This window comes from Oncorhynchus tshawytscha, linkage group LG12, assembly GCF_018296145.1.
Source record: "Oncorhynchus tshawytscha isolate Ot180627B linkage group LG12, Otsh_v2.0, whole genome shotgun sequence".
Classification (NCBI taxonomy): domain Eukaryota; kingdom Metazoa; phylum Chordata; class Actinopteri; order Salmoniformes; family Salmonidae; genus Oncorhynchus; species Oncorhynchus tshawytscha.
Genome location: NC_056440.1, coordinates 8,709,963 through 8,780,948, shown reverse-complemented (window position 1 = coordinate 8,780,948; position 70,986 = coordinate 8,709,963). Strand labels below are relative to the sequence as shown.

General features: G+C 43.4%; 4 protein-coding genes and 1 long non-coding RNA gene across 8 annotated transcripts in view; all 5 read right to left on the bottom strand.

Annotated features, from left to right (window-relative positions):
- The window catches only part of LOC121847876 (calcium-dependent lipid-binding protein-like), a 1,895-nt gene extending 1,229 nt beyond the window's left edge, over positions 1 to 666 (bottom strand). Inside the window, exons 1-2 of the mRNA XM_042331127.1 lie at positions 578 to 666; positions 47 to 205 (exon numbers count right to left, since the gene is read on the bottom strand). Of these exons, the coding sequence (XP_042187061.1) occupies positions 47 to 199 (153 nt within the window). The 5' untranslated portion in view covers positions 200 to 205; positions 578 to 666. The remainder of the gene's footprint in view (positions 1 to 46; positions 206 to 577) is intronic.
- A 17,384-nt stretch (positions 667 to 18,050) lies between these two features.
- Positions 18,051 to 19,609, bottom strand: LOC112247456 (perforin-1-like). 2 transcript variants are annotated; one of them, XM_042331125.1, is made up of 4 exons: positions 19,499 to 19,609; positions 19,072 to 19,234; positions 18,556 to 18,675; positions 18,051 to 18,313 (listed from the first exon to the last, which is right to left on the bottom strand). In XM_042331125.1, the coding sequence occupies exons 2-4, from the start codon at positions 19,222 to 19,224 to the stop codon at positions 18,170 to 18,172; spliced, it is 417 nt and encodes a 138-aa protein (XP_042187059.1). In that variant the 5' UTR covers positions 19,225 to 19,234; positions 19,499 to 19,609; the 3' UTR covers positions 18,051 to 18,169. The 2 variants fall into 2 exon arrangements, with proteins under 2 accessions (XP_042187059.1, XP_042187060.1); XM_042331126.1 differs by having other exon boundaries at positions 19,072 to 19,230; positions 19,499 to 19,598.
- A 3,122-nt stretch (positions 19,610 to 22,731) lies between these two features.
- LOC112235161 lies at positions 22,732 to 27,374 on the bottom strand. Of its 2 annotated transcripts, XR_002951005.2 has the most exons (3): positions 26,610 to 26,754; positions 24,017 to 24,200; positions 22,732 to 23,121 (listed from the first exon to the last, which is right to left on the bottom strand). It is a non-coding gene; the product is annotated as an uncharacterized LOC112235161 (long non-coding RNA). The 2 variants fall into 2 exon arrangements; XR_006084748.1 differs by lacking the exon at positions 22,732 to 23,121 and having other exon boundaries at positions 23,646 to 24,200; positions 26,610 to 27,374.
- Positions 27,375 to 28,008: 634 nt separating this feature from the next.
- Positions 28,009 to 38,760, bottom strand: LOC112247451 (perforin-1-like). Of its 2 annotated transcripts, XM_024403562.2 has the most exons (4): positions 38,658 to 38,756; positions 36,144 to 36,344; positions 29,255 to 29,519; positions 28,009 to 29,059 (listed from the first exon to the last, which is right to left on the bottom strand). In XM_024403562.2, exons 2-3 carry the CDS (start codon positions 36,300 to 36,302, stop codon positions 29,259 to 29,261), a joined length of 420 nt encoding a protein of 139 aa, XP_024259330.2. In that variant the 5' UTR covers positions 36,303 to 36,344; positions 38,658 to 38,756; the 3' UTR covers positions 28,009 to 29,059; positions 29,255 to 29,258. The 2 variants fall into 2 exon arrangements, with proteins under 2 accessions (XP_024259330.2, XP_024271983.2); XM_024416215.2 differs by lacking the exon at positions 28,009 to 29,059 and having other exon boundaries at positions 29,215 to 29,519; positions 38,665 to 38,760.
- A 6,584-nt stretch (positions 38,761 to 45,344) lies between these two features.
- LOC112247450 lies at positions 45,345 to 69,722 on the bottom strand. The gene is made up of 4 exons (XM_024416214.2): positions 69,617 to 69,722; positions 51,673 to 58,356; positions 48,616 to 48,900; positions 45,345 to 46,557 (listed from the first exon to the last, which is right to left on the bottom strand). The coding sequence occupies exons 2-4, from the start codon at positions 58,319 to 58,321 to the stop codon at positions 45,602 to 45,604; spliced, it is 7,890 nt and encodes a 2,629-aa protein (XP_024271982.1). The 5' UTR covers positions 58,322 to 58,356; positions 69,617 to 69,722; the 3' UTR covers positions 45,345 to 45,601.
- Positions 69,723 to 70,986: the final 1,264 nt, after the last annotated feature.

The window sequence follows — 70,986 nt, the reverse complement described above, 5'->3', positions numbered from 1 at the left end:
GAGCTACAGGCAGTTAGATTTGGGTATGTCATTACATTCAATTCACCTTGACGTAGGGGTCTGGCTGGGAGAGGAGGTCTCCTTTCAGGTTGGAAGCACTAAGGCCCCACACCCTGACGTGGCCGTCATACAGGTCACAGTGTACAAGAGCCAGGGTGCATAGCACCAGCAGTCCCAGGGACAGAGAGAGAGAGGCCATGGTACACTGTCAGAGAGAGAGGAGAGAGACGAGGAGAGGAGGAGAGAGAAGAGGAGAGGAGGGGAAGATATAAACATGTCCATAAGAGTTTGAAACTAACATTACATTACAAACTCTCTAAACAGAGAGGTGGAGTAAAAATACAGTTCAGGACGTATTCTCAGTATCAAGAGACCAGTGAAGGAAGAGATAGAGAGAGACAGACAGACAGACAGACAGACAGACAGACAGACAGACAGACAGACAGACAGACAGACAGACAGACAGACAGCGACACAGAAGAGAGAAAGAGGGAGAGAGAGACAACGACAGAAAGAGAGAGAGGGACAGCGACTGAGAGAGAGGGGTAGAAGAACAGAACAACAGATCATGTCTTACCTGGATATTCTTGAGCTGGACGTCTGTCTTCTCTAGTCACCCAACTGCTGATGGTCTTTACTGTGCCATCTAGCTGTTTATAAAGATCTCAGCCCCCCCAGGTGGTATGTAGGACTGCTTATCCAATGAGAACACACCCTATATTACCAAGAGACATATGGAAGCCTATAAGGTGTAACGACAAATTCTGATACTATTTGAAGTGCTGATTGAACTAATTCTATTCCAGATAATGTCAAAAGGCCAGCCCAGTGAATAAACAATTAGGTAAGGGAGAGGACATTGCTAAGGGTGGACATGGTAAATAGTACTGCATAGAATCTGTAATTCATCAGTAATACCATTGATCACTATCTGCAGGAGACAACAGGCGCCACACAGCCCACTGCTTCAGTCAGAGTGGTATTAAAAGGACCACTCCTACAGTGACAATGTTTGAGTCCCAAATGGCACCCTATTCCCTATATAGAGCACTACTGGTCAAAAGTAGTTCACTATAAAGTGAATAGGGTGTAATGTGGGACAAGGCCTTTACACACTACAGTTATATCACTCACTCTGTGGCGCCACATACAAACACTGTCTCTGGCTTCAACAGAAGCTTTATCCCAGGGCCCTATCAACCGGATGAGTTGTAAAACCTCTTGGTTTTATCCTCAATCACTTTGAATGCAGTGAGTCCACTTGTGGTTAATATTCCAAGATCTAATTAATACACTTTTTGTATTAAAGAAGTACAGAAGACTACAGAGCTAATTAAGGTGTTATAATATCCATCACTCCTACAGCGACAATATACACTGACTACAGAACATACCCCTGTCTCTTCTCTCTGTGGCGCCACACGCAAATAGTATTTTTCTTGTCTTGTGGTTGACTTTCCTATATATAAATCTTGTTTGATTTTTGTATTTTGAATTTGATGTAATATCTTATGCTGTTCTTGTCCATTACTGTTCTTTGTCATGTATTTGTTTTAGGTGGACCCCAGTAAGAGTAGCAGCTGCATGCACAGTAGCTAATGAGGATCCTAATAAACTAAACTAAACTGCTACTATGGCAGTCACTGTAGAAGTATCAGCAAATCAGTGGCCCTGAGTTAGAGTGTCCACTCTGAGATAGGAAGGGTGGGGTGGATCTATCCCTGGTCGAGTCACACGAAACAAAGATTCTAAAAACATGGTGCCTGAAGCCTCTCTGCTTGGCCCTCAGCATTAAGAAGATGTATTGGGGGTCAGGCCTTACGACAGACTAGAGTCCTGTCCAGGAGGAGGTCAGGCCTTACGACAGACTAGCGTCCTGTCCAGGAGTGGGTCAGGCCTTACGACAGACTAGCGTCCTGTCCAGGAGGGGGTCAGGCCTTACGACAGACTAGCGTCCTGTCCAGGAGTGGGTCAGGCCTTACGACAGACTAGCGTCCTGTCCAGGAGGGGGTCAGGCCTTACGACAGACTAGCGTCCTGTCCAGGAGGGGGTCAGGCTTACGACAGACTAGCGTCCTGTCCAGGAGGGGGTCAGGACTTACGACAGACTAGCGTCCTGTCCAGGAGGGGGTCAGGCCTTACGACAGACTAGAGTCCTGTCCAGGAGCTGTACGCCACAGAATCAGGAGATGGGCTCCTGCCCCTTCATTTCCTCACATTGTACACATTTGTCATATGGCAGAGAGGAAAATGTGCATTTTTATAGTTTACGTCATGCTGTTCTAATCTACAAATCCTGCCATGAGGCTGATTCTTTATTTATTTTTTTGCAGTTTTCTAGCCAATTTATTTATATTCTACACATTTTGCCACGTGACTAGCAGATGTTATTGTGGTTGTAGCTAAATGTTTGTGTTCCTAACTCAAATCCTGCCACGAGGCTGATTTTTTATCTAACAATACACAAATCTAAAAGTAAAAGAACGGAATGAAGAAGTATTGAAATATTAGGACGAGCAATGTTGGTGTACGTGGTATATATACAGTATATATATATATACACATCTCTGGATAAAATTAAGAGACCACTGCAAAATTATCAGTTTCTCTGGTCTTACCATTTATAGGTATTTGTTTGGGTAAAATGAAAAATATATATACTACTTCTCCCAAATTCCAAATAAAAATATTATCATTTAGAGCGTTTATTTGCAGAAAATGACAACTGGTCAAAATAACAAAACAGATGCCGTGTTGTCAGACCTCGAATAATGCAAAGAAAATAAGTTCATATCAATTTTTAAACAACAGAATACTAATGTTTTAAAACTTCTTAGGGCTAGGCCCCCTTTTTTTCTCCACTTCCTGTCTGAATGATGTGCCCAACGTAAACTGCCTGTTGCTCAGGCCCTGAAGCCAGGATATGCATATAATTGGTACCATTGGAAAGAAAACACTTTGAAGTTTGTAGAAATGTTAAAATAATGTAGGAGAATATAACACAAAATATATGGTAGGAGAAAATCCAAAGAAAAACCAACCTGAATTTTTGTTGTTGTTGAGAGAGACCATCTTCTTAGAATGGTAAGTATAAGGTCATGCTGAAAATTAGCTCCCTGGATGCAGTTCCTATGGCTTCCACAGGGTGTCAGCAGTCTATGTTCAAGGTTTCAGGATTGTAACTTCAAAAACAAATAAGAAATATCAGTTTTAGTACAGGGACACATTCTTGGAAATGTGTGTTTGCGCGCACAATGAAGACAGGACGCACCTGATAAAATTGGTTTCCTATTGAACATACTTCTTTCCGTAAGAAATGTTATAGTTTGATTACATTTAAGGGTATCTGAGGAGTAAATAGAAATGTATTTTGACTTGTTGAAACAAAGTTTAGGGGTAGATTTTCAGATTCCTTTCCCTGCATGTTGAACGAGTGGATTACTCAAATCGGTGGTGCCAACTAAACAGACTTTTTGGGATATAAAGATGGATTTTATCTAATAAATAGACACTACATGTTATAGCTGGGACCCATTTGATGACAAATCAGAGGAAGATTTTCAAAAAGTCAGTGAATATTTAATCACTATTTGTGAATTTCTGAAACCTGTGCCAGTGGACAAATATTTTAATGTGGGGCGCCGTCCTCAAACAATCACATGGCATGTTTTCGCTGTAATAGCTACTGTAAATCGAACAGTGCAGTTAGATTAACAAGAATTTAACCTTTCAGCCGATATAAAAGACACTTATATGAACCTCAATGTTTAATATCCATAATGTTAATGATTATTTATTTGAATTGCGCGCCCTCCAGTTTCACCGGAAGTTGTCCCGCTAGCGGGACGCAGAGACCCTTAGGCAGAATTCAGAAATCAATATTTGATGGAATAACCCTGATTGTCAATCACAGCTTTCATGCATCTTGGCATGCCATCCACCAGTCTTTCACAGTGATGTTGGGTGACTTTATGGCACTCCTGGCGCAAAAATTCAAGCAGCTCGGCTTTGTTTGATGGCTTGTGACCATCCATCTTCCTCTTGATCGCATTCCAGAGGTTTGAATGGGGTTCAGGTATGGAGATTGGGCTAGCCATGACAGGGTCTTGATCTGGAGGTTCTCCATCCACACCTTGATTGACCTGGCTGTGTGGCATGGAGCATTGTCCTGCTGGGAAATCCAATCCTCAGAGTTGGGGAACATTGTCAGACCAGAAGGAAGCACGTTTTCTTCCAGGACAACCTTGTACGTGGCTCGATTCATGCATCCTTCACAGCCTTCCAGCCTTGCTGAAGCTCCCCAGATTATCACCGAACGTCCACCAAATTTCACAGTGGGTGTGAGGCCTGGAGAGGCCTACAAGCCACAGTGTCTCAAACCCCAAAATGTGTTAAACAAATCAAAATATATTTCAGATTTTCGATTCTTCCAAGTAGCCTCCGTTTTCCTTGATTACAGCTTTGCACACTCTTGGCATTGTCTCAACCAGCTTCATGAGGAATGCTTTTCCTACAGTCTTGAAGGTGTTCCCACATATGCTGAGCACTTGTTGGCTGCTCTTCCTTCACTATGTGGTCCAACTCATCCGAAACCATCTCAATTGGGTTGAGGTCGGGTTATTGTGGAGGCCAGGTCATCTGATGCTGCACTCCATCACTCTCTTTCTTTGTCAAATAGCCCATACACCGCCTGGGTGTGTGTTTTGGGTCATTGTCCAGTTGAAAAACAAATGATAGTCCCACTAAGTGCAAACCAGAGGGATGGTCTATTGTTGCAGGATGCTGTGGTAGCAATGCTGGTAAAGTGTGCCTCTAAATAAATCCCAGATAGTGTCACCAGCAAACCACCATTCACACCTCCTCCTCCATGCTTCACTGTGGGAAACACACATGCGGAGATCATTCGTTCAACTACTCTGCATCTCACAACGACATGGCAGTTGGAACCAAAAATCTAAAATTTGGACTCATCAGACCAAAAGGACAGATTTCTACTGGTCTAATGTCAATTGCTTGTGTTTCTTGGCACAAGCATGTCTCTTCTCTTATCGGAGTCCTTTAGTCATGGTTTCTTTGCAGCAATTCAACCATGAAGCCATGATACACTCAGTCTCCTCTGAACAGTTTAGATGTTTCTGTTACTTGAACTCTGTGAAAAATAAGGAGAGCCACACACCCTAGGAGCTCAGATGATTTTTTTTTCATGTCCAACGTTTTGACAGACAGGCTGTCTTCATCAGGCTATAATGACAAACACTGCGGGATGACTTGTTTATATAGTGTCAAAAGACACACACAGGTGTCTTTAATCATGGCCAGTTGTGGCCTGATATCATTGGTTAATTGTCATATATTAAAATAGCATACAAAAAAACATAAATGGATAGCGCACGATCATAGATACAATTTGGCTACATGAGTCTACAAACATTTACACTAGCAAAATCACAATAATCACAAGAATTGCTTCAGACCAAAGTCTATTTGAACTCTGTGAAGCATTTATTTGGGCTGCAAACAGAGGCTGGTAACTCTAATGAACTTATCCTCTGCAGCAGAGGTAACTCTGGGTCTTCCTTTCCTGTGGCGGTCCTCATGAGAACCAGTTAACTTAATGAACGTATCCTCTGCAGCAGAGGTAACTCTGGGTCTTCCTTTCCTGTGGCGGTCCTCATGAGAACCAGTTAACTTAATGAACTTATCCTCTGCAGCAGAGGTAACTCTGGGTCTTCCTTTCCTGTGGCGGTCGTCATGAGAACCAGTTAACTTAATGAACGTATCCTCTGCAGCAGAGGTAACTCTGGGTCTTCCTTTCCTGTGGCGGTCCTCATGAGAACCAGTTAACTTAATGAACTTATCCTCTGCAGCAGAGGTAACTCTGGGTCTTCCTTTCCTGTGGCGGTCCTCATGAGAACCAGTTAACTTAATGAACGTATCCTCTGCAGCAGAGGTAACTCTGGGTCTTCCTTTCCTGTGGCGGTCCTCATGAGAACCAGTTAACTTAATGAACTTATCCTCTGCAGCAGAGGTAACTCTGGGTCTTCCTTTCCTGTGGCGGTCCTCATGAGAACCAGTTAACTTAATGAACTTATCCTCTGCAGCAGAGGTAACTCTGGGTCTTCCTTTCCTGTGGCGGTCCTCATGAGAACCAGTTAACTTAATGAACTTGTCCTCTGCAGCAGAGGTAACTCTGGGTCTTCCTTTCCTGTGGCGGTCCTCGTGAGAACCAGTTAACTTAATGAACTTATCCTCTGCAGCAGAGGTAACTCTGGGTCTTCCTTTCCTGTGGCGGTCCTCATGAGAACCAGTTAACTTAATGAACGTATCCTCTGCAGCAGAGGTAACTCTGGGTCTTCCTTTCCTGTGGCGGTCCTCATGAGAACCAGTTAACTTAATGAACGTATCCTCTGCAGCAGAGGTAACTCTGGGTCTTCCTTTCCTGTGGCGGTCCTCATGAGAACCAGTTAACTTAATGAACGTATCCTCTGCAGCAGAGGTAACTCTGGGTCTTCCTTTCCTGTGGCGGTCCTCATGAGAACCAGTTAACTTAATGAACGTATCCTCTGCAGCAGAGGTAACTCTGGGTCTTCCTTTCCTGTGGCGGTCCTCATGAGAACCAGTTAACTTAATGAACTTATCCTCTGCAGCAGAGGTAACTCTGGGTCTTCCTTTCCTGTGGCGGTCCTCATGAGAACCAGTTAACTTAATGAACGTATCCTCTGCAGCAGAGGTAACTCTGGGTCTTCCTTTCCTGTGGCGGTCCTCATGAGAACCAGTTAACTTAATGAACTTATCCTCTGCAGCAGAGGTAACTCTGGGTCTTCCTTTCCTGTGGCGGTCCTCATGAGAACCAGTTAACTTAATGAACGTATCCTCTGCAGCAGAGGTAACTCTGGGTCTTCCTTTCCTGTGGCGGTCCTCATGAGAACCAGTTAACTTAATGAACTTATCCTCTGCAGCAGAGGTAACTCTGGGTCTTCCTTTCCTGTGGCGGTCCTCATGAGAACCAGTTAACTTAATGAACTTATCCTCTGCAGCAGAGGTAACTCTGGGTCTTCCTTTCCTGTGGCGGTCCTCATGAGAACCAGTTAACTTAATGAACTTGTCCTCTGCAGCAGAGGTAACTCTGGGTCTTCCTTTCCTGTGGCGGTCCTCGTGAGAACCAGTTAACTTAATGAACTTATCCTCTGCAGCAGAGGTAACTCTGGGTCTTCCTTTCCTGTGGCGGTCCTCATGAGAACCAGTTAACTTAATGAACGTATCCTCTGCAGCAGAGGTAACTCTGGGTCTTCCTTTCCTGTGGCGGTCCTCATGAGAACCAGTTAACTTAATGAACGTATCCTCTGCAGCAGAGGTAACTCTGGGTCTTCCTTTCCTGTGGCGGTCCTCATGAGAACCAGTTAACTTAATGAACGTATCCTCTGCAGCAGAGGTAACTCTGGGTCTTCCTTTCCTGTGGCGGTCCTCATGAGAACCAGTTAACTTAATGAACGTATCCTCTGCAGCAGAGGTAACTCTGGGTCTTCCTTTCCTGTGGCGGTCCTCATGAGAACCAGTTAACTTAATGAACTTATCCTCTGCAGCAGAGGTAACTCTGGGTCTTCCTTTCCTGTGGCGGTCCTCATGAGAACCAGTTAACTTAATGAACGTATCCTCTGCAGCAGAGGTAACTCTGGGTCTTCCTTTCCTGTGGCGGTCCTCGTGAGAACCAGTTAACTTAATGAACTTATCCTCTGCAGCAGAGGTAACTCTGGGTCTTCCTTTCCTGTGGCGGTCCTCGTGAGAACCAGTTAACTTAATGAACTTATCCTCTGCAGCAGAGGTAACTCTGGGTCTTCCTTTCCTGTGGCGGTCCTCGTGAGAACCAGTTAACTTAATGAACTTGTCCTCTGCAGCAGAGGTAACTCTGGGTCTTCCTTTCCTGTGGCGGTCCTCGTGAGAACCAGTTAACTTAATGAACTTATCCTCTGCAGCAGAGGTAACTCTGGGTCTTCCTTTCCTGTGGCGGTCCTCGTGAGAACCAGTTAACTTAATGAACTTATCCTCTGCAGCAGAGGTAACTCTGGGTCTTCCTTTCCTGTGGCGGTCCTCGTGAGAACCAGTTAACTTAATGAACGTATCCTCTGCAGCAGAGGTAACTCTGGGTCTTCCTTTCCTGTGGCGGTCCTCATGAGAACCAGTTAACTTAATGAACTTATCCTCTGCAGCAGAGGTAACTCTGGGTCTTCCTTTCCTGTGGCGGTCCTCATGAGAACCAGTTAACTTAATGAACTTATCCTCTGCAGCAGAGGTAACTCTGGGTCTTCCTTTCCTGTGCAGCAGCGGTCCTCGTGAGAACCAGTTAACTTAATGAACTTGTCCTCTGCAGCAGAGGTAACTCTGGGTCTTCCTTTCCTGTGGCGGTCCTCATGAGAACCAGTTAACTTAATGAACTTGTCCTCTGCAGCAGAGGTAACTCTGGGTCTTCCTTTCCTGTGGCGGTCCTCATGAGAACCAGTTAACTTAATGAACTTGTCCTCTGCAGCAGAGGTAACTCTGGGTCTTCCTTTCCTGTGGCGGTCCTCATGAGAACCAGTTAACTTAATGAACTTGTCCTCTGCAGCAGAGGTAACTCTGGGTCTTCCTTTCCTGTGGCGGTCCTCATGAGAACCAGTTAACTTAATGAACGTATCCTCTGCAGCAGAGGTAACTCTGGGTCTTCCTTTCCTGTGGCGGTCCTCATGAGAACCAGTTAACTTAATGAACTTGTCCTCTGCAGCAGAGGTAACTCTGGGTCTTCCTTTCCTGTGGCGGTCCTCATGAGAACCAGTTAACTTAATGAACGTATCCTCTGCAGCAGAGGTAACTCTGGGTCTTCCTTTCCTGTGGCGGTCCTCATGAGAACCAGTTAACTTAATGAACTTATCCTCTGCAGCAGAGGTAACTCTGGGTCTTCCTTTCCTGTGGCGGTCCTCGTGAGAACCAGTTAACTTAATGAACTTATCCTCTGCAGCAGAGGTAACTCTGGGTCTTCCTTTCCTGTGGCGGTCCTCATGAGAACCAGTTAACTTAATGAACTTGTCCTCTGCAGCAGAGGTAACTCTGGGTCTTCCTTTCCTGTGGCGGTCCTCATGAGAACCAGTTAACTTAATGAACGTATCCTCTGCAGCAGAGGTAACTCTGGGTCTTCCTTTCCTGTGGCGGTCCTCATGAGAACCAGTTAACTTAATGAACTTATCCTCTGCAGCAGAGGTAACTCTGGGTCTTCCTTTCCTGTGGCGGTCCTCGTGAGAACCAGTTAACTTAATGAACTTATCCTCTGCAGCAGAGGTAACTCTGGGTCTTCCTTTCCTGTGGCGGTCCTCATGAGAACCAGTTAACTTAATGAACTTATCCTCTGCAGCAGAGGTAACTCTGGGTCTTCCTTTCCTGTGGCGGTCCTCATGAGAACCAGTTAACTTAATGAACTTGTCCTCTGCAGCAGAGGTAACTCTGGGTCTTCCTTTCCTGTGGCGGTCCTCGTGAGAACCAGTTTCATCATAGCAGTTGATGGATTTTGCGACTACACTTGAAGACATGTTCCTCGTTTGTCACAACACAACAGATTGGCTCAAACGCATTAAGAAGGAAAGAAATTCCACAAATGAATTTTTAACAAGGCACATCTGTTAATTGAAATGCACTTCACTTGACTATCTCTTGAAGCTGGTTGAGAGAATTCCAAGAGTGTGAAAAGCTGTCATCAAGGCAAAGCATGGCTAAAATATATTTTGATTTGTTTAACACTTTTTTGGTCACTATGCGATTCCATTTGTGTTATTTCATAGTTTGATGTCTCCACTATTATTCTGCATTGTAGAAAATTGTTTTAAAAAATAAAGAAAACCCTTGAATGAGTAGGTGTTCTAAATTTTTTGACTGGTACTGTATATGATGTATATTATGTATGTGGCTGGCTGGAATATGTTGAATATCTGTAGTCAATGGCAGAATATCTGTAGTCAATATCTAGTATACCTGTAGTCTTTATGTAGTATATCTGTAGTCAATGACAGTATATCTGTAGTCAATATGTAGTATATCTGTAGTCAATATGTAGTATATCTGTAGTCTTTATGTAGTATAACTGTAGGCAATGGCAGTATATCTGTAGTCAAGATGTAGTATATCTGTAGTCAATGGCAATATATTTGTAGTCAATATGTAGTATATCTGTAGTCAATTTGTAGTATATCTGAGGTCAGTGGTAGTATATCTGTAGTCAATATGTAGTATATCTGTAGTCAATGGCAGTATACCTGTAGTCAATATGTAGTATCTGTACTCAATATGTAGTATATCTGTAGTCAATGGCAATATATTTGTAGTCAATATGTAGTGTATCTGTAGTCAATAGGTAGTATATCTGTAGTCAATATGTAGAATATCTGTAGTCAATATGTAGAATATATGTAGTCAATATGTAGTATATCTGTAGTCAATGGCAGTATACCTGTAGTCAATATGTAGTATCTGTACTCAATATGTAGTATATCTGTGTCTACCAATTTTCTCTGTGGTGGAGCAAAATATCAAATAATGGTTTTGGGGATCAACAACAATCACAGAAAGAGTAAAAATACATCTACATGTAAAAATTGTTGAACTTCCCCTTTAATGCTCAGTGCCAAGCAGCAGGGCATCAGGTCACATTTTTTTGAGTCTCTGTTTGGTTTGACTCGACCAGGGATTGAACTCTTCCAATCTCAGGGAGGACATTCTACCACAGGGCCACTGACTTGCTGCTACTGTTATATTGACTGTAATAGTAGCAGTACTGATAGTGTAGAAGGCACAATGACGCTACTGTAGTCGGAGGAAAGGAAGCCGGGAAAGGGAGCTAAGAAAAGAGAGGAAAGGAAGCTAGGGAAGGAGGAACGGAAAGGTAGTTAGGAAAGATTAGGAGGAAAGGGAGCTAGGAAAGCGAACGAGGAAAGGAGGACAAACATCAAGGGAAGGAAGCTAGGAAAAAAGGAAAGGAACCTAGGAAAGAGGAAGAGGAAAGAAAATTAAGAAAGGAAGCAAGGAAATTAGAAACGGGATTTGGATAAGGTGAAGCGGAAATTAAGCTAGTATGGGAAAGGGGGGAGAAGATGCTAGGAAAGGAGGGAAGGGAATTAGAAGAAGATAGGAGGAAGAGAGCTAGGAAAGCAAAGGAGTGGAAGAAAGGAAGGAAAGGGATCAAGGAAAGACCATGGACTGTGATTATCCAATGGGCTGTCACGTTATTAATGACCACACTGTGATTATCCAATCAGCTGTCACGTTATTAATGACCACACTGAGATTATCCAATGGGCTGTCACGTTATTAATGACCACACTGTGATAATCCAATGGGCTGTCACGTTATTAATGACCACACTGAGATTATCCAATGGGCTATCACGTTATTAATGACCACACTGTGATTATCCAATGGACTGTCACATTATTAATGACCACACTGTGATTATCCAATGGGCTGTCACGTTATTAATAACCACACTGTGATTATCCAATGGGCTGTCATGTTATTAATGACCACACTGTGATAACAAATGGGCTATCAGGTTATTAATAACCACACTGTGATTATCCAATGGGCTGGTACGTTATTAATGACCACACTGTGATTATCCAATGGGCTATCACGTTATTAATGACAATACTGTGATTATCCAATGGGCTGTCACATTATCAATTGTCCTGTTGTTACTGATACCAATGCCAGTCAAACATAATCTTCTCACCATTGGCCAGACTCCATCACCTAATCAGTTTGAGATACTGTCGTAATTTGCCACCAATTTTGACCAATTCTCTATTGTCCGTCAATAAGTACCTTTATTGAATAAAGTCAAACATTTCATAGATGAAATACATTTTATAGATAAGTATATGAATAAGTAGTATGCTTTTCTCCTTCCAGAAAACATGCTAGAAGCTGAAAGGATACTCTTGTGAATCCTCTGCTGAAGTAGGTAATCAATGAGGAGAGCAGACTCCTCCTTTACCTACTAATAAATGAACACTCTACTCAACCTCTCAACCACTCATTAGTTTCCCCGTCACTGAGATACATTTTATTCACTGGGAGATTCTCATTTGGCCAAAAGTCTGTCCTCTCCTCGACTCCTCTGTCCTCCTCTGTAAGTCGTTCTGAATAAGAACGTCTGCTGAATGACTAAAATGTAAATGTAATGCTCTGCTCTCAGCTGTTTTCCTGTTTAAGAACATCCGTTAGATAGTCAACAGAAACCACCTGTTGTTGGAAAGCAGTCTCTCACCTCATATTCAAAACTCATCTCAAAGACAGATTAAGAGTGTTGGGCCAATATCCACAAATCATCTCTGAGTATGAGTGCTGATGTACGACCTGTCCATACAATATTATTCATTATGATCATAAGAGTATAACTGATCCTAGATCAGCAACACTATTCTGGGGTGCTTTGTGGATACAGACTCTGATCTAGGCCATATTCATAAAGCATCTATGTCACGACTTCCGCTGAAGTTGGCTCCCCTGCCTGTTCGGGCGGTGCTCGGCGGTCATCGTCACCGTCCTACGAACCCTTTTTCGTTTGTCTGTTGATTTTGTCTTATTAGTTTCACCTGTGTGTATTTTGGTTTAATTAGCTTCCCTATATGTAGTAGTTTGACCCGCCCTTGTTTTGCGCGGGATTGTCTTTTGTTACGTGTGTGCATGTGAGGTAGTGGTGGATTGTCTTTTTGTTACTTGTGTACATATTAGGTTGTGGTGTATTTTATTTTCTATACTGGACACCCTGTGGTTTTGGGTTGTCTGGTATAGGGTCCTGCGCGCTGTATTGTTTTGGGCTTATCAGTTTGGTGTGCAATAGTAAAGCACTTTACTCCGTTACTCTCTCTCTGCGTCTGATTCCTGCACACACACCTAGTCCCGCGTGACAATCTACATGAAAGCTGATCTAGGATCAGTTTAGCTTTTTAGATCATAATGAATCTGGGGGGTATATGTAAGAATATCGGTGGGTTCCCTGACGATGTTGTGGGTTCCCTTGCTGATGGTGTTGCTGCAGCTTCCCAGCATGTCATCCCAGGTTGGATCCTAAAGATAACATATTGTAAAATAACATTAGGACCTAATTATCATCATGAGGAAATGTTCCCCTTCATAAGGACCTTACCCAGGCACCCTGTCATTAACATACCAACCCCCTGTATAAATACTGTACCAACCCCTGTATAAATACTGTACCAACCCCCCGGTATAAATACTGTACCAACCCCCCTGTATAAATCCTGTACCAACCCCTGTATAAATACTGTACCAACCCCCGTATAAATACTATACCAACCCCCGGTATAAATACTGTACCAACCCCGGTATAAATACTGTACCAACCCCTGTATAAATACTGTACCAACCCCCGTATAAATACTCTACCAAACCCTGTATAAATACTGTACCAACCCCGTATAAATACTGTACCAACCCCTGTATAAATACTGTACCAACCCCCGGTATAAATACTGTACCAACCCCTGTATAAATACTGTACCAACCCCCGTATAAATACTCTACCAAACCCTGTATAAATACTGTACCAACCCCCCGTATAAATACTGTACCAACCCCTGTATAAATACTGTACCAACCCCCGCTATAAATAGTGTACCAACCCCTGTACAGATACTGCACCAACCGATGTACCAACCCCCGTACAAATACTGTACCAACCCCTGTACCAACCCCCTGTACAAATACTGTACCAACCCCCAGTACAAATACTGTACCAACCCCTGTACAGATACTGTACCAACCCCCAGTACAAATACTGTACCAACCCCCGTATAAATACTGTACCAACCCCTGTACAGATACTGTACCAACCGATGTACCAACACCCCGTACAAATACTGTACCAACCCCTGTACCAACCCCGTATAAATACTGTACCAACCCCTGTACAAATACTGTATCAACCCCATGTACAAATACTGTACCAACCCCCCGTACAAATACTGTACCAACCCCTGTACAAATACTGTACCAACCCCAGTACAAATACTGTACCAACCCCCAGTACAAATACTGTACCAACCCCTGTACAAATACTGTACCAACCCCCAGTACAAATACTGTACCAACCCCCAGTACAAATACTGTACCAACCCCCCGTACAAATACTGTACCAACCCCCTGTACAAATACTGTACCAACCCCCCAGTACAAATACTGTACCAACCCCCTGTACAAATACTGTACCAACCCCCAGTATAAATACTGTACCAACCCCACATTCGCCAAGAGGCAATGGAGACCCACAGCTGGTCCGTTCTCAGTAATGTCTCTTAACCAAACTGTATAGGGTTCTCAGTAATGTCTCTAAACCAAACTGTATAGGGTTCTCAGTAATGTCTCTAAACCAAACTGTATAGGGTTCTCAGTAATGTCTCTAAACCAAACTGTATAGGGTTCTCAGTAATGTCTCTAAACCAAACTGTATAGGGTTCTCAGTAATGTCTCTAAACCAAACTGTATAGGGTTCTCAGTAATGTCTCTAAACCAAACTGTATAGGGTTCTCAGTAATGTCTCTAAACCAAACTGTATAGGGTTCTCAGTAATGTCTCTTAACCAAACTGTAAAGGGTTCTCAGTAATGTCTCTAAACCAAACTGTATAGGGTTCTCAGTAATGTCTCTAAACTGTAAAGGGTTCTCAGTAATGTCTCTAAACTGTATAGGGTTCTCAGTAATGTCTCTAAACTGTAAAGGGTTCTCAGTAATGTCTCTAAACCAAACTGTATAGGGTTCTCAGTAATGTCTCTAAACTGTATAGGGTTCTCAGTAATGTCTCTAAACTGTATAGGGTTCTCAGTAATGTCTCTAAACTGTAAAGGGTTCTCAGTAATGTCTCTAAACTGTAAAGGGTTCTCAGTAATGTCTCTAAACTGTATAGGGTTCTCAGTAATGTCTCTAAACTGTAAAGGGTTCTCAGTAATGTCTCTAAACTGTATAGGGTTCTCAGTAATGTCTCCAAACTGTAAAGGGTTCTCAGTAATGTCTCCAAACTGTAAAGGGTTCTCAGTAATGTCTCCAAACTGTAAAGGGTTCTCAGTAATGTCTCCAAACTGTAAAGGGTTCTCAGTAATGTCTCTAACTGTATAGGGTTCTCAGTAATGTCTCTAAACTGTAAAGGGTTCTCAGTAATGTCTCTAAACTGTAAAGGGTTCTCAGTAATGTCTCTAAACTGTAAAGGGTTCTCAGTAATGTCTCTAAACTGTAAAGGGTTCTCAGTAATGTCTCTAAACTGTAAAGGGTTCTCAGTAATGTCTCTAAACTGTATAGGGTTCTCAGTAATGTCTCTAAACTGTAAAGGGTTCTCAGTAATGTCTCCAAACTGTAAAGGGTTCTCAGTAATGTCTCTAAACCAAACTGTATAGGGTTCTCAGTAATGTCTCTAAACTGTAAAGGGTTCTCAGTAATGTCTCTAAACTGTAAATGGTTCTCAGTAATGTCTCTAAACTGTAAAGGGTTCTCAGTAATGTCTCTAAACTGTATAGGGTTCTCAGTAATGTCTCTAAACTGTAAAGGGTTCTCAGTAATGTCTCTAAACTGTAAAGGGTTCTCAGTAATGTCTCCAAACTGTATAGGGTTCTCAGTAATGTCTCCAAACTGTAAAGGGTTCTCAGTAATGTCTCCAAACTGTAAAGGGTTCTCAGTAATGTCTCTAAACTGTATAGGGTTCTCAGTAATGTCTCTAAACCAAACTGTAAAGGGTTCTCAGTAATGTCTCTAAACTGTAAAGGGTTCTCTAAACTGTATAGGGTTCTCAGTAATGTCTCTAAACCAAACTGTAAAGGGTTCTCAGTAATGTCTCCAAACTGTAAAGGGTTCTCAGTAATGTCTCTAAACCAAACTGTATAGGGTTCTCAGTAATGTCTCTAAACCAAACTGTATAGGGTTCTCAGTAATGTCTCTTAACCAAACTGTAAAGGGTTCTCAGTAATGTCTCTAAACCAAACTGTATAGGGTTCTCAGTAATGTCTCTAAACTGTAAAGGGTTCTCAGTAATGTCTCTAAACTGTATAGGGTTCTCAGTAATGTCTCTAAACTGTAAAGGGTTCTCAGTAATGTCTCTAAACCAAACTGTATAGGGTTCTCAGTAATGTCTCTAAACTGTATAGGGTTCTCAGTAATGTCTCTAAACTGTATAGGGTTCTCAGTAATGTCTCTAAACTGTAAAGGGTTCTCAGTAATGTCTCTAAACTGTAAAGGGTTCTCAGTAATGTCTTTAAACTGTATAGGGTTCTCAGTAATGTCTCTAAACTGTAAAGGGTTCTCAGTAATGTCTCTAAACTGTATAGGGTTCTCAGTAATGTCTCCAAACTGTAAAGGGTTCTCAGTAATGTCTCCAAACTGTAAAGGGTTCTCAGTAATGTCTCCAAACTGTAAAGGGTTCTCAGTAATGTCTCCAAACTGTAAAGGGTTCTCAGTAATGTCTCTAACTGTATAGGGTTCTCAGTAATGTCTCCAAACTGTAAAGGGTTCTCAGTAATGTCTCTAAACCAAACTGTATAGGGTTCTCAGTAATGTCTCTAAACTGTAAAGGGTTCTCAGTAATGTCTCTAAACTGTAAATGGTTCTCAGTAATGTCTCTAAACTGTAAAGGGTTCTCAGTAATGTCTCTAAACTGTATAGGGTTCTCAGTAATGTCTCTAAACTGTAAAGGGTTCTCAGTAATGTCTCTAAACTGTAAAGGGTTCTCAGTAATGTCTCCAAACTGTATAGGGTTCTCAGTAATGTCTCCAAACTGTATAGGGTTCTCAGTAATGTCTCCAAACTGTAAAGGGTTCTCAGTAATGTCTCTAAACTGTATAGGGTTCTCAGTAATGTCTCTAAACCAAACTGTAAAGGGTTCTCAGTAATGTCTCTAAACTGTAAAGGGTTCTCTAAACTGTATAGGGTTCTCAGTAATGTCTCTAAACCAAACTGTAAAGGGTTCTCAGTAATGTCTCCAAACTGTAAAGGGTTCTCAGTAATGTCTCTAAACCAAACTGTATAGGGTTCTCAGTAATGTCTCTAAACTGTAAAGGGTTCTCAGTAATGTCTCTAAACTGTATAGGGTTCTCAGTAATGTTTCTAAACTGTAAAGGGTTCTCAGTAATGTCTCTAAACCAAACTGTATAGGGTTCTCAGTAATGTCTCTAAACTGTAAAGGGTTCTCAGTAATGTCTCTAAACTGTAAAGGGTTCTCAGTAATGTCTCTAAACTGTATAGGGTTCTCAGTAATGTCTCTAAACTGTAAAGGGTTCTCAGTAATGTCTCTAAACTGTATAGGGTTCTCAGTAATGTCGCTAAACTGTATAGGGTTCTCAGTAATGTCTCTAAACTGTAAAGGGTTCTCAGTAATGTCTCTAAACTGTAAAGGGTTCTCAGTAATGTCTCCAAACTGTATAGGGTTCTCAGTAATGTCTCTAAACTGTAAAGGGTTCTCAGTAATGTCTCCAAACTGTATAGGGTTCTCAGTAATGTCTCTAAACTGTAAAGGGTTCTCAGTAATATCTCTAAACTGTAAAGGGTTCTCAGTAATGTCTCTAAACTGTAAAGGGTTCTCAGTAATGTCTCTAAACTGTAAAGGGTTCTCAGTAATGTCTCTAAACTGTAAAGGGTTCTCAGTAATGTCTCTAAACTGTAAAGGGTTCTCAGTAATGTCTCTAAACTGTAAAGGGTTCTCAGTAATGTCTCTAAACTGTAAAGGGTTCTCAGTAATGTCTCTAAACTGTAAAGGGTTCTCAGTAATGTCTCTAAACTGTAAAGGGTTCTCAGTAATGTCTCTAAACTGTAAATGGTTTTGTGTCACATACGGTCAAAAGTTTTGTATTTATCTGATAAGCTGATTATGAACGAAGTCCAAAATGTCAAATAGTAAAAATCTTTGAGATAATATCTAAAATTAGAAGAAATATTGATTTATCACTTTTAATATTCTATGGACCAATCTAAGACATCTTCTGAGAAATCATAAAAGAATACAGAAACATGATAAAGTCAGACTGAGAACATCTTGCCGTGAAGCATGTTTTTTTATTGATGCTATAAGGAAGATAATATATGGTTGACAGAGTGAGAGAACCTATCAGACACGAGGTCACAAAGGTCATAGGTTACAATCTAATCATCATTCTATTGCTCCTGTTCCTTCTTGTAGCTGTAGGTGTAGTAGACGGTGCCTTTCTTCAGGTGGCAGGTCTCAGTGTGTGTTCCTGGGTAGACAGTGGTGGTGCAGGTTCCCAGGCGGTTATCTGGCCCGGCGTCCTGATCCCACACCTAATAATAATTACATTATTATAATAATAACAAAAACAATAGTAATAATTAATAATAATCATAACTATCAAATTCGTAATAATCATAATCATCATCATCCACCTCTTCCTCTTCCTCCTCCTCCATCTCTTTCTCTTCCTGTCCCTCTTCATCATTATCATCACAATAATAATAATTGATGGGATTTACATAGTGCTTTTCCAGTGCTCAAAACGCTTTGCATAGTAAGGTGGGAAACTCACCTCCAGCTTCAGGACAGACTTGTGGATGATGTCTAGGAAGTTGAACTCACCGGGCCAGGTGGGGTTGGCCTGGTTCGTTAAAATGCTGGTCATGCCACCGAAGGCTGGGCCGCACCACACCTAAGGAAGAGAATGTTGTCGTTTTTTTAATTGTTATTGTGCTTCTAATACTAAATGATCTTTAATGGTAAGGGTAGGTAACAACACATCCGCCACAGTGATCCTAAACACAGGGGCACCTCAGGAGTGTTCATTCCCTTCCTGTACTCCCTGTTGCCTGGCCGTGCAATCACTGTAGGCTACTTGATATCCAAACAAATGACAGCTGACTGTCTACTGTTTACTGTTTGATTATTGCTGTGTCTCTGTCCTTCTGTGTTATGATGTCTGTCCTGTCTGTAACATCACTGTACTTCTGTTTTATCTCCCCACCTGACAGTTTGTTGTTGTAAATAAGAATGTTTTGTTAACTGGCTGTTCAGGTTAAATAAAGAAGAAATAAATTAATCAATTCACCTTGACGTAGGGGTCTGGCTGGGAGAGGAGGTCTCCTTTCAGATTGGAGGCACTAAGGCCCCACACCCTGACATGGCTGTCATCCAGGTCACAGTGTACAAGAGCCAGGGTGCAAAGCACCAGCAGTCCCAGGGACAGAGAGAGAGAGGCCATGGTACACTGTCTGGGAGAGAGGGGAGAGACGAGGAGAGGAGGAGAGAGAAGAGGAGAGGAGGGGAAGATATATTCTTATGTCCATAAGAACTTAAAAATAACACTGCAGACATTCAAATGTAGTTGAAAGATCAGGACATATTTTCAGAATTAAGAGATCAATGAAGGAAGAGGGAGAGAGAGAGAGAGAGAGAAGGAAGAGAGAGAGAGAGAGAGAGAGAGAGAGAGAGAGAGAGGTAGTAGAACAGCACCAGAACAACAGATCATGTCTTACCTGGATATTCTTGAGCTGGACGTCTGTCTTCTCTAGTCACCCAACTGCTGATGGTCCTTACTGTGCCATCTAGCTGTTTATAAAGATCTCAGCCCCCCCTTCCCCCCACCCAGGTTGTATGATGACCCACAGATGGTATGCAGGACTACTTAGTGATGACATAACCAATGAGAACACACCTTATATTACCAAGAGACATATGGAAGCCTATAAGGTGTAACGACAAATTCTGATACTATCTGAAATGCTGATTGAACAAATTGTATTCCAGATAATGTCAAAAGGCCATCCCAGTGAATAAACAGTTAGGTGAGGGAGAGGACATTGCTAAGGGTGGACATGGTAAATAGTACTGCATAGAATCTGTAATTCATCAGTAATACCATTGATCACTATCTATAGGAAGACAACAGGAGCCACACAGCCCACTGCTTCAGTCAGAGTGGTATTATAAGGACCACTCCTACAGTGACCATGTTTGAGTCCCAAATGGCACCCTATCCCCTATATAGAGCACTACTGGTCAAAAGTAGTTCCCTATAAAGTGAATGGGGTGTAATGTGGGACAAAGCCTTTACACACTACAGTTATATCACTCACTCTGTGGCGCCACATACAAACACTGTCTCTGGCCTCAATAGAAGCTTTATCCCAGGGCTCTATCAACCGGATGAGTTGGAAAACCTCTTGGTTTTATCCTCAATCACTTTGAATGCAGTGAGTCCACTTGTGGTTAATATTCCAAGATCTAATTAATAAACTTTTTGTATTAAAGAAGTACAGAAGAATACAGAGCTAATTGAGGTGTTATAATATCAGCCACTCCCACAGTGACAATATACACTGACTACAGAACATACCCCGGACTCCTCTCTCTCTGGCGCTGTCTGTCTGTCTGTCTGTCTGTCTGTCTGTCTGTCTGTCTGTCTGTCTGTCTGTCTGTCTGTCTGTCTGTCTGTCTGTCTGTCTGTCTGTCTGTCTGTCTGTCTGTCTGTCTGTCTGTCTGTTCTACAGGATCTTAGATCTTGGGGGTTGAGGCTGTGGTGGGGGTTGAGACTGTGGTGGGAGTTGAGGCTGTGGTGGGAGTTGAGACTGTGTTGAGGGTTGAGGCTGTGGTGGGGGTTAGGGTATGGTGGGCGTTGAGGCTGTGGTGGGAGTTGAGGCTGTGGTGGGAGTTGAGGCTGTGGTGGGGGTTGAGGCTGTGGTGGGGGTTTAGGTTATGGTGGGGGTTGAGGCTGTGGTTGGGGTTGAGGGTATGGTTGGGGTTGAGGCTGTGGTGGGGGTCGAGGGTATGTTGGGGGTTGAGGCTGTGGTGGGGGTTGAGGCTGTGGTGGGAGTTGAGGGTATTGTGGGGGTTGAGGCTGTGGTTTTGGGTTGAGGCTGTGGTGGGGGTTGAGGCTGTGTAGGGGGAGCTGAGGAAGGGGTCAGTTTATCTGCTCCTTGTGGTTTTTTCCTAGCTTGATTTAATAATTGACGAAGTTGATGATTAACGTGGCGATGATATTTGTCTGAGACGTTGTTTCCCAGACCCTTTAAACAGACATAAAGTGCTTTAACCTTACCTTTATCAAATGATCCTCAAAGGGACCACTAAACAGTTGATTGGAATACTTTTTACACCTCTTACGTATGTTTACGTGTGGGTGAGTAAGTTGTATTTTTCCCTGCTGGATCAGCATCTTCTAAATGAACCCATAATACACACATACAATTCAGTCTATTTACCCAACTTACTTTTCCCAACCGACACAAGTCTACTCAACCACTGGTCTGTCACTTCACCTCTATACTCAACCCGTCCTATTACCAACCACAGTCAGGAACCGTCTGGAATTACCTCCAACTGTCTCCTCTCATGTAGGCAAACCAATTCCTACTCCCTTTTAGTCAAAACTATGTATAATAATTTGTAGGCAAACCAATTCCTACCAATATATATATAACAACTATATTTCCATTATTTTAGGCTATCCAATTCCTGCTAATGTAACAGTATAACTTTAAACCGTCCCCTTGCCCATACCTGGGCGCGAACCAGGGACCCTCTGCACACATCAACAACAGTCACCCACGAAGCATCGTTACCCATCGCTCCACAAAAGCCACGGCCCTTGCAGAGCAAGGGGAACTACTACTTCAAGGTCTCAGAGCAAGTGACGTCACCAATTGAAATGCTATTTAGCGCGCACCACCGCTAACTAAGCTAGCCGTTTCACATCCGTTACACTCACCCCCCTTTTGACCTCCTCCTTTTCCGCAGCAACCAGTGATCCGGGTCACGGCACCAATGTAACAGTATAACTTTAGACCGTCCCCTCGCCCATACCCGGGCACGAACCAGGGACCCTCTGCACACATCAACAACAGTCACCCACGAAGCATCGTTACCCATCACTCCACAAGGTGCGCACCGCTAACTAAGCTAGCCGTTTCACATCCGTTACACTAATATACAAATATAAGGTAAAAACTGTATATTTTACCAACTTGTAACATACATTACAGTAATAAAGGAACAAATGCACTTTTATCACAGACAAATATTAGGAGGAAACCTTAACACTTCATGGTAATAAAGGAAAGAACCAAATTGAGAGCATTATACTGAAATACAGTTGTTTTATTGATGTCTAAACTGTGACCATTATGCTGAAATACGATTGTTTTATTGATGTCTAAAGGGAGGACCATGAGAGCAGAGTGAGGACTATGCATATTCATGAGGCTAGCATCTCACTCTCCATTGAGAGACTATGGTCTATGGTCTATGGTACTATGGTTGACGCCAACACCCCTCATCAAATATTCAAAAAAGTATTCAAATAATGAAAGAAAGGAATAGGCGGGAGCTTGACAGCCCACCATTCCGCTCTGTGGACAACGGAGTGTGTAGGAGTAGTACAGGGTCTACTGTAGAGTCTCTAGGGTGTAGGAGTAGTACAGGGTCTACTGTAGAGGCTATAGGGTGTAGGAGTAGTACAGGGTCTACTGTAGAGGCTATAGGGTGTAGGATTACTACAGGGTCTACTGAGGGTCTCTAGGGTGTAGGAGTAGTACAGGGTCTACTGTAGAGGCTCTAGGGTGTAGGAGTAGTACAGGGTCTACTGTAGAGGCTATAGGGTGTAGGAGTAGTACAGGGTCTACTGTAGAGTCTCTAGGGTGTAGGAGTAGTATAGGGTCTACTGTAGAGGATCTATGGTGTAGGAGTAGTACAGGGTCTACTGTAGAGGATCTATGGTGTAGGAGTAGTACAGGGTCAACTGTAGGGGCTCTAGGGTGTAGGAGTAGTACAGGGTCTACTGTAGGGACTCTAGGGTGTAGGAGTAGTATAGGGTCTACTGTAGAGGATCTATGGTGTAGGAGTAGTACAGGGTCTACTGTAGAGGATCTAGGGTGTAGGAGTAGTACAGTGTCCCGCCCTTCTTCAGGAAGCAGCTATGCTGCCAAGTTCCGTTCTTGATGGAGCGATCATAGGTCCCCAGCAGGTCGTAGAGTTGCTGTCGTACACCTCCAACTTCACAGGGTTGTTCTCATAGGCATTGAAGAAGCTGAAGTCCTCCTTCCACCAGGGGTCAGATCGGTCATTCTTCACCACTGTCCTCCCCGCAAAGCTGCACCTACACCTTAAAGGGATAGTTCACCAAAATCACAAAATTACTTAGAGAACCATAGATTCTTTTATAATTTGGACTGGCCTTTAGCTGAGCTACAACCACCGGTCGAAGGTTCAGGAGAATCAGGGAGCTAAGTCCTGCTTTTAAAAAAATCGCTGAAGTTGGAGTCTTACCGAGTGCTGCATCTGTACACAGCCCATCGGTAAATAGCCCATCCAAACTACCTCATCCCCACATTGTTTTTATATCCTTTTTTTTGCTCTTTTGCACACCAGTATTTCTACTTGCATCATCTTCTGCACATCTATCACTCCAATGTTAATATGCTAAATTGTAATTACTTCGCTACTACGGCCTATTTATTGCCTTACCTCCTTATGCCATTTGCACACACAGTATATAGACTTTTCTATTGTGTTATTGACTGTACGTTTGTTTATTCCATGTGTAACTATGTGTGTTGTTTGTGTCCCACTGCTTTGCTTTATCTTGGCCAGGCTGTTGTAAATGAGAACTTGTTCTCAACTGGCCTACCTGGTTAAAAAAAGGTGAAACTTTTTTTTTTTTATTCATGGTGACCCCTAACCTCAGAGGGTCACCCAGAGACCACATAATATATTTCATGGTCAACAACCATTTTTATCTTGACTGTTTCCTTGCCCTGTAAGCAGTCTATTGACAAGGTAAGCCAGCAATCAATGCATTTGGGGGAACTATCCCTTTAATAACAATAATAAAATAATGATAGAGTTATATAAAGTTTTTTTCCCAGATGCTCAAAGGGCTATACATGGTAAGTGGTTGGGATATTACCTTATCCACCACCCAGACATATGGCGCCAGACAGATCAACCACACATCAGCTATCATGGTGGACAGGTGACTCAGGTGAGGAGAGATTTACCTCGACGTAGGCATCAGGGATCCCTAGCAGGCTGCTGTGCAGGTCAGTGGCACGGAGGTTTAACACCTTGGTGACCTTACGTTCCTCTGCTGTATAGATCTGGACCACAGCCAGTACACATACCACCAGCAGGCACCACAGAAGAGAGGAGGAGGACATGTCTCTCAGTCAGATAGGGCTTGATCTGTGGAGGGAAGATAACTAGGAGAGAGAAGGGGGGGGCAGAGAGAGAGAGAAACCGGGAGGGGTAGAAAGAGAGAAACCGAGGAGGGGAAGAAAGAGAGAAGAGAGGCAGAGAGAGAGAGGGGAAGAAAGAGAGAAGAGAGGCAGAGAGAGAGAGGGGAGAAAGAGAGAGAGCAGAGAGGGAAGAAAGAGAGAAGAGAGGCAGAGAGAGAGAGGGGAGAAAGAGAGAAGAGTGGCAGAGAGAGAGAGGGGAGAAAGAGAGAAGAGAGGCAGAGAGAGAGAGAGAAAGAGAAAATATAAACCTGAGAGAGAGGGAGAAAGAGAGAAGAGAGGCAGAGAGAGAGAGAGAGAGAGAGGGGGAGAAAGAGAGAAGAGAGGCAGAGAGAGAGAGAGAGGACATGACGTTGATTCAGCCAGGACACGTGGGAAACAATGATTCAACCAGGAGAAACAACGTTGATTCAAAGAAAGGAGAAAATATAAACCTGAAAACACTAACCATCTTCACAGAGGAGAGAAACAAATGAAAAGATAGAAAAAGTCAGAAGAAAGGAAAGACTTGATATATCAGGACATGACGTGGAAACAACGTTGATTCAACCAGGACATGACGTGGAAACAACGTTGATTCAACCAGGACATGACGTGGAAACAACGTTGATTCAACCAGGACATGACGTGGAAACAACGTGGAAACATGACGTGGAAACAACGTTGATTCAACCAGGACATGGAAACAACGTTGATTCAACCAGGACATGACGTGGAAACAACGTTGATTCAACCAGGACATGACGTGGAAACAACGTTGATTCAACCAGGACATGACGTGGAAACAACGTTGATTCAACCAGGACATGACGTGGAAACAACGTTGATTCAACCAGGACATGAACGTTGAAACAGGACATGACGTGGAAACAACGTTGATTCAACCAGGACATGACGTGGAAACAACGGATTCAAATGACGTGGAAACGTTGATTCAACCAGGACATGACGTGGAAACAACGTTGATTCAACCAGGACATGACGTGGAAACAACGTTGATTCAACCACATGACGGGAAACAACGTTGATTCAACCAGGACATGACGTGGAAACAACGTTGATTCAACCAGGACATGACGTGGAAACAACATGACGTGGAAACAACGTTGATTCAACCAGGACATGACGTGGAAACAACGTTGATTCAACCAGGACATGACGTGGAAACAACGTTGATTCAACCAGGACATGACATGTGGAAACAACGTTGATTCAACCAGGACATGACGTGGAAACAACGTTGATTCAACCAGGACATGACGTGGAAACAACGTTGATTCAACCAGGACATGAAACGATTCAACCAGGGAAACAACGTTGATTCAACCAGGACATGACGTGGAAACAACGTTGATTCAACCAGGACATGAAACAACGTGGATTCAAACGGAAACAACCAGGACATGACGTGGAAACAACGTTGATTCAACCAGGACACATGAAACAACGTTGATTCAACCAGGACATGACGTGGAAACAACGTTGATTCAACCAGGACATGACGTGGAAACAACGTTGATTCAACCAGGACATGACGTGGAAACAACGTTGATTCAACCAGGACATGAAACGTGATTCAACCAACGCGGAAACAACGTTGATTCAACCAGGACATGACGTGGAAACAACGTTGATTCAACCAGGACATGACAACGTTGGAAACAACAACGTTGATTCAACCAGGACATGACGTGGAAACAACGTTGATTCAACCAGGACATGGAAACAACGTTGATTCAACCACATGACGTTGAAACATCGCGTTGATTCAACCAGGACATGAAACGTTGATTCAACCAGGAAACGGAAACAACGTTGATTCAACCAGGACACATGGACGTGATTCAACCAGGACACGTGGAAACAACGTTGATTCAACCAGGACATGGAAACGTTGATTCAACCAGGACAACGTGGAAACAACGTTGATTCAACCCGGACATGATGTGGATTCAAAACAACGTTGATTCAACCAGGACATGAAAACAACGATTCAACCAGGACATGACGTGGAAACGTTGATTCAACCAACCAGGAAACATTCAACCAGGACATGACGTGGAAACAACGTTGATTCAACCAGGACATGAGGACATGACATGACGTGGAAACAACGTTGATTCAACCAGGACATGGAAACAACGTTGATTCAACCAACACATCGTTGATTCAACCAGGACATGACGTGGAAACATCGTTGATTCAACCAGGACATGACGTGGAAACAACGTTGATTCAACCAGGACATGACGTGGAAACAACGTTGATTCAACCAGTTTTTGCCCAATGAGTTCTTTAAATTATGTTCATTTTCAAATATAATACATTATAAAGTAAACTCTCGGTAGGGTCATAATACCTGTGTTCTGTAGAGTCTGGGGACGAGCGTCTGTCTGTCAGGAAAACCAACCGCTGATGGTTGTTCCTATGTACTCTCACTGTTTGTAAACACCTACCTCACCCGTGTATCCACAATACACCCTCAACATACATCCCCTCTCCCCCCGCACAGAAATGCAATGACACTCCACAGGTGGCTTGTTCTCAGTAATGCCTCAACCAATGAGATAACAGTCTGCGTTGCCAAATAACAGCAACACCTACAAATAGTATAAACCTCTAATGGTGATGAAATGAAGGCCAGGCTTTTGAATAAACTCTTTGAAGGCTAGATTCACAGCCTTCAAAGAGTGAGGAAAACTTTGCCAGCTGTCAAATCATTGCTTCCCTGTTTTTTATCAATTCCTCTCAAAGCTCATTGGAGGATGACAACCAAGGGAGGGACCTTGGATCCACTCATCTCCTCCGAAGCGATTTGAGATGGATTGAGGAAACAAGGAGGGAGGAAGCAAGGATTTGACAGCCAGTAATGTTTTCATACACCGCCAGTCCAATGTGTCCATAAAGGGGAGGTTACTAGTTCTTTACAATACCTTCATCCCAAATGGCACCCTTTTCCCTATATAGTGCACTACTTTAGACCAGGGCCCATAGAGTGGGTAGTGCCCTACATAGGGAATAGGGTGCCATTTGGAACACAAACAGGGACTAATAGCTGAGTGACGTATCATGTGTCATCATGACGTATTCCCACGGCAACAGGGTAGCCTAGTGGTTAGAGCGTTGGACTAGTAACCGGATGGTTGTGAGTTCAAACCCCCGAGCTGACAAGGTACAAATCTGTCGTTCTGCCCCTGAACAGGCAGTTAACTCACTGTTCCCAGGCCATCATTGAAAATAAGAATGTGTTCTTAACTGACTTGCCTGGTTAAATAAAGGTAAAAATAAAAAAAACACGTTGTTCCACACCTGTGATTGTTCAAGCTGGCCTGAAATGTGTTTGGTATGCCTTGTTCCAACATTGTTTCATTTCTTTAAAACATGTTTCCTCACAGCACAAGAAGAGTCTGGTATCTGTACATTTGGTCTGGTTCCTTAATTAAATACCTAAATTAGCTCTACACTGTTACTGCTTTCTTACTTTGTCCTAACCCCTAATAAATATTCTTTGCAGGGGACATGCTATATCTTTTCTTTGTTTTCAAACTTTTCAACTGCCCTAAAATAGAACCAATAGTGAATCAGGAAGACCCGGGTATTTGTGTCCTAACTGTAAAAACACACATATATAGCTTTAAATCACTTCCTTTTATTTGTGTTACTCTCTAAGAATTGTGTTCCTTTTCTAACAGACCTTCATGTAAGTGAGCCTCATTTCAACACAACTAAAAAAAATATGAGAGAGACTGAAAGCCATGTGCAGTGAATCTACTTTTTTATTAATTGATGCCATGGTAGAGTGAGCACGGAAGGGACAGTTGGACAGAGCCAATCAGACACAGAGTTAGAAGGAGCATAACAGTACAATCATAGTGACAAGAGGTCAACTTCTTTACTGCAGTTCACGAGATAAACAGACACAGAACCCATGTTTTATGATCACGTTTACTGGAAATAAGCAGTTGTATGTTGCTAAATTTGGTGCATGGACAGTCTTAAATCTGGTGCATGGACAGTCTTAAATCTGGTGCATGGACAGTCTTAAATCTGGTGCACTGTTTGTCATGCATGGTCCCGGATCCCCTGAGATCCGATTTATACCCAAATCAGTTAAATACACAAAGTGGGAGACTGAGAGAGAGACATCAGTGTAGACACTAATTACAATACACTAACTGTAAGGTGGAGGTGGAGTTTTGTACTGCTCAATGTTCTAGAATCTAGTCTGTTATGATGAGCCTGATGATGAGGTCAGGGGAGGACGGTTTTTCAGCTCAGTTTGAGGAGAATTAGAAATCCATGTAACAGATGAGGGGTCCGAAATGGGATGTTGTTGTAAATATAGATAAGAGGAGAGAGACCATGGGACCAGACGTTGCTGTAGATAACAAGAGGCCTCTACTGGATATAGGACTATCAGTAGTAAATGTTGTTTTAACTATGTGGAAGGGGTCTAATGAGCTCTAGGGTGTACTGTAGGCTTTTAGGGTGTAGGGGTAGTACAGGGTTTACTGTAGAGGCTCCAGAATGTAGGAGTAGTATGGAGTCAACTGTAGAGGCTCTAGGGTGTAGGAGTAGTACTGGGTCTACTGTAGAGGCTCTAGGGTGTAGGAGTAGTACAGTGTCTACTGTAGAGGCTCTAGGGTGTAGGAGTAGTACTGGGTCTACTGTAGAGGCTCTAGGGTGTAGGAGTAGTACAGGGTTTACTAAAGAGGGTGTAAGAGTAGTACAGGGTCTACTGAAGAGGCTCTAAGGCGTAGGAGTAGTACAGTGTCTACTGTAGGGGCTCTAGGGTGTAGGAGTAGTACAAGGTCTACTGTAGGGGCTCTTGGGTATAGGAGTAGTACAGGGTTTACTGTAGGGGCTCAAGGGTGTAGGAGTAGTACAGTGTCTACTGTAGAGGCTCTAGGGTGTAGGACTAGTACAGGGTCTACTGTAGAGGCTCTAGGGTGTAGGAGTAGTACAGTGTCTACTGTAGGGGCTCTAGGGTGTAGGAGTAGTACAGGGTCTACTGTAGGGGCTCTAGGGTGTAGGAGTAGTACAGGCTCCCTCCCTTCTTCAGGAAACATTGATGTTGCCAAGTTCCATTCTTGATGGAGCGCTCGCAGGTCCCCAGCAGGTCGTCGAAGAGCAGGTCGGAGTCATACACCTCCAGCCTCATGGGGTCGTTCTCAATGGCGTTGAAGAAGTTGAAGTCCTCCTTCCACCAGGGGTCATGGTTGTTGTTCTTTACCTCTGTCTTCCCGCCGTAGCCCGAGCCCATAAACACCTAAATCACAATGATACTTGTGATGATAATGACAATAATGATGATGATGATGATGATGATGATGAGAATAATGATACTGATAATAATGATAATAATAATATTTAACACCATAGTACCCTACAAACTCGTCATTAAGCTGGAGACCCTGGGTCTCGACCCCGCCCTGTGCAACTGGGTCCTGGACTTTCTGACAGGCCGCCCCAAGGTGGTGAGGGTAGGAAACAACATCTCCACCCTGCTGATCCTCAACACTGGGGCCCCACAAGGGTGCGTTCTGAGCCCTCTCCTGTACTCCCTGTTCACCCACGACTGCGTGGCCATGCACGCCTCCAACTCAATCATTAAGTTTGCAGACGACACTACAGTGGTAGGCTTTTTAATTATTTTTTTTATTTATTTCACCTTTATTTAACCAGGTAGGCTAGTTGGGAACAAGTTCTCATTTGCAACTGCGACCTGGCCAAGATAAAGCATAGCAGTGTGAACACACAACACAGAGTTACATATGCGGTAAACAATTAACAAGTCAGTAGAAAAATAAAAAAAAGAGTCTATATACATTGTGTGCAAAAGGCATGAGGAGGTCGGCGAATAATTACAATTTTGCAGATTAACACTGGAGTGATAAATGATCAGATGGTCATCTACAGGTAGAGATATTGGTGTGCAAAAGAGCAGAAAAGTAAATAAATAAAAACAGTATGGGGTTGAGGTAGGTAAAAATGGGTGGGCTATTTTACCGATAGACTATGTACAGCTGCAGCGATCGGTTAGCTGCTCAGATAGCATATGTTTGAAGTTGGTGAGGGAGATAAGAGTCTCCAACTTCAGCGATTTTTGCAATTCGTTCCAGTCACAGGCAGTAGAGAACTGGAACGAAAGGCGGCCAAATGAGGTGTTGGCTTTAGGGATGATCAGTGAGATACACCTGCTGGAGCGCGTGCTACGGATGGGTGTTGCCATCGTGACCAGTGCACTGAGATAAGGCGGAGCTTTACCTAGCATGGACTTGTAGATGACCTGGAGCCAGTGGGTCTGGCGACGAATATGTAGCGAGAGCCAGCCGACTAATATGTAGAGAGGGCCAGCCGACTAGAGCATACAAGTCGCAGTGGTGGGTGGTATAAGGTGCTTTAGTGACAAAACGGATGGCACTGTGATAAACTGCATCCAGTTTGCTGAGTAGAGTGTTGGAAGCAATTTTGTAGATGACATCGCCGAAGTCGAGGATCGGTAGGATAGTCAGTTTTACTCGGGTAAGTTTGGCGGCGTGAGTGAAGGAGGCTTTGTTGCGGAATAGAAAGCCGACTCTTGATTTGATTTTGGATTGGAGATGTTTGATATGAGTCTGGAAGGAGAGTTTACAGTCTAGCCAGACACCTAGGTACTAATAGATGTCCACATATTCAAGGTCGGAACCATCCAGGGTGGTGATGCTGGTCAGGCGTGCGGGTGCAGGCAGCGAACGGTTGAAAAGCATGCATTTGGTTTTACTAGCGTTTAAGAGCAGTTGGAGGCCACGGAAGGAGTGTTGTATGGCATTGAAGCTCGTTTGGAGGTTAGATAGCACAGTGTCCAAGGACGGGCCGGAAGTATATGGAATGGTGTCATCTGTGTAGAGGTGGATCAGGGAATCAGCATGAGCAACATCATTGATATATACAGAGAAAAGAGTCGGCCTGAGGATTGAACCCTGTGGCACCCCCATAGAGACTGCCAGAGGACCGGACAGCATGCCCTCCGATTTGACACACTGAACTCTGTCTGCAAAGTAATTGGTGAACCAGGCAAGGCAGTCATCCGAAAAACCGAGGCTACTGAGTCTGCCGATAAGAATATGGTGATTGACAGAGTCGAAAGCCTTGGCAAGGTCGATGAAGACGGCTGCACAGTACTGTCTTTTATCGGTTATGATATCGTTTAGTACCTTGAGCGTGGCTGAGGTGCACCCATGACCGGCTCGGAAACCAGATTGCACAGCGGAGAAGGTACGGTGGGATTCGAGATGGTCAGTGACCTGTTTGTTGACTTGGCTTTCGAAGACCTTAGATAGGCAGGGCAGGATGGATATAGGTCTGTAACAGTTTGGGTCCAGGGTGTCTCCCCCTTTGAAGAGGGGGATGACTGCGGCAGCTTTCCAATCCTTGGGGATCTCAGACGATATGAAAGAGAGGTTGAACAGGCTGGTAATAGGGGTTGCGACAATGGCGGCGGATAGTTTCAGAAATAGAGGGTCCAGATTGTCAAGCCCAGCTGATTTGTACGGGTCCAGGTTTTGCAGCTCTTTCAGAACATCTGCTATCTGGATTTGGGTAAAGGAGAACCTGGAGAGGATTGGGCGAGTAGCTGCGGGGGGGGGGTGGAGCTGTTGGCCGAGGTTGGAGTAGCCAGGCAGAAGGCATGGCCAGCTGTTGAGAAATGCTTGTTGAAGTTTTCGATAATCATGGTTTTATCGGTGGTGACCGTGTTACCTAGCCTCAGTGCAGTGGGCAGCTGGGAGGAGGTGCTCTTGTTCTCCATGGACTTCACAGTGTCCCAGAACTTTTTGGAGTTGGAGCTACAGGATGCAAACTTCTGCCTGAAGAAGCTGGCCTTAGCTTTCCTGACTGACTGCGTGTATTGGTTCCTGACTTCCCTGAACAGTTACATATCGCGGGGACTATTCGATGCTATTGCAGTCCGCCACAGGATATTTTTGAGGGCAGTCAGGTCTGGAGTGACCCAAGGGCTATATCTGTTCTTAGTTCTGCATTTTTTGAACGGAGCATGCTTATCTAAAATGGTGAGGAAGTTACTTTTAAAGAATGACCAGGCATCCTCAACTGACGGGATGAGGTCAATGTCCTTCCAGGATACCCGGGCCAGGTTGATTAGAAAGGCCTGCTCACAGAAGTGTTTTAGGGAGCGTTTGACAGTGATGAGGGGTGGTCGTTTGACTGCGGCTCCGTAGCGGATACAGGCAATGAGGCAGTGACCGCTGAGATCCTGGTTGAAGACAGCGGAGGTGTATTTGGAGGGCCAGTTGGTCAGGATGACGTCTATGAGGGTGCCCTTGTTTACAGATTTAGGGTTGCACCTGGTGGGTTCCTTGATGATTTGTGTGAGATTGAGGGCATCTAGCTTAGATTGTAGGACTGCCGGGGTGTTAAGCATATCCCACTTTAGGTCACCTAACAGAACAAACTCTGAAGCTAGATGGGGGGCGATCAATTCACAAATGGTGTCCAGGGCACAGCTGGGAGCTGAGAGGTGTCGGTAGCAGGCGGCAACAGTGAGAGACTTATTTCTGGAGAGAGTAATTTTCAAAATTAGTAGTTCGAACTGTTTGGGTATGGACCTGGAAAGTATGACATTACTTTGCAGGCTATCTCTGCAGTAAACTGCAACTCCTCCCCCTTTGGCAGTTCTATCTTGACGGAAAATGTTATAGTTGGGTATGGAAATCTCCGAATTTTTGGTGGCCTTCCTGAGCCAGGATTCAGACACGGCAAGGACATCAGGGTTAGCAGAGTGTGCTAAAGCAGTGAGTAAAACAAACTTAGGGAGGAGGCTTCTGATGTTGACATGCATGAAACCAAGGCTTTTTCGATCACAGAAGTCAACAAATGAGGGTGCCTGGGGACATGCAGGGCCTGGGTTTAACTCCACATCACCCGCGGAACAGAGGAGGAGTAGAATGAGGGTGCGGCTAAAGGCTATCAAAACTGGTCGCCTAGAGCGTTGAGGACAGAGAATAAAAGGAGCAGATTTCTGGGCATGGTAGAATATATTCAGGGCATAATGCGCAGACAGGGGTATGGTGGGGTGCGGGTGCAGCGGAGGTAAGCCCAGGCACTGGGTGATGATGAGAGAGGTTGTATCTCTGGACATGCTGGTTGTAATGGGTGAGGTCACCGCATGTGTGGGAGGTGGGACAAAGGAGGTATCAGGGGTATGAAGAGTGGAACTAGGGGCTCCATTGTAAACTAAAACAATTATAACTAACCTGAACAACAGTATACAAGGCATATTGACATTTGAGAGAGACATACAGCGAGGCATACAGTAATCACAGGTGTTGAATTGGGAGAGCTAGCTAAAACAGTAGCTAAAACAGTAGGTGAGACAACAACAGCTAATCCGCTAGCACAACAACAGCAGGTAAAAGGGCGTTGACTAGGCAGGGAGGGTCGGATTAACTACACACAGAGCCTGAGTGCGGCTGGGGCCGACAGATAAAACATAAACAAGCAGAATGGAGTACCGTGATTAATGGACATTCCAGCATGCATCAGCTATGTAGCCAAGTGATCAGTGTCCAGGGGGCAGCGGTGGATGGGGCAGGGAAGCTGGACTGGCGAGTACAATGACTAAATAGCTTGTAGCTAGTTAGCTGGTTAGCTTCTGGAGGTTCTTGAGTGTGTTCTAAAAATAAAAAATAATAGCGATTCCGTATCACATTGGGTGAGGCAGGTTACCGGAAGGTATAAACAAATTAAAAATCGAAAAGAGATTGAAAGTAAATATGGGTCCAGTGAGTGTTTGGGACGCGGCGATTCAGACGGTTAGCAGGCCTGTGCTAACAAGCTAACAGTTAGTAGGCTGGGGCTAAACAAGGTAGCAGTTAGCGGACCGGGGCTAAACAAACTAGCAGTTAGCGGACCGGGGATAAACAAGCTAGCAGTTAGCAGGCCGAATTAGCAAGCAAGGAGATAGCAAGGGCTAGAAAGTTAGCCTTTGGCGGGGCGTCGCGATGGGGTGAGTCTGTTTCCTCGATAGACCGGTCATGGGTCCGGATATTGTAGCCCAGGAGTATGCTTTGGTGGTAGCACAGGAGCTCTGGCCGGGCTAGCTTCAAGCTAAGTGGGTGGAAACGCTAGCCAGGAGTAATCATCCGGGGTTGCGGTTAGCTAGTTAGCTAGTTGTGAAGATCCAGTTGAAAATGTTCCGTTTGCGGTGGGAATCCGGTGGGAATCCGGGGATAAGAAATAATAATAGGTCCGTTATGCTCTGGATAGAGTCGCGTTGTTCGAACTGGCGAGAGCTTTCTGAGCTAAAGGTTAGCTGATGACCGGTTAGCTGAAGACCGCTAGCAATGGTTTGCTGACTGATAGCTGGTAGTTAGCTGGCTAGCTTCAGTTGAGGGGATCCGGATCCGAAGTAAATATAAATACTTCAGAAAAAATAGCAACATTGGGTGAGGCGGGTTGCAGGAGAGTATTTGGAAGTTGAGGTTTAGCAAAATGTTTTAAAAGATATGTGAAGAAAAATATGTTTAAAAAAAAAAACGATATATACGATATATACAAGGGACACGACACGACAAGACGTCCGACTGCTACGCCATCTTGGAGAACAAATTACCAACAATGATGAGACGGCCTACAGGGAGGAGGTGAGGGCCCTCGGAGTGTGGTGTCAGGAAAATAACCTCACACTCAACATCCACAAAACCAAGGAGATGATTGTGGACTTCAGGAAACAGCAGAGGGAGCACCCCCCTATCCACATCGACGGGACAGTAGTGGAGAAGGTGGAAAGTTTTAAGTTCCTCGGCGTACACATCACGGACAAACTGAAATGTTTCACCCACACAGACAGCGTGGTGAAGAAGCCGCAACAGTGCCTCTTCAACCTCAGGAGGCTGAAGAAATTTGGCTTGTCACCGAAAACACTCACACATTTTTACAGATGCACAATCAAGAGCATCCTGTCGGGTTGTATCACCGCCTGGTACGGCAACTGCTCCGCCCACAACCGTAAGACTCTCCAGAGGGTAGTGAGGTCTGCACAACGCATCACCGGGAGCAAACTACCTGCCCTCCAGGACACCTACACCACCCGATGTCACAGGAAGGCCAAAAATATCATCAAGGACAACCACACGAGCCACTGCCTGTTCACCCCGCTTTCATCCAGAAGGCGAGGTCAGTACAGGTGCATCAAAGCTGGGACCGAGAGACTGAAAAACAGCTTCTATCTCAAGGCTATCAGACTGTTAAACAGCCACCACTAACATTGAGTGGCTGCTTCATACTCCTACATACTGACTCATCTCCAGCCACTTTAATAATTAATAATTGGATGTAATAAATATATCACTAGCCACTTTAAACAATGCCACTTTATATAATGTTTACATACCCTACATTACTCATATGTATAAACTGTACTCTATACCATCTACTGCATCTTGCCTATACTGCACGACCATCGCTCATCCATATATTTATATGTACATATTCTTATTCATTCCCTTACACTTGTGTTTGTATAAGGCAGTTGTGAAATTGTTTGATTACTTGTTAGTTATTACTGCACGGTCGGAACTAGAAGCACAAGCATTTCGCTACACTCGCATTAAAATCTGCTAACCATGTGTATGTGACCAATAAAATTTGAATTGATTTGATTTATCATCATTCTTATCATTATCATCATCATTATTACAATTATTTTCATTATCGTCATTATCATCATTAGATTGGATTTATAAGCCCCCGCCCCCACACAGATGTTCATAGTATAAAGGGGGAAGGGTGACTCACCTCATCTAATCTACTAATGTATAGCACTAGCACCTGGCTATTTTGCACCACATCAGCTATCATGGTGGACAGGTGACTCAGGTGAGGAGAGATTTACCTTGACGTAGGCATCAGGGGTCTGGAACAAGCCGCTGTTCAGGTCGCTGGCTCTGAGGTTGAACACCTTGAGGACCTTACGTTCCTCTGCTGCATAGATCTGGACCACAGCCAGAACACACACCACCAGCAGGCACCACAGAAGAGAGGAGGAGGACATGGCTATCAGTCAGATAGGGCTTGATCTGTGGAGGGAAGACAACTAGGAGAGGGGGCAGAGAGGGAGGGAGGGAGAAAGAGAGAAGAGAAGCAGAGTGAGAGAGATAGAGAGGGAGGGAGGAAGAAAGAGAGAGAGAGAGAGAGAGAGAGGGAGAAATAGAGAGAGAGAGAGAGAGAGCGAGAGAGAGAGAGAGAGAGAGAGAGAAAGAGAAATAGAGAGAGAGAGAGAGAGAGAGAGAAAGAGAGAGAGAGAGAGAGATACAACAGGATTGGACCCTTTTTTCCCATTTTGCCTAAAATGACATACCCAAATCTAACTGCCTGTAGCTCTGGACCTGAAGCAAGGATATGCATATTCTTGATACCATTTGAAAGGAAACACTTTGAAGTTTGTGGAAGTGTGAAATTAATTTAGGAGAAAATAACACATTAGATCTGGTAAAAGATAATACAAAGAAAAAAACTTGAATTTTCAAACTGTAGAACCCAGTTCCTACATTTGAATATAAAAATTGATTTTATCAAACAAAACCATGCTACATTTTATCTCTGGGACCCTCAGGATGACAAATCAGAGCCAGATTACTGAATGTAAGTACATTATTTACCTTCAGAGATTAATGTATCAAACCAGTTGCCGTGCTAGAAGTGTTCTGTTCTTGTGCACTCAAACAATAGCATGGTATTCTTTCACTGTAATAGCTACTGTAAATTGGAGAGTGCAGTTAGATTAACAATAATTTAAGCTTTCTGAAATTATGTCTATGACATGTCTATGTCCTGGAAAGGTCCTCATGCTAATCACATTAGAGCACGTTAGCTCAACTGTCCCGCGCGCGGGGGGGGTCCGTAGAGGTTAAAGAGAGTGTATGAGCTTGTCACAGAGCAGAAACTGTCTTCAAACCATAAACATACACACATAACAATGTAATAACAATGTACATCCATTTGAAGGTCTCGTTCAGTTTAGGGATATCAACTAGGAGAGAGAAGAAGAAGATACACATGCCACATACAGAGAGAAGAAGAAGATACACATGCCACAATACAGAGAGAAGAAGAAGATACACATGCCACATACAGAGAGAAGAAGAAGATACACATGCCACATACAGAGAGAAGAAGAAGATACACATGCCACAATACAGAGAGAAGAAGAAGATACACATGCCACAATACAGAGAGAAGAAGAAGATACACATGCCACAATACAGAGAGAAGAAGAAGATACACATGCCACATACAGAGAGAAGAAGAAGATACACATGCCACAATACAGAGAGAAGAAGAAGATACACATGCCACAATACAGAGAGAAGAAGAAGATACACATGCCACATACAGAGAGAAGAAGAAGATACACATGCCACAATACAGAGAGAAGAAGAAGATACACATGCCACAATACAGAGAGAAGAAGAAGATACACATGCCACAATACAGAGAAGAAGAAGATACACATGCCACAATACAGAGAAGAAGAAGATACACATGCCACAATACAGAGAGAAGAAGAAGATACACATGCCACAATACAGAGAGAAGAAGAAGATACACATGCCACATACAGAGAGAAGAAGAAGATACACATGCCACATACAGAGAGAAGAAGAAGATACACATGCCACAATACAGAGAGAAGAAGAAGATACACATGCCACAATACAGAGAGAAGAAGAAGATACACATGCCACAATACAGAGAGAAGAAGAAGATACACATGCCACAATACAGAGAGAAGAAGAAGATACACATGCCCATACAAGAACAGAGAGAGGAGAAGCCAAGATACAGCAGAGAAACAAACCCAGTAGAGACGAAACTACAGAGAGAAAGAAGCCAAGATACAGCTGAGAGAAACAAACCCAGTAGAGACGAAGAAAACTACAGAGAGAGAAAGAGAAGCCAAGATACAGCTGAGAGAAACAAACCCAGTAGAGACGAAGAAAACTACAGAGAGAAAGAGAAGCCAAGATACAGCTGAGAGAAACAAACCCAGTAGAGACGAAGAAAACTACAGAGAGAGGGAGAAGCCAAGATACAGCTGAGAGAAACAAACCCAGTAGAGACGAAGAAAACTACAGAGAGAGGGAGAAGCCAAGATACAGCTGAGAGAAACAAACCCAGTAGAGACGAAGAAAACTACAGAGAGAGGGAGAAGCCAAGATACAGCTGAGAGAAACAAACCCAGTAGAAACAAACCCAGATACAGCTGAGAGAAACAAACCCAGTAGAGACGAAGAAAACTACAGAGAGAGGGAGAAGCCAAGATACAGCTGAGAGAAACAAACCCAGTAGAGACGAAGAAAACTACAGAGAGAGTGAGAGATAGAAATATGGATTGGCTGTCCTTTACCTCATACCTTGTAGCGTCTGAATGCTGTGCATTCTAACCAGTAAATATAACATACTGTACAGTCCCTTCAGCCCCCTCCACTCTAAAGGTGATAGCAACATACATATGGTCAGTTCTCAAGCATCGTCTCAGCCAATGAGTCTCCACGGTGCTGGCTATGAGACGGCAACGCCCTATACTACGTGGCAAACAGGGATTTGAACTGAAATCCTATGTTGCGTCCCAGAAAGGACCCTATTCTCTATACAGCACTATGGGCCCTGGTCAAAAATAGAGCACTATATAGGGAATATGGTGAAATTTGGGATGAAGCATGGGTTAACAGAGATGGTCTCATTACATAATGACTGTGAGAAAAGGCTTTCCTCCAACAGGTGGGTGACAACAGGGGCCAACGTTGTTGTCATGGTTAACAGAGGTAGAAATGGTTTCATTACATAATGAAAGGTAGGTTACGGCATGCCTGAGAGAAAAGGCTTTCCTCCAACAGCTGGGTTAATTTGACCAAAAACTATAAACCTGTAGCTAATATCGACCAAGTCTTCACAACCTAATTACACTATCTAACTAAGATATCTTTAGCTATCAAGCTAGCTTGTCTGCTGGAGGAAATGCTTTTCCTTAGGGTGCTTTATAGTCATTCAGTTTTTGTTATTCTTTTGTTTTTTTTATCCTCTTATGTTTGTGGTGTAGTAAATATTTCAGATTTTATTTTCATTGTTGCTGTTTTTTCCTGTGAATCACAATGCGTTGCATTCCATGTCTGTAAAGTGGTGTATAAATAAAGCTTGATTTGATTTGAATGCACAGAGACACCGTGATGAGATAGATCCTGTGGCCCATTGTCGTGCCATTCATCCGCCGCCATCACCTCATGTTTCAGAATGATAATGCACGGCCCCATGTCCTGCATAAGACCAGCCCTTAGCCGTTGTATATTGGCCGTATACTTATTGCTTAAGTATACAATTCCTGGAAACTGAAAATGTCCCAGTTCTTCCATGGCCTACATACTCACCAGACATGTCACCCATTGAGCCTGTTTGGGATGCTCTGCATCGACGTGTACAACAGAGTGTTCCAGTTCCAGCCAATATCCAGCAACTTTGAACAGCCATTGAAGAGGAGTGGGACAACATTCCACAGGCCACAATCAACAGGCTGATTAACTCTATGTGAAGGAGATGTGTCGCGCTGCATGAGACAAATGGTCACACCAGATACTGACTGGTTATCTGATCCACTCCCCTAACTTTTTTAAAGTATCTGTGACCAACAGATGCATATCTGTATTCCCAGTCATGTGAAATCCATAGATTAGAGCCTAATTAATTTATTTCAATTGACTGATTTTCATTATATTTTACTGTAACTCAGTAAAATATTTGAAATTGTCGCGAGTTGCGTTTATTTTTTTATTCAGTGTATCACTCAAATATCAAATAAATGGTGGCCAATACTGAGAGATATCGTGAGGCTACCTTCACATATCTGAAATGATATGATCAATCAATGTTTACAGAACATGACAGGCATCCAGTGACTCGCTGTACAACTCTGATGATAAAACCTAAATGTTTTGCATGGAATAATCTGAAATGTGTTCTTCTGACCATTCTCTTCAAGAGGTGATGATATTACAACCAAATAGTTCATATTTAACAATCCATTGAAAATGCCACTCAGTTGTCAAAGATTTTAGCGGAGCTGGGGGTCTCCTTGCCCCCCGGGCAGGAAAATCAAACGCTCTGCACCTTATTGTGACGTTTTCTTGATAACAACCTATTACAGTGTCACAAACATTTGTACTTACTGTCTATCAGAACCTTTGTCACCCAATATACTTTGTGACTGAGAGACTGGGGTGATGGTACGACAGTTTAACCACAGTGGAGGCTGCTGAAGGGAGAATGGACGGAATGGAGCGAATGGCATCAAACACCTGGAAACAATGTGTTGGATGTATTTGTGTCATACCCTGACTTTAGAGATCCTTTAAATTCTCTATTTGGTTAGGTCAGGGTGTGACTAGGGTGGGCAATCTATGTTTTCTATTTCTTTGTTGGCCGGGTATGGTTCCCAATCAGAGGCAGCTGTCTATCATTGTCTCTGATTGGGGATCATGCTTAGGCAGCCTGTTTTCCACCTGTAGTTTGTGGGATCTTCGTTTTCTTCTGTATTGTTTTTGTTGAGTTTCATATTTATTAAACATGCGGGCCTCTTAAGTACGCTGGGCCTTGGTCCATTCATTCAGACGATCGTGTCAATTTGATACCATTCCACTGATTCAGCTCCAGTCATTTCCACAAACCCGTCTTCCCCAATTAATGTGCCTGTGTTTAACCCTCTGCACTTTTGCTGTTTTATTTCACAACAGTCACACCTACATGTATAAATTACCTCAACTAACCTGTACCCCCGCACACTGACTCGGTACAGTCTGTATATAGCCTTGTTATTGTTATTCTTATTGCGTTACTTTTTATTTGTACTTTTTATTTTAGTCTAATATTTTCTCAACACTTCTTGAACTGCACTGTTGGTTTAAGGGCTTGTAAAGTCAACATTTCACGGTAAGGTCTACACCTGTTCCATTCGGCGCATGTGACAAATACATTTTGATTTGATTGGTACTGTGGTGAAGCTGTGATTGGTACTGTGGTGAAGCTGTGGTTGGTACTGTGGTGAAGCTGTGATTGGTACTGTGGTGAAGCTGTGATTGGTTCCTGTGGTGAAGCTGTGATTGGTACTGTGGTGAAGCTGTGATTGGTTCCTGTGGTGAAGCTGTGGTTGGTACTGTGGTGAAGCTGTGATTGGTACTGTGGTGAAGCTGTGGTTGGTACTGTGGTGAAGCTGTGATTGGTACTGTGGTGAAGCTGTGATTGGTTCCTGTGGTGAAGCTGTGGTTGGTACTGTGGTGAAGCTGTGATTGGTACTGTGGTGAAGCTGTGGTTGGTACTGTGGTGAAGCTGTGATTGGTACTGTGGTGAAGCTGTGATTGGTTCCTGTGGTGAAGCTGTGATTGAATCATGAATCATGAATCATCACTGAATCATGTCTTTGGAGAGCAGACGGGATCAGATCTGACTGACATTTACTAAATCCCTGCAGAACTCCCAGTTTGCAGATTGGCTCCATCCAAGCAGACAGCAGATTACTGGACAGGAAACCCGCAACAGCCACAAACTGAACACTCCGATGACACGTGCAGGTCGCTGTCAGAACTCTAACATCCCATTCTTCACTACACTGATCATGCATACAATATATAGCCCAATGTCTTCCTAAGAACTCTAAAGATGTGCTTTCTAAAAAGCAGCAGGGTAGCCTAGTGGTTAGAGCGTTGGACTAGTAACCGGAAGGTTGCAAGTTCAAATCCCCGGGCTGACAAGGTACAAATCTGTCATTCTGCCCCTGAACAGGCAGTTAACCCACTGTTCCTAGGCTGACATTGGAAATAAGAATTTGTTCTTAACTGACTTAACTTACTTTAAATAAAGCTGCCACCCTTAAACTTGTTGTTTTGATTGCATATTTTAACATTGTATTATATTAACTGTTTTTCTAGTTTAGGATCTGATAATTATATTTGATTGATGTTATGACTGTAAATTGGTGTACATTTCAGTCTATGACTGTGAGAAACCAATTAAACCTACTACTACTACTACTATCCCCATTTAGTCAAATGTTTCCATTATCTTGGCAGTTACCTGTATGTGTCTATATTAGAATAAATCTGACAGAGAATATAGTGTACTGTCCAAGACAAGTACACACTGCAGGTAATATATTATACTTGCTTTGAACACCATACTGTATGGTGGTTCTTTAGAGTTCATAAGGGGTTTTAATTGAGATACAACTTAACGAGAAATGCACAGTAAACTTGCTGTGTCAAATAAAATATGTATTAAAGCATTTACAAGTATCATGCAGAACTATTGAAGCATAACTATTGAAGCATAACTATTGAAGAATCAAGTTAATGACAGTATCATTCAGGTTTTAAGTATCCAGGTAAGGTGACTCTTTCGGTTAAAAGCATTCGATTTTGCTATCGCACACATAATGTGGGATTTGTGTGCCCCATGAAAACTATTTTCACCCCCCCGACATAAGGAGACACAAAATTACATGTTTCGTAGTTACACTGCATTCCTGAGATCTCAAAAAACACCAGTCAGACAGGATTCTTACAGAGTGTCACGTTCTGACCTTTATTTCCTTTGTTTTGTATTTAGTTAGTATGGTCAGGGCGTGAGTTGGGTGGGCAGTCTATGTTTGTTTTTCTATGATTTGGGGATTTCTATGTTTCGGCCTAGTATGGTTCTCAATCAGAGGCAGGTGTCATTAGTTGTCTCTGATTGAGGATCATACTTAGGTAGCTTGGGTTGCACTGTTTGTTTGTGGGTGATTGTCTATGTTGATGGCTTGTTTCAGCGCAGTTCGCGTTAGCTTCACGGTTGTTATTTCGTTTATTGTTTTTGTATAGTGTGTTTCAGTGTTCAGTGTTTTCTTTATTAAAATTCATCATGAACACGTATCACGCCGCATTTTGGTCCTCCGATCCTTCTCGCCTCTCCTCTTCAGATGAAGAGGAGGATGACCGTGACACAGAGTTCCAGGTCAATGTCTAATTTAACTGATTCATTCTTAATATTCTTAATATATGATATAACCTTTATATCTTATATATGATTATAACCATTAATCTTCCGGCGCCGACAGAGATGGCCGCCTCGCTTCGCGTTCCTAGGAAACTATGCAGTTTTTTGTTTTTTTACGTGTTATTTCTTACACTAGTACCCCAGGTCATCTTAGGTTTCATTACATACAGCCGAGAAGAACTACTGAATATACTGAATATAAGATCAGCGTCAACTCACCATCAGTACGACCAAGAATATATTTTTCGCGATGCGGATCCTGTGTTCTGCCTTACAACCAGTGTAACGGAGTGGATCACATGCAGCGACCAACAAAAAAAACGACTCAGAAAAAGAGGGAAACGAAGCGGTCTTCTGGTCAGACTCCGGAGACGGGCACATCGTGCACCTCTCCCTAGCATTCTTCTTGCCAATGTCCAGTCTCTTGACAACAAGGTTGATGAAATCCGAGCAAGGGTAGCATTCCAGAGGGACATCAGAGACTGTAACGTTCTCTGCTTCACGGAAACATGGCTAACTGGAGAGACGCAATCCGAAGCGGTGCAGCCAGCGGGTTTCTCCACGCATCGCGCTGACAGAGACAAACATCTTTCTGGTAAGAAGACGGGCGGGGGCGTATGCCTTATGGCCAACGTGACATGGTGTGATGAAAGAAACATACAGGAACTCAAATCCTTCTGTTCACCTGATGTAGAATTCCTCACAATCAAATGTAGACCGCATTATCTACCAAGAGAATTCTCTTCGATTATAATCACAGCCGTATATATCCCCCCCCAAGCAGACACATCGATGGCTCTGAACGAACTTTATTTAACTCTCTGCAAACTGGAAACGATTTATCCGGAGGCTGCATTCATTGTAGCTGGGGATTTTAACAAGGCTAATCTGAAAACAAGACTCCCTAAATTTTATCAGCATATCGATTGCGCAACCAGGGGTGGAAAGACCCTGGATCATTGTTACTCTAACTTCCGCAACGCATATAAGGCCCTGCCCCGCCCCCCTTTCGGAAAAGCTGACCACGACTCCATTTTGTTGATCCCTGCCTACAGACAGAAACTAAAACAAGAGGCTCCCACGCTGAGGTCTGTCCAACGCTGGTCCGACCAAGCTGACTCCACACTCCAAGACTGCTTCCATCACGTGGACTGGGAGATGTTTCGTATTGCGTCAGACAACAACATTGACGAATACGCTGATTCGGTGTGTGAGTTCATTAGAACGTGCATTGAAGATGTCGTTCCCATAGCAACGATTAAAACATTCCCTAACCAGAAACCGTGGATTGATGGCAGCATTCGTGTGAAACTGAAAGCGCGAACCACTGCTTTTAAACAGGGCAAGGTGACTGGTAACATGACCGAATACAAACAGTGCAGCTATTCCCTCCGCAAGGCTATCAAACAAGCTAAGCGTCAGTACAGAGACAAAGTAGAATCTCAATTCAACGGCTCAGACACAAGAGGTATGTGTCAGGGTCTACAGTCAATCACGGACTACAAGAAGAACTCCAGCCACTTTAATCATGGGAATTGATGGGAAATGATGTAAATATATCACTAGCCACTTTAAACAATGCTACCTTACATAATGTTACTTACCCTACATTGTTCATCTCATATGCATACGTTGATACTGTACTCTATATCATCGACTGCATCCTTATGTAATACATGTATCACTAGCCACTTTAACTATGCCACTTGGTTTACATACTTATCTCATATGTATATACTGTACTCGATATCATCTACTGTATCTTGCCTATGCTGCTCTGTACCATCACTCATTCATATATCCTTATGTACATATTCTTTATCCCCTTACACTGTGTATAAGACAGTAGTTTTTTTGGAATTGTTAGTTAGATTACTTGCTCGTTATTACTGCATTGTCGGAACTAGAAGCACAAGCATTTCGCTACACTCGCATTAACATCTGCTAACCATGTGTATGTGACAAATAACATTTGATTTGATTTGATTTGAATGACAACAACACACTGCAATAAACGTCATGTCATACAATTTTTTACAAATTCAGTCAAGACACCAACCATGATAAAGGACTAATAAACACTTAAATCAACACATCAGTTTGATTGAATATAACTATGATCCCCTGTTATATCTTATGTAATGTAATGACATGTATTGACATGAAACAGCCGTAACAAGTTGTTGAGTGTAGGAAATTGTCACTGGTACCCTAGTTTATAGAAAGACAAATAAGTGACGCATCTGACTGTGGAGGAGTTTAGGTGGACAGCCTTCACAACGGACCAGTGGCAGGTCTGGGGTAGTGGTAGCTCAGCAGGTCGGTGGAATAGCATGTCTCACTGAACGGATACCCCATCCACAGGCCCAGCTGGTACAAGGCGTTCGCGTACCAGTGCATACCTTCCTGGTCTTCCTGCCCCTGCCTCGGGGGAGCCAGAAACCGGTCCCCAAGGAGAGAGAGGGAAGAGCGCAGGATGTGGAGGAGCCTGTAGGGGATGAAGGTGAGGTGAGCAAGCTGCTGCCGGCACTGCAGGGTGTAGCAGGAAACTAGGCGTCCGTCCACCACCAGGTTCCCCTCCACAGTCAGGGGAGCGTAGGCCCCTAGGCTCTCTGCCTCGCTCACTTCGGTCACACGTTTGGCCTCCAGTGATCCAGTGCTGGGGTCATGCAGGTAGATTAGGTGGCCCGGGAGGACATCCTTGGCGAACACCGGGACTCTGCGTGCGTCGCTGGCCAAGTCAATGGTTGTTGCGTTGTCGGGGGCGATGAAAAGAACATGGTCAGGTGTGATGTACAGGGGCTCCTCGGACCCCTCCGTGTCCAGCAGGAGGTAACGCTCCCTTGAGCCGCTCCGCCGATCAAGCCACAGGAGGACCTCGCTGAAGGTGGGCCGGCCAGCAGCGTCGACCGCCAGCACCCTGTCCCCCACACTCAGCTCTGCCATGGTTCTCCTTGATCCGTCACTGGTGAGCACTGTGGCATGGGCGGGGAAGCACTCCTCATCTTCCTCGCACGCTGTGTTTATAGTGAATGCGTTTTTACTGGGGTATTCGGCCATGTTTCTCCTCACCTCACTCACAGTCATTGTGTTCCAGTATCTTACTAAATTCGGGTTCCTTGTAGGAGAACCTTCGGTCTGGAGGCTACAACCTGCCTCGACCCAAAGCTTGCTCAAGCACTTCATGAAATGGGGTCCACTCTCGTTGTCATAGCCACAATCCCCACTCTCTGGGGGCAGAAGAGAGAAAGAATGCAGGTTAGTCAAATAAATATTTACCTTTCAAATAGATTAATAGAAATGGATTTCCCTGAGTGGCTCAGTGGAATATTCTGAATGTGGCAGCTGGGAGAAACACTGATGATAGCAATATTTGCACTTTAGGCAGGAGTTAGTCACTAATGCAACTTTATTTAACCATCTCAAGTGGTTTTTCTTTTGTGTGTGCTACATGTTTCCATGTGTTGCCACAACTGTTTAAATAAGGTGTGTGTTTTGTATTTATTCTTGAATTGTTTTGACATCCTGTCCACGCTATTAAATTGCAATCTCTACACAGTGCTCGGTTTCCAAGATGGCTTTCCTAATGTACTCTTTCAGATAAAGAACTTTAGAACTACACTTCCCATCAACCCCTCCATCATAGACACATGAGCAAAACAATCTGATGGAAAAGGTTCTCAGGTTCTTCTTAAGGGTATATGTGAAGTCATAGACACAGGAGGAGTCTCGTGTGACCCGGAAGTAGAAACCGCATGCGTCCACAAAACAGCCTGGTTTCAGAAGGGACATATTTAGAGCACAAATTGTGGTTGCAGTGCAATTTCACTACTATAGTGTGAGAGCTATTTGAAAAGACCGCCTGACATTTCAGCCTATTTTGGTGCATAGAGTTTTGGCCAGTGGATTAGTTAATAGACCAATACAATAAGAAAGATAGCTCCAAACCTTTCTACAAATCACAGCTAGTTTTCATTTTCCCCTCCCCACTCAGACTACTCCCAGACAGACCTAGCAAAATTCTTGCTTGAGAAATTGTTCTTTGCTAAGAAGCATTTAAAAAATTAAAAAATACATATTAATTGAAAAACAATCACAGTATGGTACTTCAATGTTACCCATAAATTATTTGAAATTGAGATTTTTCTTTTAAAACAAGTTGATTTGACATGCACATTTCATCAAATAATACAGTTATCACAGACTGTTCAGGTTTTTATAATGTTTTTTTTAACCAGTAAGTTAACTGAGAACACATTCTCATTTTCGCAACAACCTGGGTAATGGTTACAGGGAAGAGGGATGAATCAGCCAATTGGGAGCAGGGGATGATTAGATGGCCATGATGTTTAGATTGGGAAATTTAACCAGGACACCAGGGTTAACACCCCTACTATTACAATAAGTGCTATGGGATCTTTAGTGACCACAGACAGTCAGGTCACCCGTTTAACATCCCATCCAAAAGACAGCACCCTACACAGGGCAATGTCCCCAATCACTGCCCTGGGGTATTGGAACACTTTTTAGACCAGAGGAAAGAGTGACTCCTACTGGCCCTCCAACACCATCTGGTCTCTCATTCAGGGACCAACCGGGACCAACCCTGCCTAGTTTCAGACGTGAGACAGCAGTGGGATGCAGGGTGGTATGCTTCTGTTTTTTTTAAAGGATCATTCAAAACATTGCATTGCCCCCAGTTAAGCACAAGTATTTTACTGGAGTAAGTTCAATTCAACCATTTTTAGTCGCAGAAAGTTTAAGGTCATGTTTTATTTAGTAAAATAATTCAGCAGGTATATTTTGGATCACATTTCTATTTACATACAATTATTTAATACGCTGTAATACGGCTGTATTTTCAGATTGTATTGTATGGTCAATTGCATACGACTTTGGAAAAATACATTTTAAAACCTTTTTGGTGTATCAACGGTGTTATTATGCAACATGTTGCCCCTTCTGAAAAATCAGGCTGAAAATGTCGGAAGATGTTTATAAATGTAGTGTAGGCTACCCTTGTCTTATGCTGACCTGTGTTTAACTATGAAATCTGTTGTTGTTGTTGTTGTTGTTGTGATTATTACACTTAGACATCCCATGTACTGGTCGCATAATTTACTGCTCTCAATTTTTTTTAAATAAATATGTCAATATCTGGCTATTCCAAATTGGGGAGAAAATGGAAGTAAGATAATTGGCATTCTTTGTATAGAATGGATTGTATTTCGTAGCCTTTGTTCTTAGCCAAATAAAAAAGAACAATAACCATGTTGACGTCCACTCACCGATGCAGTAGGGAAAGCTTGACCATCCAGAACTGGTGCACTGGATCTGAGAGGAGACTTCAAGATTATAGAGTCGGTTACACGTTATATCGCATTTTTCTCCTTCAAAATTGGAGGCACAAAGTGCTTGGCCATTGGGAACTTCATAGGGATCACAGCGCTGTCTGCATTGGATCTGTTTGCTGCAGGTCAATGTTTCTGGTATGAACCTACATCCCATGACATCGCAGATGTGTGTCTGTTGAGAAACAAACCTTCCACTGTTGATCACTGATGCTGTCCATTCTGTATACACAACAGCAACAAAATACAAGAGCACATGAAAACAGCAATGTAACACATCTGTCATGGAAAGCAATGTAACACATCTGTCATGGAAACAGCAATGTAACACATCTGTCATGGAAACAGCAATGTAACACATATGTCATGGAAACAGCAATGTAACACATCTGTCATGGAAACAGCAATGTAACACATCTGTCATGGAAACAGCAATGTAACACATCTGTCATGGAAACAGCAATGTAACACATCTGTCATGGAAACAGCAATGTAACACATCTGTCATGGAAACAGCAATGTAACACATCTGTCATGGAAACAGCAATGTAACACATCTGTCATGGAAACAGCAATGTAACACATCTGTCATGGAAACAGCAATGTAACACATCTGTCATGGAAACAGAAATATAAACACAATATCTGTCATGGAAACAGAAATATAAACACCATATCTGTCATGAAAACAGAAATATAAACACAATATCTGTCATGGAAACAGAAATATAAAGACAATATCTGTCATGTAAACAGAAATATAAAGACAATATCTGTCATGGAAACAGCAATGTAACACATATGTCATGAAAACAGAAATATAAAGACAATATCTGTCATGAAAACAGAAATATAAACACAATATCTGTCATGGAAACAGAAATATAAAGACAATATCTGTCATGTAAACAGAAATATAAACACAATATCTGTCATGAAAACAGAAATATAAACACAATATCTGTCATGGAAACAGAAATATAAACACAATATCTGTCATGGAAACAGAAATATAAACACCATATCTGTCATGAAAACAGAAATATAAACACTATCTGTCATGTAAACAGAAATATAAAGACAATATCTGTCATGAAAACAGAAATATAAACACAATATCTGTCATGGAAACAGAAATATAAAGACAATATCTGTCATGTAAACAGAAATATAAACACAATATCTGTCATGAAAACAGAAATATAAACACAATATCTGTCATGGAAACAGAACTATAAAGACAATATCTGTCATGGAAACAGAAATATAAACACAATATCTGTCATGTAAACAGAAATATAAACACAATATCTGTCATGGAAACAGAAATATAAAGACAATGAACCTGATGGTCATTCTGACAGAGCTCTAGACTTCCTCTGTGGAGATGGGAGAACCTTCCAGAAGGACAACCATCTCTGCAGCACTCCACCTATTTGGCATTTATATTAGAGTGGCCAGATGGAAGCCACTCCTCAGTAAAAGACACATGACAGCGCGTTTGGAGTTTGCCGAAATGCACCTAAAGACAAGATTCTCTGGTCTGATGAAACCAAGATTGAACTCTTTGGCCTGAATGCCAAGCATCACTTCTGGAGGAAACCTGGCACCATCCCTACAGGGAAGCATGGTGGTGGCAGCATCATGCTGTAGGGATGTTTTTCAGCAATAGGGACTAGTCCAGATTGAGGGAAAGATGAACGGAGCAAAGTACAGAGAGATACTTGATGAAAACCTGCTCCAGAGCGCTCAGGACCTCAGACTGGGGCGAAGGTTCACCTTCGACAATGACCCTAAGCACACAGCCAAGACAACACATGAGTGGCTTTGGGACTAGTCTCGGAATGTCCCTGAGTGGCCCAGCCAGAGCCCGGACCAGACCCGATCTAACATCTCTGGAGAGAACAGAAAATAGCTGTGCAGCAACTCTACCCATCCAACCTGACAGACCTTGAGAGGATCTGCAGAGAAGAATGGGAGAAACTCCCCAAATACAGATGTGCCAAGCTTGTGGCGTCATACCCAGAAGACTCAAGGCTGTAATAATCACTGCTAAAGAAAGATGCTTCAACAAAGTACTGAGTAAAGGGTCTGAATACTTATGTAAATGTCATATTTCAGTTTTACATTTTTTATAAATTAGCAAACATTTCTAAAATCTTGTTTTTGCTTTGTCATTAAGGGGGATTGTGTGTAAATTGATGAGGAGAAAATATATATTTAATCCATTTTAGAGTAAGCCCCAACAAAATGTGGAGAAAGTCAAGGGGTCTGAATACTTTCCCAAGGCACTGTCTATGTGTGTGTCTGTATGTCTGTCTGTCTATAAGTGTCTGTCTGTCTGTCTATACGTGCCTGTCTGTCTGTCTGTCTGTCTGTCTGTCTGTCTGTCTGTCTGTCTGTCTGTCTGTCTGTCTGTCTATAAGTGTCTGTCTGTCTATCTATACGTGCCTGTATGTCTGTCTGTCTGTCTGTCTGTCTGTCTGTCTGTCTGTCTGTCTGTCTGTCTGTCTGTCTGTCTGTCTGTCTGTCTGTCTGTCTGTCTGTCTGTCTGTCTGTCTGTCTGTCTGTCTGTCTGTCTGTCTGTCTGTCTGTCTGTCTGTCTGTCTGTCTGTCTGTCTGTCTGTCTGTCTGTCTGTCTGTCTGTCTGTCTGTCTGTCTGTCTGTCTGTCTGTCTGTCTGTCTGTCTGTCTGTCTGTCTGTGTGTGTGTGTGTGTGTGTGTGTGTGTGTGTGTGTGTGTGTGTGTGTGTGTGTGTGTGTGTGTGTATGAGTGTGTGTGTGTGTGTCTGTGTGTAAATATGAGTCTGTGTCTGCCTATCTGAACAACAAACCTATCTGAACAACTGCATTAGTATAAAATTGTATAATTTCCAAAATAATTGGAGCATACAGTATACTGAAGCTCAGTATTGGTATTATTCATTTCATACAGTCATATTTATGAAGGGTGTCAATCATGTTGGACCACCAACTGTACATAAGTGCTGACTCACCATGACCAGGAAACAGGTGTCCACAGACAGCTTTAGCTGCAGTTGAGTCTTCAACACAAATTTTGCTCCAACCGGCCCCATCCATGTTCCCCTCAACGATCCCTGTGTAATCCGAGCCACTTGTCTGCAGCTTTACTTTTCTACATTTCACCTGTGGACTCCTGGGAGTCCCTGTCAGTGTTACAAACTCCAACTGTCTATCTGCACAGGCAAACCTGGCGTAGGGATCAATATTATGGAAGGAAACTCTCCATGCCACGATATCGGCAACTAAGTCATAAAGGCCATCTTGAATGTTGACAAGATGGAAGTCAGGCTCACAGGATGAGGTTATCAATCCCCAGTCACCACCGTGGCAGGTGATGGTGCTGTCCTCAGAGGAAATGTGGTGGAAATGATCACATCTCAAGTACAGAGAGTCCCCTTCTTTGAAATTCCTTGTGCTACCTGAAGTTGAATAGAATTTACCATGAGGAACCGGCGGAGGGGCAAGGCAGGGGCTTGGTTTGCATTGCAGTATTCCAGCTCTAGGGTGTGGGAACCACTCTCCTGATTCTACCTGGCATGTAAACCTGGACACCCCAAAAAGATCGTACCCTGAGTCACAGCTGTAGACGATTGTAATGGAGTTTGAGTGTTGCAAGGATTGGTGAAACCCGTTGTTGATCTCCGGTGGGGTACTGCAGCAAAACGGAGGGGTGGGTTGAAAAGTACCGTAGTGACATCTGCTTTTGAAGTCGACACCAAGACAGATAACAGAGATAATTCTGCCATGAGGAACATAATGGTGCCAATGGATGCAGCCTCTGGGGACACAGGGGCTATTCAAATGTAGTAATAGGTCTGTTGGTGTGCATTGAATTACAGAGCTAGAGGTCAGCTGGTAGCCCTCCAGGCACTCAATCACCGCCACCGGTCCATCCACTGTCATTTTCTCCTCAACGATAGTGCTTCCACTGGGGGCGATGAAGCCAAAGCATATGCTTAGAGTTTCTATTGGTGGGAAGACAGCCTTCTGACTTTCCATCTCTTCTATTACCGATGACACAAAGACCCTGAATGCACATTTGGGTTTTAAGTCGCGGATTTCCGCTCTAGCGTCGCTGGTGTTGAAGTGCGCCACCAGGTCACCACTGTCTTCTTCCACAAGCACCACGTAAGTGTACCTCTCGCTGTCGGGGTCAGACCCCACAGGGGGTGGCGCCCAGTTTATCATCACGCTGCTGTGGGTGACGTGCAGCACATTCAGAGACGCTGGCGGATTGGGTTTCGTTCTCTGTGCTGCCTCCCATAAAACCAACACTGGAACTTCACATCTCGTCAGGTAGAGCTGAAAGGTGTAAAGGACTCCAGAAAGGAGGCCAGTGATTTCCAATGAGGAGCTGTTACCCCAAGGTAAAGTGTCGGTGTGGAAAAGCTGGTCTGACACTTTTAAATGATAGCGGAACATTGAATCTGCCACACTTCCTTCTCTCCCCAGAGCCATGTCTTCGACTTCAATGGCCGTCTCATTAGCACGTGTCACACTGAAGGGTGGAAGGGATGAGTTAAAAGCCTTGAGGGAGGGGCTAATCTCAACAGCTGAGTTGAAGTAGGATGAGTCGGTCAGGGTGTTGTTTGCAAAGGCAAAGCTGATGTGTTGGTAAAGCGAGCGGTTGCTGCTCCAGTTGTCAAAAATCACAGTGAGCGAGTCTCTGCCAATCAGGTTTAGAAGAGGGTCTCGGTAGTGCAGAGAAACAACAAGGTTTCCTTCTAAAGTAAAGAAGCAGGCGTCCTGGGGGGCGAAGTTACGAATTAGAACGCTATCTTCGATCCCATCTGAGGCGAAGTTGTCGATGTGTTTCACTCCGCTGCTGTCGTCCAGAATGTAAAGGTCTCTTCCTGGCCCCCCACACAGCAGGTCTGACCCGTGTTCCGGCACCAGACTGTCATTTCCGAATTTCCCAATCAGCTGGTTATCCTCGTTGTCGCCAATCAGCAGGTCGTTGAACTCTGTCCCAATCACCCTCTCCACACCAGTGAAGGTGTCATTTTCCGCGTCTGCTCCCCACCCCCTGCCTGAGTGTAGGTCCACCGTGACCCCACTGCCTGTCCGCACGTCTCCACTGAAGAATACTGTATCTATCCCAGGACCCCCGTCAATCCTGTCAGCCCCACCTCCCCCGTAGATTAAGTCGTCTCCCTCGCCACCCTGGATTTCATCCTCCCCTTCTCCCCCCTCCAGGACGTCATTCCCGCCATCTCCGATGATGATGTCATTTCCTCCAAAGCCCTCGATCATCTCGCTTCCCTGGTTGCCATGGATATAGTCATTCATGTTGCCCCCGGTAATAAGGAAACTGCCGTTGCTCCCCGTGATGTAGTTACTGAAGGCAGTGGCACCACGTATTCTAGAAACATTGCTGAATTCACTTCCTGATGAGGCACAGCTGATGTTGCAGCTCTTGGTGGAGGATGCCATGTCAATGCTGAGAATGGACTTGTAGGGGTAAGAATCACCATTGATTTTGAACAGAAATCCATCCAAGGAACGAACCAGGAGGTGCTGAAACTTCGGCCCCTTCAAGTAATTCAGCAAGCGTACACGGACCGAGTCGTTCCTAGAGCGGGAGAAAATGATAATGTGGGGTCCCTCCAGGAGAACTTCGACGTCTTCATAGAGGACCTGGAGGAAGAGGTTGTCCATTTTCATGTCTCCTGCCTCGTTGTCAATTTCGTTCTCATAGCCGTATGCATGGCCAAGGACATAGGTGTCTGACCCATTGCCTCCCCGCAGGTACTGGTACTTGTAAATGTTTCCAATGCCAGGGTCAATGAAGTTGTCCAACGAGTTTCCAATCACAGTGTATGAACACTTGCTAGATTTGGCTTGGAACCTTTCCACTTTCCTCCAGGGCTCTTTGCTCAAGTCAAATATTTGTTTCTGGTCTACACACTCCTCCTTGCTGAGGTTAATTTCCATGGGACTCATGACGTCCTGGTCGGACTCATTGAGCGGCAAGGTGGAGATGATGCCGTCAGAAGTCTGCACAACCAGGTGTTGGAAGTTCTCACCCTGGAACCACTTCCACAGGACGACTTCAATGTTAACAACTGCCACCTTCAAAACAAGGTGTGGCAATCGAAGCTCTGTTTTGATTTCCCCCCAGGCATACTGGATAAACAAAACGTCGCTAGTTTTGTCTTCTGCGAGATTGTTGATATGAGCTCCTCCGCAGCCAGACTTGATGATGTATTTATCACTGCCACCTCCTCCCTGCAGGTGGTCCCTGCCCCCGCTGCAGCTGAGGAAATTGCCCAGCACATTCCCGACAACGATGTCATCATAGGGGGAGTCGAAGACAGTCACCACAGTGTGGAAGTGTTGTTCAGTTTTGTTGAGGTTGACGGTGCTGCCGTGTTGCTCTGTGCTGAGGTCGACAATCAGCGGCGTCTTTACCAGCCCACTGTCTTCACTTTTTGAGATGTAAAAAGTCACATGATCAGAAGACAGAAACGCCAAGTGTTGATATTGTCTGTCAGTGTTCCACTTTTGCAAATGGAAGCACGTTGACTTCGGCTCTTTTTCGTCTGTCACCTGAACACCATCATCCAGCAGTTCTGCACGAATCCTCTGGAAGGGCACGTGAAACACCACCAAGTCTACTTTCTGGTCTGTGGCGTAGTTGTTGATGATATCACAACCTTCTGCTGGAAAGATCTCATAGGTGTCGGCTCCCTCTCCTCCTTCAAGTACATCTGCTCCCGGACCACCATTGAGAACGTTGTCCCTCTTGTTGCCTAAAATGCTGTCACTAAAATTGCTGCCCAAAACCCTGATTACACTTTGGTAAACCCCCTCCAGTCTGAGAGATATCGGACTTTGGGATTTGGTGTTGTCCAGAGTTTCCGGGACACAGTTAGTATGGAACTTGTGCCCCATAAGTCCTCTGTCTGCTATTTTAAACATGACGCCATCAGAAGACTGAAATGTCATGTGCTGATAGTAGTCAACGTTACTGTGGGTAAACCAGTTCCTAATGGTGATCTGGTGCTTCTTCTGTTGTCCGTAAACGAGGAGAAGATCGTTTTGATTCCGGATACAATCAATGCGGCTGAAAGGTGCTTTTATCAACAGGTGATCCTCAAACAAATCGTGGGAGAAATTGTCAATCTCTGAAATGCTTCCGTCTGTGGGAAAGACGTAAAGGTCCCTCCCTTCTCCGCCAGAGAGCACCGAAGCCTGCGACCCGAGAAAGAAAATGTCATCCCCCCCATGACCGTGGATGGTGTAGCGGTAGTTCCGGATCACGTAGTCCAAATCCAGGCCTCCATAAGCGCAAGGGTCTGAGGGAGCTGGTGGAGGCTGCTCTGCTGACGGTTGATGGAGGGCAAAGAATGAGTTGTCCTTGTCATTCCCATAATAGGTGCCGAACAGGGAGGAGCGGAGCAGGAGTTCTCCACAGATTACCTTTTTGGAGTGCACTGGGATGACCCACCACAGGTTTGCAGTCTTCTGGGTGTACAGGAACTGGCGAGACTCGCCCACCCCGAGAATGATGCTCTGAATGGCGGGGTTGTGGAATGTTTTCACAATGGTTTTGACCCCGCCTCGCCCATCATCAATGCCTCCAACATGAATGGTAACATTGCCGTGGTTCGACAGTCGGACCGTTATCAAACCCCCGTACTGTGAGAGCACCCCTTCCGTCAGGTCGATGGTGCTTACGTTACCGTCATTGGCCACTATTCTGTAATAGGCACCGGGGGAAGACAATTTCCGCAGAAGCTCTTGGTTTTTTCTGTATTCTTCATCCACCTCTTTCATCTGTCTCAGCAGCCCTCCAGTCCCAAAATCCAAAGCACCTTCCCCTAACCCTTTTAAAACAGCAGTCAGTTTCTGTATGTCATTAGCCCCCTTGGGCAGCCGGTCCAGCTCACTCACAACATCGCAGTAAAAATCACTGAGAGACATCCTAACTATGGTCAGGCCAATGATTATGGGCTCCAGAATGAGTGCGGCCGGAGGGAAGGCCACTTCAGCGATGGACAGCACAGTGGTTGACACGTCCAAGACTAAGTTTGAAACTTTTAAGCCATAATATTTCTTCTGTTCTGGGTCAGAGTTGTTGCTTGTCTGAATCGCTACAGAATCTTCAGCTATGAAATAGAATTGGAAACCCAAGCCAACGAAGGGAATGTCCTTCAGAAATTGTCCAGCGGCACTCTCCTGAACTCTTTCCAGTGAGCCGCTTACTCTCTCCAATGTCTTCTCTAGACCCAATCTCTCTGCCCCTTTACGGATGGTGCTTTTTAATATGTTCTGGGACATTTTGGAGAGCTGTTGATTCACGCCAGTCAGCCCCCCAAGCCCGTGTAGAGACTGGGTGAGAGTGAAGGCACCTCTGGCTGTATCATTCTCTGCAAAAAACTTCCCCGCCCCAATGAAGCCAGCCACAATGCCATACACCGCCATGCCTCTGTTGATCTTGTCCAAGGCACCCCCACCTGCCGCTTTCACCCGACTGCCCTGATGCATGGCATTCTCTTCGATCTGCCGGGTGTAGAAGGTTCTGGACTCATCTAGAGGGAAGGAGACCAGGTGGGTGTCCTCTGGATTCCCCCTGCTTGCCACTTCCACCTCCACTTGACCGTCTTTCATGCGCAGTGACTTGTCCTTCACCACATACTCTTCTGAATTGCACACATTTCTGCGTCGTCGCCTCTTCTTATAACAACCATGTAAGTTCATATCTAGCTGCTCCCCAAAGCTGTTTTGGTCATTAAGCTGGTTTATGTTTCTTTCCAAATCGACCTCCATTTGGTTATTATTATTAGTAATTTTTCGCAAGGGGCTGCGAAACACATTTCCATTTTCATAAGTAAACAAACATCTTCTTTGATCTTTTATGCTCATTTCATTCCTCATTTGCCCATGGTTCAAGACAGCAGGAAAAGGTTCCATACCCATTTGCTCATAACTCCAGAATAGGTGTTCAGGAACATCGCCCATTTGGGTTTGGTAAACATTAAATGTGTCGGTTGTTGACAGGAAGGTGTCGTACGCCACAATCTTATGGAGCTGGAACCCTAGATTATTATTATTCACCTCCTTCATGAATCCAGTCATGTAATTGCTTGCGGCATCCGTTCCAGCATTGCACACAATGAATCGCATTTCAACTTGGGGTTGTTTCATATTGCTGACCAATACCTTCACCACATTAGCCAGTTCATGGTAATTCATGTTGTTGATGTTGTAGTCCACGCCAAAATGTTTCTGACCATAGTTTGTTAACTCTACACGTTTTCTGTAACCATGAGAAATCAAGGTAATCTTGACTCTATCAGCGTTCTCAATAAGTGCATTGCTCATCCCATCTGGCATGCTAAGCACATCAAATGTTGTTTGACCGTTTTGGTCTATGTTTGCTTTCATAACACACACCTTAACTGCTTTCCCTTTGACGTAAGAAGATGCGTAACTAATATAAGCTTGGTCATTGATGAAGACATCGGATGGCCCAAGCACTAAGTGAATTTCCACTTCATTTGGCTGATCAATGTTAACCTGTTGCCACTCCGGTCTGGAGTAAGGCCACATGGAGCCGCACCCCAGGACACATGCTGAGAGGATGGCAATGAAAATGGAAAGACCAGCGGGCCTCATGGTGGCTATTCAACATTCACAAACACTGCTTTCTCCTGAGAAAAGAAAAACACAGTAAGGAAAGATATTAAGGATTAAAGAAATTAAGAATAGATTCATGATATTACTGATTGATTATATTGAGGATATTTTAATGTCTGCTTCCAACTCATGCTCTCAAACACATAGATCCCCTGAACGCAGCCCACTTTCCAGCTCAGACTCTCAAAAACATAGATCCCTTGAAGGCAGCTCACTCTCCAGATCCCAATCACCTGAATTCTGACCACCTGTTCACACACCTGTATGTCATTAACACACACTATTTCATTCAGTTCTTTGCACCCCATCACTGTGTGGTATTGTTTGTTTTGATACGCTTCCTGTTAATCCTCCTGTGTTTCATAGTTTTGGCCATTCTCACTAACAATTACTTTAACAATTCCCTGCCTGTACTTTAGCCTATCAGATTCCCAACATCAAGCTCTCTGTCTCCCATTGTATTCATTACAGATATATTAATGATATTAAAGATAGATTCATGATATTAAGGATTCACAATATTAAGGATAGATTAATGATATTTATTTTACCTTTATTTTATCAGTGAGTCATACTGAGACCAGGATCTCTTTCTATAAAAGGGATTTATAAATGAAAACATTGCAATGTATCAACCTACGTGACATCACAGAGGGCCAACCAACTTTCTGGTAGAGAATGCAGTGATAACATCACAGAGGGCCAACCAACTTTCTGGTAGAGAATGCAGTGATGACATCACAGAGGGCCAACCAACTTTCTGGTAGAGAATGCAGTGATGACATCAAAGAGGGCCAACCAACTTTCTGGTAGAGAATGTAGTGATGACATCACAGAGGGCCAACCAACTTTCTGGTAGAGAATGTAGTGATGACATCAAAGAGGGCCAACCAACTTTCTGGTAGAGAATGTAGTGATGACATCACAGAGGGCCAACCAACTTTCTGGTAGAGAATGCAGTGATGACATCACAGAGGGCCAACCAACTTTCTGGTAGAGAATGCAGTGATGACATCAAAGAGGGCCAACCAACTTTCTGGTAGAGAATGTAGTGATGACATCACAGAGGGCCAACCAACTTTCTGGTAGAGAATGTAGTGATGACATCACAGAGGGCCAACCAACTTTCTGGTAGAGAATGCAGTGATAACATCACAGAGGGCCAACCAACTTTCTGGTAGAGAATGCAGTGATAACATCACAGAGGGCCAACCAACTTTCTGGTAGAGAATGCAGTGATGACATCACAGAGGGCCAACCAACTTTCTGGTAGAGAATGCAGTGATGACATCACAGAGGGCCAACCAACTTTCTGGTAGAGAATGCAGTAATGACATCACAGAGGGCCAACCAACTTTCTGGTAGAGAATGCAGTAATGAATACTAAAATTGTTAGCCGTAATAAAGAGCAGTGTGCTATGATAAACTGCAATCCAATGGCTTTAATGAAATGGTAGCTGCATTCATATACAGTACAAAAGTTTGGACACACCTCCTCATTCAAGGGTTTTTCTTTTTTTTAAACTATTTTCTACTGTGTAGAATAATTTTAAAGACATCAAAACTATGAAATAACACATATGGAATCGTGTAGTAACCAAAAAAATCTAAATCCCTTTCCCTACATGCCACCTGGTCTAGGCCAATTGAGGAAAGCCTCAAAATTAGCCGTGAGTGATCAACAGTATGGAAAGCCTTTGACAGGTCAATGAAGAGGGCAGCACAATGCCCTTTTAGGAATTTGTACACCTCAGTGCATTTACTGTTTTCCAAAACTTAGAAGGATCACCAGCAGAGTCAGAGATAGAGCTCAAAAAGTAGCTTGATTTTTATTTTTTAGCAGCTTTCTTTTCTCAATTGTCTTAAAGATTGCCAGTCCTCCACAGAGTCAGTTTTCCTTGCTTTGGTTTCTCATCTGAATGAGCTCAGATAGCTCAGAAGAAAACCAAGGGTTAGATCTATCTTTGACTCTGAATTGTTTAAAAGGGGTGTGTTTATCTGCCATAGGAATAAATATGGAGGAGAAATGTTCTAGAACCTTTGAGGGTTTTTACTGAGTTGCGCAGAGGTCTAAGGCACTGGTGTCACTAAGTCCCATAGGGCGATGTCCCATAGGGCGATGCACAATTGGCCCAGTGTCGTCCGAATTAGGGGAGGGTTTGGCCGGGGTAGGCCGTCATTGTAAATATGAATTTGTTTTTAACTAAATTGCCTAGTTAAGTTTAAAAAAGAGGACTAGTATTTTGCTGTTTCTTATCTCTGATACATACTATGGGACAATGATCACTGAGAGCATATGCAAATACTACACTAGACAAATATTTATGGGGATTATTAGTAAGAATGAAATCAATCAATAAGGGTTTTGAGATCAATGGAATCAGATTATGTAACGGTTTTCTAGGTGTGAAGGAGAGTCGGACCAAAATGCAGCGTGTAGATTGCGATCCATGTTTAATGAACAAACGTAACACGAATCTAAATACAAACACTACAAACAATAAACGTAACGAACGAAACCCGAAACAGCCTATACTTGTTTAAACTAACAAAAACAGGAACAAGGACACTAAGGACAATCACCCACGACAAACTCAAAGAATATGGCTGCATAAATATGGTTCCCAATCAGAGACAACGATAAACACCTGCCTCTGATTGAGAACCACTTCAGACAGCCATAGACTTTGCTAGATAACCCCACTAGCTACAATCCCAATACATACACACCACAAATAAAAAACCCATGCCACACCCTGGCCTGACCAAATAAATAAAGATAAACACAAAATACTTCGACCAGGGCGTGACAGATTAAAATCAATGCATATACTCTTAAATTGATCTGATGCCAGGGATATCCCCTAAAATGACAAACTCAGAGGACAAAAAAAGGTGTTAAATACTCGGATATAGCACCAAAAGCATCCACCATGGCAGCAGAGTGTCGGCAAATCCCGGCAACAAATACACGTGTGTTCTGGTTTATCTACAACCAGGAGATTTTAAAGATTGGGACGCCATGAAACTAGATTTTACATATATGGCCCCTCCTCCCCCTTTCTGTATTCGGTCACATCTAAATACATTATAATAATTTACTTCAATGTCTTTATCAGAGACAGAACCATTTAACCATGTTTCCGAGGTAACCAGAATGTCAGGACACGGATCCTGTAACCTGTAACCATTGCCTCCATTTTTAAATCATACTTCGCACATTTAGGTGTATTATCCGAAGCCCCTTGGGAGATTTAAAGTCAGAGGGGGTATTCAGCTCTTGTCACATAGGAGCTAACAAGTATAGGGTCATCTGCAGCTATTTGTTGATTGAGCTGAGACTTTGCCAAGGTCCCTGGCCAAACACATGACAGCAGAGCAGTCTGAGCATTTGACAGACCTCCCTCAAGTCGCTGGATGCAGGGACTGGGGGGTAACTGGGAGAGCAGTGTTGGCAGAGCTCAGTCCACCCTGATGAAGCTACCGCCAAAGGAGTGGAGATGCTGCAGGGGATCGGAGTGGCTGCCAATGCTCTATTCTAGGTGAGCAAAGGAGGCTTTGGTGTGGCTTCTGTTGCATAGTTGGGGCTGCCATGGGGGGCAGGAGTGTCCCAGGCCTGGTAGCAGAATTGAGGAGGGTGGTGTGGAGGGCAAAGCTCCAAACTCTTATCATTTTTTTTTTACCTTTATTTAACTACGCAAGTCAGTTAAGGACACATTCTTATTTACAATGACAGCCTAGGAACAGTGGGTTAACTGCCTTGTTCAGAGGCAGAATGACAGATGTTTACCTTATCAGCTTGGGGATTTGAATGATGTGAATGATACCTGGTGTGGACTGCATCATGTTGTCCACTACCCTCAAGTGTTCTGCCAGACCCTAGGGTAGTAGTCGCTGCTGTGTGGAACTGGGCTGATTTGAGGTGGGCCTGGTCTGGTAGAGCTGTGCTGTGATGGGCCAGGTTTGGTTGTGCTGTGCTGTGACGGGCTGGGTCTGGTAGAGCTGTGCTGAGGCGGGCTGGGTCTGGTTGAGCTGTGCTGAGGTCTGGTAGCATGGGAGGGAGGTTGTGGGGGGAATTGAACAGGGTGCTGTGGAGGTCAGTGTTGCCGGCGATGCTCCAAACTCTGCATGGGGCCCCTTTGACTGTAAAAGGTTTGGGTATAGCTCAGTGGTATCTGTATGCATTTCCTAGGAGAGAAGTGGTTGAGGGTGGTGTGGGGGCCAGTGTTGCTGGCTGTTCCCGTGTGAATGATGAATGCGGAGCCAAGTTGTGCCACAGTCAAGAGCTCCATAGCTCGCTCTGTTGTGGGGTACCATAACTTTGATACATTTTATTTGGAAAAAGTTTATTCTTTAATATAATCTTTCCATTGAAGTCCATCGTTAATATAATGTCTGGTTTCTCGTCAGGTCTATGGAGGATGGCAGGAGTGATGGGAGTAATTACAGGCTGTGAGATGGGAATGGAGGGGGTCAGCTGGGTTGGTGCATTGGTTGGGTTGGTTGGTTGTTTGTGTTGGTTGGTTGGTTGGTGGGTGGGTTCTGATTCAGCTGTTGGCCTGGTCCTGGGTTTTTGTGCGACTCTTTGTAGAGTGGATGTTGGTTGCTCAGAAATTCCTATCTTAGCTTATGTAGCTCCTTCTGCAGGTTCTGCATGTGGCTGGTGTTGACTGTGCTGGACAGTTCCTCTCTAAGTCTGAACACGTTTGCCATTGTACACTGCAGCTCCCGGATCTCCTTCCCATGCTGATGCACCAGGCTGATCTCCTCCTCTATAAGATGCTGTGGTACTGCAGGTGTCAACGTGTGAGAGAGGCACACTCAGGGCTGTGTCTGCTGCAGGTGAGGGAGGGAGAGGGACACTGGGGACTACATACTGGGACACAGAGGGAGTGGAGACTGCTTTAGGTTAGTGACAGTGGAGTGGTTTTAAGTTCAGCATCAAGAGTTTTTATTTGGTCGAAGTAGTTGACAATTTGATCCAGACTGGCATCTGAACCTTAAACCATCACAGTGCCATTATTATAAAAATGAATGATACATTTTGGGGTGGAATCAAGGTACAGTGGCCTCTGTTCTGTTTTCTGACATTTTAAGTTCGTTGTTGGTCTTGTGGAGAGCTGTGGGCCCAGCAGTAGGATCAACATGCTGGTCTTGTGGAGAGCTGTGGGCCCAGCAGTAGGATCAACATGCTGGTCTTGTGGAGAGCTGTGAGCCCAGCAGTAGGATCAACATGCTGGTCTTGTGGAGAGCTGTGGGCCCAGCAGTAGGATCAACATGCTGGTCGTGTGGAGAGCTGTGGGCCCAGCAGTAGGATCAACATGCTGGTCTTGTGGAAAGGTTTCTGCCAAGCATTAGGATCATCTGTGTAGAACAGAAGGTCTCCTTTTATTTCCTTGTTTACGTTTAGAATTAAGACTCTGGAGATTCTCTTAAAAATGTGTTTTTTAATTCATTTTTTCCTGTCTCACTTGTAACATTTCCAGGAAAGGTGATGGCAAGGTCTCTGAAACAATGCTTAGGGAATGCATCCATCATCTTCTCCATGGTGATCTCTATAAACAATGCACTCTGCTCTAGAATGATGTGCATGTAACTCTTGATGAAAGCACTTATTTAAATAATGCACCTATAGATAAATGCACTTTTATGAATAATACAACAAAAGATACACTACATGACCAAAAGTATGTGGACACCTGCTCGTCGAACATCTCATTCCAAAATCATGTGCATTAATATGGAGTTGGTCCCCCATTTGCTGTTATAACAGCCTCCACTCTTCTGGGAAGGCTTTCCATTAGATGTTGGAACATTGCTGCGGGACTTGCTTCCATTCAGCCACAAGAGCATTAGTAAGGTCGGGCACTGATGTTGGGTGATTAGGCCTGGCTCGTAATCGGCGTTCCACTTCATCCCTAAGGTGTTCGATGGGGTTGAGGTCAGGGCTCTCTGCAGGCCAGTCAAGTTCTTCCACACCGATCTCGACAAACTATTTCTGTATGGACCTCGCTTTGCGAATGGGAGCATTGTCATGCTGAAACAGAAAAGGCCTTCCCCAAACTAGCCCGAACCATGAAAAACAGCCCCAGACCATTATTCCTCCTCCAACAAACTTTACATTTTACACTATGCATTCAGGCAGGTAGCACTCTCCTGGCATTCGACAAACCCAGATTAGTCCGTCGGAATGCCAGATGGTTTCCACTGCTCCAAAATCCAATGCCGAGAAGCTTTACACCACTCCAGCCAACACATGGCATTGCACATGGTTATCTTAGGCTTGTGAGCAGCTGCTCAGCCATGGAAATCCGACGAACAGTTGGCAGTTTGGAACTCAGTAGTGAGTGTTGTAACTGAGGACTGACAATTTTCACGAGCTACACGCTTTAGCACTCAGCGGTCCCGTTCTGTGAGCTTGTGTGGCTCATTTGAAGGGGTGTGCACATACTTTTGTATATATAGTGTGTCACACCCTGATCTGTTTCACCTGTAACCGAAAGGTTGCAAAATCAAATCCCCGAACTGAAAAGGTAAAAATATGTTGTTCTGCCCCTGAACAAGGCAGTTAACCCACTTCCTAGGCTGTCATTGAAAATAAGATTTTGTTTTTAACTGACTTGCCTAGTAAAATTTAAATTGTCTCCACGCCACTCCAGGTGTTGCCCATTATCCCCTGTGTATTTATACCTGTGTTCTCTGTTTGTCTGTTGCCAATTCGCCTTGTTTGTCAAGGCAACCAGCGTTTTTGTGTCTCAGCTCCTGCTTTTCCCAGTCCCTCTTTTTCTCGCCCTCCTGATTTTGACTCTTGCCTGTCCTGACGCTGAGCCTGCCTGCCGTCCAGTACCGTTGCCCCACCTCTGGTTTACTGACCCCTGCCTGTCTTGACCTGGATTATTAAACCATTGTTATAAGTTACTCTCTCAATGAACTATCCTCAAGAAAAACTTCCTCTTCCTATCAAGGCCTGAGCTATCCTCAAAAACACTTCCTCTCCCTATCAAGGCCTGAACTACCTCCAGAAATCCTTCCTCTCCCTATCAAGGCCTGAGCTATACCGTTAGGTGAATTCGGCGCATGTGACAAATACAATTTGATTTAGTATGATTTAAAGTGCTGCTGCTCATGGAATTGGTTGCTTGGACATGTTAACATTATTATAGATATTAAGAATAGATTACTTATATTAAGGATAGATTAATGACATTAAAGATAGATTACTGATATTAACGATAGATTAATGACATTAAGGATTAAGGATAATAAAGATAGATTAAGGATATTAAGGATAGATTAAGGATATTAAGGATGAATGATATTAAAGATTAATGATATTAAAGATAGATGAATGATATAAAGGATAGATTCATGATATTAAGGATTAATGATATTAAGGATTATTAATATTAAATATAGATTCATGATATTAAGGATGAATGATATTCAAATCAAATCAAACTTTTTTTGTCACGTGCGCCGAATACAACAGGTAGACCTTACAGTGAAATGCTTACTTACAGGCTTTAACCAATAGTGCGAAAAAAAAGGTATGTGTATGTGTGTGTGTGTGTGTGTGTGTGTGTGTGTGTGTGTGTGTGTAGGTAAGTAAGGAAATAAAAACAACACTAAAAAGACATTTGAAAAAGGAGTAGCAAGGCTATATACAGACACCGGTTAGTCAGGCTTATTGAGGTAGTATGTACATGTAGGTGAGGTTAAAGTGACTATGCATATATGATGACGTGATCGTTGTCGTGATCAGGCCTACCACTGTTGTGTCGTCTGCAAACTTAATGATGTTGGAGTCGTGCCTGGCCATGCAGTCGTGGGTGAACAGCGAGTACAGGAGGGGACTGAGCACGCACCCCTGGGGAGCTCCAGTGTTGAGGATCAGTGTGGCAGATGTGTTGCTACCTACCCTTACCACTTGGGGGCGGCCCATCAGGAAGTCCAGGATCCAGTTGCAGAGGGAGGTGTTTAGTCCCAGGTTCCTTAGCTTAGTGATGAGCTTTGAGGGTACTATGTTGAACGCTGAGCTGTAGTCAATGAATAGCTTTCTCACATAGGTGTTCCTTTTGTCCAGGTGGGAAAGGGCAGTGTGGAGTGCAATAGAGATTGCATCATCTGTGGATATGTTTGGGCGGTATGCAAATTGGAGTGGGTCTAGGGTTTCTGGGATAATGGTGCTGATGTGAGCCATTACCAGCCTTTCAAAGCACTTCATGGCTACGGCCGTGAGTGCTAAGGGTCTGTAGTCATTTAGGCAGGTTGCTTTTATGTTCTTGGGCACAGGGACTATGGTGGTCTGCTTGAAGCATGTTGGTATTACAGACTCAATCAGGGACATGTTGAAAATGTCAGTGAAGACTCCTGCCAGTTGGGCAGCACCTGCCCGGAACATTCGTCCTGATAATCCGTTTGGCCCCGCAGCCTTGTGTATGTTGACCTGTTTAAAGGTCTTACGTCGGCTATGGAGAGCGTGATCACACAGTCGTCCGGAACAGCTGGTGCTCTCATGCATGCATCAGTGTTGCTTGCATCGAAGAGCGTAAAAAAAATGATTTAGCTCGTCTGGTAGGCTTGTGTCACTGGGCAGCTCTTGGCTGTGCTTCCCTTTGTAGTCTGTAATAGTTTGCAAGCCCTGCCACATCCGACGAGCGTCAGAGCCAGTGTAGTATGATTCAATCTTAGCCCTGTATTGACGCTTTGCCTGTTTGATGGTTTGTCACAGGGCATAGCGGGATTCTTGTAAGTTTCCGGGTTAGAGTTCCGCACCTTAAAAGCGGCAGCTCTACCATTTAGCTCAGTGCGAATGTTGCCTGTAATCCATTGCTTCTGGTTGGGGTATGTACGTACAGTCACTATGGGGATGACTTCCTCAATGCACTTATTGATAAAGCCAGTGACTGATGTGGTGTATTCCTCAATGTCATCGGAAGAATCCCGGAACATGTTCCAGTCTGTGATAACAAAACAGTCCTGTAGTTTAGCATCTGCTTCATCTGACCATTTTTTTATAGACCGAGTCACTGGCGCTTCCTGCTTTAATTTTAGCTTGTAAGCAGGAATCAGGAGGATAGAGTTGTGGTCGGATTTACCAAATGGAGGGCGAGGGAGAGCTTTGTATGCGTCTCTGTGTGTGGAGTAAAGGTGATCTTGAATTTTTTTCCCTCTGGTTGCACATTTCACATGTTGATAGAGATTTGGTAGAACTGATTTAAGTTTCCCTGCATTAAAGTCTCCGGCCACTAGGCGCGCCGCCTCTGGGTGAGTGATTTCCTGTTTGCTTATTTCCTTATACAGCTGATTGAGTGCGGTCTTAGTGGCACCCTCTGTCTGTGGAGGTGAATAAACAGCCATGAAAAGTATTGCTGAGAATTCTCTAGGCAAGTAATGTGGCCTGAAATTTATCACAATAACCTCTACTTCAGGCGAGCAAAATCTAGAGACTTCCTTAGATTTCGTGCACCAGCTGTTGTTAACAAATATGCACAGACCCCCGTCTTACCGGAGTGTGCTGTTCTATCTTGCCGGTGTAGCGTGTATCCCGCTAGTTGAATATCCATGTCATCATTCAGCCACGATTCCATGAAACATAGATATTATAGTTTTTGATGTCTCGTTGGTAGGATATTCGGGATCGTATCTCGTCTAGTTTATTGTCCAATGATTGCACGTTGGCGAGTAATATTGACTGTAACGGCAACGTCTAATCCGAGGTGAGTGATCGCTGTCCTGATATCCAGAAGCTCTTTGTCTAATCCGAGGTGAGTGATCGCTGTCCTGATATCCAGAAGCTCTTTGTCTAATCTGAGGTGAGTGATCGCTGTCCTGATATCCAGAAGCTCCTTTCTGCCGTAAAATACAGTTGCAGAAACATTATGTTCAAAATAATTTACAAATATCGCGAAGAAAAACACATAAGAAAACACATAATAGCGCAGTTGGTTAGGAGACCGTAAAACGGTCTATATTAAAGATAGATGAATGATATTATGGATTAATTATATTAAAGATTGATGAATGATATTAAAGATTGATTAATGATATTAAAGAAAAATGAATGATATTAAGGAAAGATTAGTGATATTAAAGATATATTAATGATATTAAGGATAGATTAATGATATTAAGGATAGATTAGTGATATTAAAGATATATTTCATGATATGAAGGATTAATGATATTAAATATATATTTATGATATAAAGGATAGATTAATGATATTAAGGGTTAATGATATTACAGATATATTAATGATATGAAGGATTAATGATATTAAATATATATTAATGATATTAAGGATAGATTAGTGATATTAAAGATTAATGATATTAAATATATAGTATTGATATTAAAGATAGATTAATGATATTAATGATATCTTTACTAGAAATGTTTGCAAATTTTTTTTAAAATGAATACAGAAATATCTCATTTACATAAGTTTTCACACCCCTGAGTCAATACATGAATCACCTTTTGCAGCAATTACAGCTGTCCCTTTGAAAAGCGAAAAGGTGAATTTGTCTCCAAGTGTCTGTTGGAAAGCAGCCTGAACCAGGTTAACCTCTAGGATTTTGCCTGATCTAAAATATCTTCTGGGTTTTTTTTATCCTAAAAAACTCCCTAGTCCTTGCCAATGACAAGCATATACATAACATGATGCAGCCACCACCATGCTTGAAAATATGAAGTGGTACTCAGTTATGTGTTGGATTTGCCATAAAGCTTTGTATTTAGGACATAAAGTTAATTTCTTTGCCACATGTTTTGTAGTTTTACTTTAGTGCCTTATTGCAAACAGGATGCATGTTTTGGAATATTTGTATTCTGTACAGGCTTCCTCCTTTTCACTCCGTCATTTAGGTTAGTATTGTGGAATAACTACAATGTTGTTGATCCATCCTCAGTTTTCTCCTATCACAGCCATTAAACTGTGTAACTGTGTTACTGTTTTAAAGTCACCATTGGCCTCATTGTGTAATCCCTGAGCAGTTTCCTTCCTCTCCGTCAAACTGAGTTAGGAAGGACGGCTGTATCTTTGTAGTGACTGGATATATTGCTACACCATCCAAAGTGTAATTTTTTTTAAGTCGGTCATACCAAGGATAATTTAGCTATTTGATTTTTAATGTTTTACTCTCTCGAATGGACACACAACCAATAAAATGAGGTTGCATTTCTTGAGCCAAGAACCAAATACTGGTGCAGGGATTTTCAAGGCAATACATGTTTTTAGATTAAATCTAACAGAAATGAAGCTACTCTTACCTTTATGAAGGTAAACAAGTTGATATGTGTTCCTGTATTGAAGGTTCTGCACTGTGTTCTCTCTCTCTCTGAGTGTGTCAGTTTGCAGGAGTTAATGATAAAGTGTTTTGAATCACATTGGTTTTTATATGAAGTTTGCTGTTTGGCTGTGGGTTGGTCTAAAACCCTCTGGAGTCAAAACGAGGGTGGAAGATTGAAAAACATGTTTTTTCAAGGGGGAGGGGTTGAGGGGAGAAGATCTTTGACTTGCCAGGAGAACAAATTGAGCTTGCCCCCCCGTTTCAGTGGACCAAAGGTATTGGGACAAATTCACTTACATGTGTTTTAGTAGTGAAAAGTAATTAGTCCAAAAGTAATTTGTCCAACAATGACTACATCAAGCTTGTGGCTCTACAAATTTGTTCCATGCATTTGCTGTTGGTTTTGGTTGTGTTTCAGATTATTTAAATTAATGGTAATGGTAAATAAAGTAGTGTGTCACTTTTATTGTAAATAAGAATAGAATATATTTCGAAACCTTTCTACATTAAAGTGGATGCTAGTATGATTATGGATAGCCCTGAATGAATTGTGAATAATGATGAGTGAGAAGGTTAGATGTACAAAGACCATAGCCCCAAGACATGCTAACTTCTCACCAATACAATAACATATAAAAAAAAAAAATTGGGGGGGGTGATTTTTGTGCGCCTAACTTTCTCCCTCATCATTATTCACGATTCATTCAGGATTATCTGTAATCGTGGTAAGAAACATTCTTCACTGTCCAAATAATTGAACATACCAGCTGCTTAGCTAGCTACCCATCCAGCTCAGGCTAGAAAGCTGTGTTTAGCTAGCTAACTATAAAGGTCTGCTAACTTAGCTGCAGTTAGGCCTATATTAATTGACAGTGTCTGTACAAGGTAATTGACGTAATACATACATATATCAAATTGTTAGCTAACAGTTCACTAGCTGGTTAACAAGTGATTAGCTAACCGATTAGCTACTTACAATTCATCTTCTGCATAGATAGCTAGCTTAATTAACCACAGAGCTAAGGTCTGCCAGTTAGCTAGCTAGCTGGGCTAGCAAGCATCTCCATGGTTCCTCCCACCCAACGGTTTCTCAATCAGACAGTTATGAGCAACAAAATGAGTTCCAGGCTATTATAAACAGTCACCTTTGATGGGAGAATCTTTCCAGTCTTTTTATTGGGTTTGGGTTTTTAGCAAGGGAGTGGACAGTGATGTCGATGTTTCCAACTGACAATAACGGTTGTAAATCAAATCAAATGTTATTAAATCAAAATCAAATCAAATGTATTTATATAGCCCTTCGTACATCAGCTGATATCTCAAAGTGCTGTACAGAAACCCAGCCTAAAA

Excerpts from the sequence above, each read along its gene's own strand:
- LOC112247456 (XM_042331125.1), bottom strand. The coding sequence starts at position 19,224 with ATGGCCTCTCTCTCTCTGTCCCTGGGACTGCTGGTGCTTTGCACCCTG. Across the intron at positions 18,676-19,071 it reads AGCCAGACCCCTACGTCAAG|GTGTGGTGCGGCCCAGCCTT; the intron begins GTGAATTGATTA and ends TCTCTTCCTTAG. Across the intron at positions 18,314-18,555 it reads AGTCTGTCCTGAAGCTGGAG|GTGTGGGATCAGGACGCCGG; the intron begins GTGAGTTTCCCA and ends AATTATTATTAG.
- LOC112247451 (XM_024416215.2), bottom strand. The coding sequence starts at position 36,302 with ATGTCCTCCTCCTCTCTTCTGTGGTGCCTGCTGGTGGTGTGTGTTCTG. Across the intron at positions 29,520-36,143 it reads CCCCTGATGCCTACGTCAAG|GTGTTTATGGGCTCGGGCTA; the intron begins GTAAATCTCTCC and ends ATTGTGATTTAG.
- LOC112247450 (XM_024416214.2), bottom strand. The coding sequence starts at position 58,321 with ATGAGGCCCGCTGGTCTTTCCATTTTCATTGCCATCCTCTCAGCATGT. Across the intron at positions 48,901-51,672 it reads ACACCTGTTTCCTGGTCATG|AATGGACAGCATCAGTGATC; the intron begins GTGAGTCAGCAC and ends TTGTGTATACAG. Across the intron at positions 46,558-48,615 it reads AAGCTTTCCCTACTGCATCG|AGAGTGGGGATTGTGGCTAT; the intron begins GTGAGTGGACGT and ends TTCTGCCCCCAG.